Below are 72,089 nucleotides of genomic sequence, written 5' to 3'. Positions count from 1 at the left end.
AATCTAAATGTGGACAAGAGAAGGACAAAGGGACGCATGTTAGAACCAGGTATAAACAGGGTTTTGGATTGGAATTGGCTGAACAGAAATGGTATTCATCTCAACCCTGATTGGCAGTGTTGTTATACCTTCAGAGCTCTGACGCATGGCGTTGGTCTTCATCCGGAAGGCTGTGTGGAATCCGCCGGGTTAGGTCTCCTTGGAAGGACTCTTCAATGGAGTCCAGGTTCCACGGCATCAGCACCCTCCCCCTCGAATTAGGCATGCGACAAAGCTCCAGAAACTCAGCTTTTGACTGAGACGAGAGAGAAAGGGAGAGGAAAAATCAGAATTCCTTTTTACTATAAGTTCCTTGAATTAAGTTACATAGATGATAATAGCAGTGATGACAATATGGTAATACACTTAATCAAGGCAGGCAATCAGCTGCTGTGAAGCAATTTCTCCATAATGGAGGTCAATTCAAGATCTACTCTGTGGACACATTTGATAATACTAGTGCCTCGACAGAAAATCCAATAACTTGGTTTCCATTTTGTTTTTGCTGTCTGGTACTGGAGACGTATTCACAGTCTGCTGCCTAAACCTAACAACCCACTGGGCACAGAAGTAATTTCAACATCTAGCTTTTTTTTACATTTGGTTGAGTCAGTTTGGTCCAATCAGTTTTCCACGTTGATTCAATGTCATCACATTGAATGTTTTTATTGAAATTACGTGGAAACAACATTGATTCAACCAGTTTTTGCCAAGTGGGAACCCTTCAGTGCCAAGGCTTTAACGAAAACCCAAAGACCGCAGTAGGAGATTGGACTTCATTATTGTTGAAATTGCGGACAATATTTGGCAGCGCGGAAAACTCCCTCAGTAAAATAAGACTCCTGTGCCTTGAAAGGTAACCGGAGCCGACAACAGCAAAACTAGACCCGAAACACAGAGGCATTCTCCCGACTTTGCTCCCACAGTGGAGACACAATATGCTTCTCTATCTCGCTTTGGACAGAAAGGACGGCAGATTACGGCGCTGAGAGGCCGGAGAATGGGACGCTTTTGAGGGAAGAAAGGCCTCCTTTCTGACTGCTCCTCCCAATAGGATAAATGAGAGAAAATTGGTTGTGATTATTGTGCGGTGGCAATAAACGACGCAATCCACAAAAAGTGCTACAACTCCCAACCACCCTCCCGCAATCACCCAAGCTTTGACAAGTCTGGCTCAAAAGCTACACTGACAATACACTCCTCAGATATGATGTAATTTATTTCACTATGCTGCCTCAAATGGACTGAGTGTGTAACACGAGCAATGAAATAATACCCCAAAAATTATGTTAAGAAACACGGTGATCAGGCCGACAAGAAACAGGAGATAACCTTTCCTTTTTGCATATCGCCCATTAGTTGTATATTGAGGCTACTTTTGTTTCTCGCATGGACGAAAACCCCTCTGGTTTGATATCCATCTGATCTTTCAAAGCCGGGAGCGATAATGTCAGACCACTAATTTCCCACCCAAAGATCATATCGATGCACTTGGGAACATTCTCTCTTTCTCCTCCATCTCCCCCCCCCCCCCCCCCTCCTCTCACTCCTCTCTCTCTCTCTATATCGCCCTGTCTCAGACTTGGCTGAGGTGCCTGGACCGGCCAAGTAGCATTTAGGGGCAGTAATTCAATCCTGAGTGGTGAACATGGATTAGCAGAGGGGGACTCTTCAAGTCTTGTAATGAGGGACTATCAGGACTCAGAACCAGAGCGTGACTTGGCCAGGACAATGAGTGCGCTGGACAATGGTTGCGTCCCAATAATATCTCCTTTCTCCTGAAGTGTACACTCGTTTACTACTTCCCACAAAATAAAATAAAAAAATTGGATTGGTGGAGGCATGGGCTAGAATGAATTTCCACCATATTCTTTATAGCAGTCATTTCCTTTAAAATCAGTGAAGGGCAGTGAACAAGTGCAGAGTTTGGAAGGGAGGACAGATAATTGGGACGTAGCCCAAGGTGGTTGTTGTCAAAAGCACATCTCATGAAATGTAGGCAAATTAATATACCTTCTTGTCATGAATGTACACAAGGGAAATAAGTCCCAGAATTGATTGTGTGTTATCCTTAATGATTTTACTCATTTACATGTATGTAGTTTTCAAGTTTTATGTGCACGCGTTTTTAAAATGATTGAATTAATAAACTAACTAAAAATGAAAAGGACTCTTGAAAAGTAAGAGCATAACAGTGGGCCGTGGGCCTTGTCTTAGCCAGGACCATTTATTTCAACTCTCGTCTCCATGCACAGCACAAAAAAACCTGATTCGACTTGCCAACTAATCATCCAGGCCTTTACTGATGACTGTGTGCGACTAGAACACTCAAGGACTGGAGTTGAGAAACACTGGACAACAACGGCAACATCCGGGATGATTAATAGGTCTGCGTTAGACAACAGAAATAATAAATTGCGTGAACTACAGTATCTTTGTGCTAAGTGACAGAGGTGAAGGTGATTGAAACAATATTAAAGCAGTATAGAAAAGGAGATGTACAGTAGGCAACAGAATCTCTTTCATCGCCGTTGTTTTTAAGAGGGAGAAGGAAAACTAACTGAGGATAAGATAAAAGAGGAAAAGACAAGTGCCCAAAGGCCTGTGACACGGCTTGTAACAAAAATAAATAGGCTTTAACGAAACACGACTTGTAACAAAAATAAAAAATAAATAGCAGTAAACAGTAGCCTACCAAGAAAGTCAAACTTCATTGCGGTGGCGATTGTTTTGGCTTTCAGTCGGATCTGCACAGTTCCAACGTCTTATCATCGACTCATTAAGGCCAAGCTCCCGTGCAGCAGCTCTATTTCCTTTTCCAACAGCCAGATCGATCGCCTTCAACTTGAAAGCTGCATCATATGCATTTCTCCGTGTCTTTGCCATGATGAGGGTGACAAAATGACTACCGTAATCAATCAAGTTTATTTTATATAGCCCTTCGTACATCAGCTAATATCTCGAAGTGCTGTACAGAAACCCAGCCAAATCAGAATGATGGCAAGTTTGAGCGCGCTCGATTTACGTCACATTATGTGACGGTGCTCAGTTTTTTGGCGGCATGAATCTTGTGAAAAAAAAACTAAACATAATTGTATAAACAGCAAGGTTCATAGCGTGGGAAAAAAGTAGCGGCTTATAGTCCGGAAATTACGGTATTCAAATTCATTACATGAATTTCAAATGAAATGGCACTTTAACCACAAAAAACTATATTTGAAAAGAGCAACATGACAACTCCAGATAGTAGGTGATAAGAACATTGATAAATAGTAGCCAATAATATACTTCAGCATACACAAACCAAGACATCAGAATAAGTGCAGTATTTTCAAGAATGACCATGCAAGAAAAAAAAACTATCAAGACAGATCAATGAAAAATAGGAAAACAACAGACGAACAGGGAGAAATGTTTACAAAAAAACTACAAGAAGAACTGCTTGTCGGCATGTCTTTAAGAGAGAAACGAGACAGAGATCGAGAGTGAGGGGCTGAGAGAGAGGGATGTACAGAGAGGAGCGAGCAGGGCTAGACTGTAGACAGACAGGCACGCTATCGCAACCCAACACGGCTCCGGGATGGCACTAGCAGAGCATCTGCTGACCCAACCCGCATGGCAGGATTTCTGAGAGAATGAGAGATGCAAACAAGTCTTGAATAAATCTGTTTATCGTGCAGATTATCACCCCAATCTTTGAAACTGTAATCCTCCTTAGCTCTGATTTGTCAACTAGGACCAACATGGAAATAGAAAGAATAGAAAGAGAGAGATTGCTATTACTCGTGTGTAAAAAAAGCAGATGACAACTGACAAATGAAGTTTGTGTACTTACATGTTGGAGTTTTCCCCGCTCAAACTCCTTCAGGTCTGCGAGGAAAGCGTACAACATGTGGGTTAATTGGCAATGGCTTCCTCTGAATGACCTTTCCGGCCTTGCGGCTCACTCCTTCTTTCGCTGTGCATTTGGTTCCTTCAGGGTTTATTCAAATCAGGATCCTGAACAACCCAACATAGAATATATGAAATCAGTTGAGACATTGAAAAAAGAGCAATAAGAAACATCATTGCAATGTAACTAATAGATGCTAAATGTAAGTGTTGGATCAATAACTGTTCAACGCTTGCCGCTGTATGAGCTCCAAGGTTGCAGAGGCCAATGATAAAAACATAGAAAAAACATAGAAAGTGCTGAAGAGCAGAGGGCAGCAGCAAAGTTGGACTCACTGTCCAAAACATAGACCACCCTCCCCTCGATCGTCACCATCCAACCCAATAGAGTATTTCCTGAAATAAACAAAAGTTAGTGCATACTTACGACATATCTCTAGATAGGTACCATAATACTATGTATTTCTGCTCCACCTTAAATCAAATATTTGTATTACCAAGCATGATCAGCCTTGGTGTGTCTGGCAAAGGAATTTGCGCCTCGACATCAACCCGAGTTGCGGTGACCTAAAATCACAAAACATACATAAAAAAAAGATTAAAATCATGTACAGTATTAAACACCATTAATCATATATAAACTTTATAAGTATAAAAACACTATTCCTTACATCTGCCAAGAGGAACAGAGATTCATCCTTCTCTTTGAAGTGGGTCATCAACAAAATAATGTTCTTCTCTGTTCTTAATCTTAGATAACAGGGAGTGGTACCCACTGCCAAGTTGTTCTCCTTCCTCGGTCAGGTCTCCAAAATTCTTTGAGTACTGCGTTACAATGGATTTTGACATTTCCCTGCATACAGCCTTGTTGGGATTGGGGCAGTGCTCATGCATGGCGTTGACAGTCTCCCTCACCATCTGCCGCCTCTACCCTCTTTCCTTGGGCAATGGCCTGCTTGAGGCCGGAGGGAATCTTCTGCCAAGGTACCTGGAGGTTGCTGAGCGACAATGTGCTCATGTTAATCATTGTTGTTGTAGGCAAAGAAGAGGTTGGACTTGGAGGGGGACAGCAGTTCACTCACACCACTGACTGACTCACAAGGCAGAGGGGATGATGAGCAACCACCCGTTTTAAGTTACAGTTTTAACAGTGGCCAAGTAGGCTAATGTGGCTTTTTTGATCATAATGTAGGCCCACCAGATTGGCCTACCATCAAAAGCAATGGAGAAAATGCATCCCATAACATTTTAACATGAAAATAGCTGTTCTATCATTCAGCCTACAGTAGCAGCCAATGTTACTGTTAGCAGCCAATGTTAGTCCATGAGACTTTTGAAAAAAACATGCAGGGCTTGACATTAAAACCTGTTCATCCACTTGTCCTTCAGACAAGGTGACTGAAAATGTTGTGTTGTTTGATGCAAGAAACCACTTAACAAAATAAAATGATGCCCATGTCATTATGACAGAGAATCAGACAAATTATGCGATCCTCTGCCTATTGACTACTTAGCTTATTCAAGCCTGTGTCAAAATATAACACTGCCTCTTTAAGACAAAAATAACTATTTACATGACATGGCTTTTCAAAGATGTCTTGAAATGTACACATTTTGTGCTCTTGTAGGAAGCAATCACTCCCCCATTGTGGACTACAAATGATCTATAAATGGGCAAATAACTCACTAACTAGCATGTGCACACTTGGCTACATGCAGCTTGGATGTGCACACTTGGCTACATGCAGCTGCCTCTCAGACAATGTTTTTGCACAGGTTTCTAAAGTTGTGACGTTTTCTGCCACACTCCTTGAAGAAGGAGTGCTTGCTCTCAAACCTCAGTGTCCACAAACAAATGAGTGGCCCAAATTGCAGGATGAGGTCGGGGTAGTGTAACAAGTAGTGATGCGTGGGTGCAAGGGCACTCCTCTACCCCACAAGCAAAACTGTAGTTCGCCTCATGTTTTTTTTGCATGAGTAATGAATGCTTTCATATTTAGGCAACAGAAATTGCAGGATTTACCCCTGTACATTCCCAATAAAGCTACTTCCAGCTACCAGCCAGCTAGCAATATGAAAATGACACTATCCCCAGCCAGCAAATTGCATGCACACACCTGAAAAGCTATCAAGCTATACCATGCAATGCATAACAACCACACAATCTCAATAAAAAAAATTGTAATAAACTACAAGGCCAAATAAAATATCAGCATGTGCCTGATGTGTCAGATATAATTAATTTAACGTCACCTAATTAATAGATGGATAAGGATAACTTCTGAAAGATTAGCAAAAGCGCAAGGAAAATTCAACTCATGTGGGAAAATGTCATGACCATCGCCCTGAATAATGCTAGCGAGCTAACCACACAATCTGAAGAAAATTGAAATAAAAGATAACTTTAATATCCTGCAGGGCAACATATGAGTCTCTGCCTGTTGTTGCTGAATTAATGTAATGGATTAATAAGGATAACAAAAGCAGGGGGAATATTCCACTACACTTTTGCTAAATCACACGCACTCCCAGACTGAGTAGAGCTAACCAGAGATATTTGGAGAAAGGTGTCCAATGGTAGGCTGGACAATAGAATGAGTCAAAATTCACCCAAGGCTGAAAAATGGCAATACAGCGTTGGCTAAACTGGAACACTAGTGCAAGCCCATAGCAAATAAATGTAATCGAACGTTCGCAGAACCTATTTTGACAGGAATTATGCTTAGAATTCCATTTATCCTAAATGGCACAAAAAAATCAGCCCTTTTCATATTACCACTACAACTTGATCTTAGGACGAAACTGTAGAAAGTAAACATACGCACGTCGATTGCGTCAACTGCGCTTATGTCTGCATAACGAGGAAGTAGGAAACAAATTGCAGCCAAGGACTAATTTTGGTCTAGTGATCGATGACAACGAGATACACCGCCCAGCCTTACATAATTAGAAAGAAGAGATTATGCTGAATAAAATGGTGTCATACTTGAAAAAAATCTAAATATACACATCGAGAGATATTTGGCGAAATACACATACATACCCTTATTTCCCAAAAACAATGGCAGTCTGAAAGTTCTGAGAACTGTCTTTTATTTAACCAGTTTACCATTTATCTACTACCATTTGCCTTTTTGTGTTTAACATTTTGGGGTTTGTAATCTAGCGGTTAAGAGCGTTGGTCAGTAACCGAAAGGGGGCTAGTTTGAATCCCCGAATGGACTAGGTGAAATATCTGCCGATATACCCTTGAGCAAGGCACTTAACCTTAGTGGCTCTGGATAAGAGCGTCTGCTAAATGACTAAAATGTAAACTAGGCCTCTATGTGAAAGCGTGGCAAAAATGTATTAACATTTCGTTATTTACAGATCTACTCCTCTGATGGCAGGCAGCACACGTACGAAAACAAACTGCTCAGCAAAGCAAAGGCTCTTTTGAGAGCTACCAGATTTATAATTTTAAAAAGCTACTTTTTAGTGTCTGTGTCCAGTGTCTGTATTTATATGTTAAGGGGGTGTTACTTTCGCAGATAATGTCACCCATCGAAATAAATCGTTTTTTAAATTTAAAATAATTAACTAAATGTATGGTGTTTATGTCAGTTTCATTGTTAGTTATGGTTTAAATTGTTATTTTATGGTTGTAAGTGATAATATTAACTAAAAATATATATATATTGCAATTTTGAGTAATTACTACTTTAGTAAGGATATAGAATTTATTCAGTACTACTGGAGTTGCTAAATAATTCCAATAGATGGGAGCATAAGATCACAAATTAAATTTCAGAAGATTCGTTTTCTCCCTGGGTACACCACTCCCCTCACAGGAAAACTCCTGCGCACACTTTTTTCTGTCCCTTTCCACACTGATAACGCAAGAGGAAGGGCTGAAAAGACAAAAAACAGATTACTGTGAAGTAATATAATGATGATTCATGTTTATTACTTCCAGTTTTCATGCTCATGTTTTGAAATTATACTTAATTTATAATGCATGTCTACTAGAGTGAGGTTGGCGCACCTGTCTAGTGAATATTTGGCCGGGGTTCAGTACCTGCTGCAGTCACAATTTTTTTGCTCTCCAAGCAACATAGGCCTAATACGAGATAAATAGCTACTTGTAAAGTAATGAGTGACCATTTTCAAAAATCATGGGACATATAGTCTTTGGTTGCATGCCAATTTATGTTAATCATATTGCTGCTATAGCCTATGCTTGATGCTTTGTGGTCTTATGCTGACATCTATTGGAAATATTTAGCAATTAAAAGTTATTAATCCACATAAAGACATTGGTGAAGCCGCTGAGAAATAAAGTGTATTTTTCTTATTAATTCCTGAGATCACTCAAACCTGCCCCACCTATCCCAGCCAATTGCTGGACTTCACATATAGGTTACTAGGTCACACCCAGTTCAAACCAAATTTGAAAAATACAATGTGGCTTGTTTATCAAGTGTTCTGCCTTGCAATAATAAATATCACAAAATAACTAATAACAACAAAACAATTGCAAAATGCTTGCATACAGTAGGGTTTGATAAAAAAAAAAAAATCTAAATGCTATTTAGTACTCTAATGGTATTTACTGACATAATATTATTACAAAAATAGTTTTAAAAAGTGTTCTAGGCTACCCTACCCAAGAATTAGGTTTAGGGTTTAGGGTTAAGGCTAAAATAGGTTATAGCTATTGTTAGGGTTAAAATAGGTTATACCTCGGGTTAGGGTTAAGGCTAAAATAGGTTATACCTTGGGTTAGGGTTTTTAAGGCAAAAAACAGTATGGGTTTATAGCTCTCTTCCACCTCCCTGTGGCCTTCTGTGGATACTACATAACTCATTCGTGACTCTAGGCTCATAATCTGAGGTAGCAACTGCATCAGATCTACAAATCAATGAGCTAGACCTATCCATTTGGTTTGCAACTCTGTGAACCTGTGCAGCATTCGCTCCATTCGATGCCTTCTAATAAATAGATTTCGATGCATATTAAATTACCCAGCAGCCATTTAAAAACAACAAATCGTCTAAAAAATAGGTCATTTCTTTAATAAAAAAATGTATTCTGGCTGTTTCAATCAGCCACATCTTGAAAAAGAGGACATGGACATGCGTTTTGTTTAGGTTTACACCTTTTTCTGAAAGAAAATACGCTTAACCATGATCAGAAAAGGTTTCAAGTTTGATGGGTATGCGCCAGCCATCTGCGGTGCTGTTGGTCGCAATGTTTACACAGGCAATCAGTGTGCGTGCTCACTAAGTAGCCGCAACCCTGTTAAGATTACTGTTATTGATGTTAAGATTACAGTTATTGAAGTAAGCGTGGGAGTGTGACCTGGTCATGTCTCATTGCCAACAATAGCAAAGCAGGCATTGTGATGTAGTATAACGGGCTGGGAAAATAATTTTTGGAAGGTGAGTTGGTGCCACGGTGCTCAATATAACTAATAGGAGCATTCAGGGTGAAAAATGCACTAACATAACACCTGCTTCTTCATGATTACTTCAAACACTACGCCAAGAGTGTGCAAAGCTGTCATCAAGGTAAAGGGTGGCTACTTTGGAGAATCTAAAATATATTTAGATTGGTTTAACACTTTTTTGGTTACTACATGATTCCATGTGTTATTTCATAGTTTTGATATCTTCACTATTATTATACAATGTAGAAAATAGTAAAAATAAAGAAAAACCCTGGAATGAGTAGGTGTGTCCAAACTTTTGACTGGTTCTGTATATTACTCTTAAATTTGAAATTGAATTCCTGTATTTTCTTCACAACACAATTATATTTAAAATGTTTCAAGTATACTTTTACAAATATACTTCTACTCATTAACCACATTAGCTATTGTAATTAGCCATATAAAGGTTACATTGATTGAGCAAGGCACCTTCTCAGCCAATGTTAATATTCTATTTAAAAAGCAGTTGTGGCTGAAGCAGAAATGTTCAAGTAACACTTTTGAGAACTGTGCACCATTGGCATTTCACACGTTAGTTGTTCACATTACGGTACAACGTTGATTCAACCAGTGGGATGTTTTTTTCAATAGAACCATACATTAACTTTAAAGCGGCAAACAGCTCAGGGATGGGGCTGGAAAAATGTAACCACTCTCAAATTCATAGATTGAGCTATCGATGCAAGGACCGACCATCCATGAGTTCAAAATTATAGTTTTAACTGTGTTTTCAAGCTATACAGTGTTTGTTGACAATTACATTATTTACAAACTATGAAGTAAAACAAGCTCATATTTTGGTTTCTGATGGGGTAGAATCAATGGCTTTATATCAATACTTTAAAAGCCTTGTAACGGTAATCCTCCTCCTCTTCATCTTCGGAAGAGGAGGAGTATTGAGGGAACCAAGGCGCAGCGTAGTGAAAAGACATATTTTATTAACGAAACACGAACTTGATTAAACTAACAAAAACAACAAACGGTGTAGACAGACCTAGACGACGTACTTACATAAAACAAGAAAAACGCACGAATAGGAACATAGGCTACACAAACCGAACAAACCGTAAACAGTCCCGTGTGGTGTATAGACACAGACACGGTGTCACGCCCTGGCCTTAGTATTCTTTGTTTTCTTTATTATTTTAGTTAGGTCAGGGTGTGACATGGGGAATGTTTATGTTTTGTTGGTTTTGGGTGTTTATATGGTAAAGGGGTTATGGGGTGTAGTATATGGGTTTGTGTTGAGTGTAGATGTCTAGCGTTGTCTATGTATGTTTAGTTATCTAGGAGAGTCTATGGTTACCTGAATGAGTTCCCAATTAGAGACAGCTGATTTCGGTTGTCTCTGATTGGGAGCCTTATTTAGGGTAGCCATAGGCTCTCATTGGTTGTGAGTAATTGTCTATGTAGAACGTTTGTAGCCTGTATGTATGTGCACAACGTTTGTAGCTTCACGGTCGTTTTGTTGTTTTGTTCGTTTTGTTAAAGTGTTTCGTGTTTATTTTTGTCATCTTTTAAAATAAAAGAAGATGGCTTATTTTCCAACTGCTGCGTTTTGGTCCGTCAATCCCCCACACGATCGTGACAGAATTACTCACCATAGGACCAAGCGGCATGGAAGGCGGCAACAGGACCTACCTACACAGGATTTCTGGAGTTGGGAGGACGAATTGGAAGGAAATGGACCTTGGGATCAACCTGGAGAATATCGCCTCCATCGTGAAGAGCTGGAGGCAGCGAAAGCCGAGAGGAGGCGATATGAGGAGGCAGCACGGAGACAAGGCTGGAAACCCGTGAGTACAACCCAAAAGTTTCTTGGGGGGGGCCTTAAAGGGAGTGTGGCGAAGTCAGGTAGGAAACCTGCGCCTACTCCTTGTACTTACCGTGGAGAGCGAGAGTACGGGCAGACACCGTGTTACGCAGTAGAGCGCACGGTGTCTCCTGTACGCGTGCATAGCCCGGTTCGGTACATTTCAGCTCCACGTATCGGCCGGGCTAGACTGAGCGTTGAGCCGTATGTCATGAAGCCGGCCCAACGCATCTGGTCACCAGTGCGTCTCCTCGGGCCGGCGTACATGGCACCAGCCTTACGCATGGTGTCCCCGGTTCGCCTACATAGGCCGGTGTGGGTCATTCCACCTCCCCGCACTGGTCAGGCGACGGGGAGCATACAACCAGGTAAGGTTGGGCAGGCTCGGCTTTCAAGGGAGCCAGTACGCCTGCACGGTCCGGTATTTCCGGCGCCACCTCCCCGCCCCAATCCAGTACCACCAGTGCCTCCTCCACGCACTAGCTATATGGTGCGTGTCTCCAGCCCTTTACCACCAGTGTCTAAACCACGCACCAAGCCTCCTGTGTGTCCCCAGAGTCCTGTGCGTCCTGTTGCTGCTCCCCGCACTAGCCCTGAGATGCGTGTCCCCAGCCCGGTGCCACCAGTCCCGGCACCACGCACCAGGCCTACAGTGCGCCTCAGCCGGCAGGAGTCTGCCGTCTGCACAGCGATGACTGAACTGCTCGTCTCCCCAGCGCCATCTGAGCCATCCGTCTCCCCAGCGCCATCTGAGCCATCCGTCTCCCCAGTGCCATCTGAGCCATCCGTCTGCAATGAGCCTGCAAAGCCGCCCGTCTGCCATGAGCCTGCAAAGCCGCCCGTCTGCCATGAGCCCACTGAGCCGTCCGCCAGACAGGAGCCGCTAGAGCCGCCAGCCAGACAGGAGCCGCTAGAGCCGTCCGTCAGACAGGATCTGCCAGAGCCGCCAACCAGACAGGATCTGCCAGAGCCGCCAACCAGACAGGATCTGCCAGAGCCGCCAACCAGACAGGAGCAGCCAGATCAGTCAGCCAGCCATGAGCAGCCAGATCCGTCAGCCAGCCATGAGCAGCCAGATCCGTCAGCTAGCCATGAGCAGCCAGATCCGTCAGCTAGCCATGAGCAGCCAGATCCGTCAGCTAGCCATGAGCAGCCAGATCCGTCAGCTAGCCATGAGCAGCCAGATCCGTCAGCTAGCCATGAGCAGCCAGATCCGTCAGCTAGCCATGAGCAGCCAGATCCGTCAGCTAGCCATGAGCAGCCAGATCCGTCAGCTAGCCATGAGCAGCCAGATCCGTCAGCTAGCCATGAGCAGCCAGATCCGTCAGCCAGCCATGAGCAGCCAGATCCGTCAGCCAGCCATGAGCAGCCAGATCAGTCAGCCAGCCATGAGCAGTCAGATCCGTCAGCCAGCCATGAGCAGCCTGATCAGTCAGCCAGCCATGAGCAGCCAGATCCGTTAGCCAGCCATGAGCAGCCAGATCTGTCAGCCAGCCATGGGCCGTCCCTCAGTTCGGAGCTGCAGTCCCTCAGTCCGGAGCTGCAGTCCCTCAGTCCGGAGCTGCAGTACCTCAGTCCGGAGCTGCAGTCCCTCAGTCCAGAGCTGCCATTACTCAGTCCAGAGCTGCCATTACTCAGTCCGGAGCTGCCCCTGACCCTGGTGCTGCCCCTTACCCTGGTGCTGCCCCTTACCCTGGTGCTGCCCCTTACCCTGGTACTGCCCCTGACCCTGGTACTGCCCCTTACCCTGGTACTGGCCCTTAGTCCGGAGCTGTCCCTTAGTCCGGAACTCCCCCTTAATGTAATGGGATTAATGTGGAGAGGGGTCATTTTGAAGAAGCTAAGGAGGTGGTTAGGGACTGTGGTGAAGTGGGAACCACGACCAGAGCCGGAGCCGCCACCGTGGAGGGAAGCCCACCCAGACCCTCCCCTAGACTGTGTATGGTGCGCCCGGAGTTCGCGCCTCAAGGGGGGGGTTATGTCACGCCCTGGCCTTAGTATTCTTTGTTTTCTTTATTATTTTAGTTAGGTCAGGGTGTGACATGGGGAATGTTTATGTTTTGTTGGTTTTGGGTGTTTTATATGTAAAGGGGTTATGGGGTGTAGTATATGGGTTTGTGTTGAGTGTAGATGTCTAGCGTTGTCTATGTATGTTTAGTTATCTAGGAGAGTCTATGGTTACCTGAATGAGTTCCCAATTAGAGACAGCTGATTTCGGTTGTCTCTGATTGGGAGCCTTATTTAGGGTAGCCATAGGCTCTCATTGGTTGTGAGTAATTGTCTATGTAGAACGTTTGTAGCCTGTATGTATGTGCACAACGTTTGTAGCTTCACGGTCGTTTTGTTGTTTTGTTCGTTTTGTTAGTGTTTCGTGTTTATTTTTGTCATCTTTTAAAATAAAAGAAGATGGCTTATTTTCCAACTGCTGCGTTTTGGTCCGTCAATCCCCCACACGATCGTGACACACGGAAGACAATCACCCACAACGAACACTGTGACAACGCCTACCTAAATATGACTCTTAAATTAGAGGAACGCCAAACACCTGCCTCTAATTAAGAGCCGTACCAGGCAACCCAAAAACCAACATAGAAAAAGAAAACAATAGAATGCCCACCCAAACTCACGTCCTGACAAACTAACACATATAACAAACTAACAGAAATAGGTCAGGAACGTGACATAACCCCCCCATAAGGTGCGAACTCCGGGCGCACCAGCACAAAGTCTAGGGGAGGGTCTGGGTGGGCATCTGACCACGGTGGTGGCTCAGGCTCCGGGCGAGGTCCCCACCCCACCATAATCAATCCTAGCCTCCATCTCCCCCTAAAAATGTCTACCCTCATTCTACCCCCACAAAATCCTCTTGGTAACATCACTGACAGGGACAACACGGGACAGAGAGATAGATCAAGACAGAGGGATAGCACAAGACAGAGGGATAGATCAGAATATAGAGGTAGCTCAGGATAGAGAGGGAGATCAGGATAGAGGGGCAACTCCGGACTGAAGGGCAGCTCCGGACAGAGAGACAGCTCTGGACTGAGGGGCAGTTCTGGGTATATAGCCGTTTCTGGCTGAAGGGCAGCTCATGGCTGACTGACGAATCTGGACGCTCATGGCAGGCTGACGGCTCTCGACGCTCATGGCTGGCTGACGGCTCTTGACGCTCATGGCTGGCTGAAGGCTCTGGACGCTCATGGCTCACTGACGGCTCTCGACGCTCATGGCTGGCTGACGGCTCTCGACGCTCATGGCTGGCTGACGGCTCTCGACGCTCATGGCAGGCTGACGGCTCTCGACGCTCATGGCAGGGTGACGGCTCTCGACGCTCATGGCTCTCTGACGGCTCTGGCTGCTCATGGCTCGCTGGCGGCTCTGGCAGATCCTGTCTGGCTGGCGGCTCTGGCAGATCCTGTCTGGTTGGCGGCTCTGGCAGATCCTGTCTGGTTGGCGGCTCTGGCAGATCCTGTCTGGTTGGCGGCTCTGGCAGATCCTGTCTGGCGGACGGCTCTAGCGGCTCCTGTCTGGCGGACGGCTCTGTAGGCTCATGGCAGACGGGCGGCTTTGCAGGCTCATGGCAGACGGGCGGCTTTGCAGGCTCATTGCAGACGGGCTGCTTTGCAGGCTCATTGCAGACAGGCGGCGCTGGGGAGACGGATGGCTCAGATGGCGCTGGGGAGACGGATGGCTCAGATGGCGCTGGGGAGACGGATGGCTCAGATGGCGCTGGGGAGACGGATGGCTCAGATGGCGCTGGGGAGACGGATGGCTCAGATGGCGCTGGGGAGACGGATGGCTCAGATGGCGCTGGGGAGACGGATGGCTCTGGCCGGATAAGGCGCACTGTAGACCTGGTGCGTGGTGCCGGAACTGGATGCACCGGGCTAAGGACACGCACCTTCATACTAGTGCGGGGAGCAGGGACAGGGCACACTGGACTCTCAAAGCCCACTCTATACCTGGTGCGTGGTACCGGCACTGGTGGCACCGGGCTGAGGGCAAGCACATCAGGATTAGTAGGAGGAGAAGAAATAGTGTGTACGGTGCATGGAGGAGGAACAGGGCTCTGGAGACGCACTGGTAGCCTAGTGCGTAGTGTAGGCACTGTAGGTACTAGGCTGGGGCGGGGAGGTGGCGCCGGAAATACCGGACCGTGCAGGCGTACTGGCTCTCTTGAGCATTGAGCCTGCCCAACCTTACCTGGTTGAATGCTCCCGGTCGCCCGACCAGTGCGGGGAGGTGGAATAACCCGCACCGGCCTATGTAGGCGAACCGGGGAAACCATGCGTAAGGCAGGTGCCATGTATGCCGGCCCGAGGAGACGCACTGGAGACCAGACGCGTGGCCTCATGACACCTGGCTCAATGCCCAATCTAGCCCTACCAGTGCGGGGAGGTGGAATAACCCGCACTGGGCTATGCACTCGTACAGGAGACACCGTGCGCTCTACTGCGTAACACGGCGCCTGCCCGTACTCCCGCTCTCCACGGTAAGCCTGGGAAGTGGGCGCAGGTCTCCTACCTGCCTTGGCCCACTACCTCTTAGCCCCCCCCCAAGAAATTTTTGGGTGTTACCCACGGGCTTTTTGGGCTTCCGTGCAAGACTCGTCCCCTCATAACTCCGGTTCCCTTCTCCGGTTGCCTCTGCTCTCCTCAGTGCCTCCAGCTGTTCCCATGGGAGGCGATCCCTACCAGCCAGGATCTCCTCCCATGTGTAGCAACCTTTCCCGTCCAATACATCGTCCCAAGTCCATTCCTCCTTCTTTTTCTGTCCCTTACTCCGTTTACTCCGCTGCTTGGTTCTGGAGATTTGGTGGGTGATTCTGTAACGGTAATCCTCCTCCTCTTCATCTTCGGAAGAGGAGGAGTATTGAGGGAACCAAGGCGCAGCGTAGTGAAAAGACATATTTTATTAACGAAACACGAACTTGATTAAACTAACAAAAAACAACAAACGGTGTAGACAGACCTAGACGACGTACTTACATAAAACAAGAAAAACGCCTACCTAAATATGACTCTTAAATTAGAGGAACGCCAAACACCTGCCTCTAATTAAGAGCCATACCAGGCAACCCAAAAACCAACATAGAAACAGAAAACAATAGAATGCCCACCCAAACTCACGTCCTGACCAACTAACACATATAACAAACTAACAGAAATAGGTCAGGAACCTGACAAGCCCCAAAATTGATGTAGCAACTGCAGATTACACCCCCCCCCCCCCCCAAAAAAATGTTTTCTCTAAGTTGTCTTTATGTTTTGAAAACATTCCTAATATCACACCATTTCTGAGAACGTTCTCAGAATATAGTCAAACATTTTTTTCAAATAGAACCAAAATAATTGTTTCCTAAAGTTCTCGTAACTATTTGAGAACATTCCCAGAATAACGTTAAATAGAACCATGAACATTGTTTCTGAAAGCAATTTTCTAAACAATGTTTTGGTTCACTTCTAGCTTGTTAGCTAGCTAGCTAATGTTAAGTTAGCTGGCTAGCCAGTTCAAATAATGACCACATCATATAGCTAATTTGTCTTCATTTTTACAGGAAAATAAACTCACAACAAGATCATTATTTACAAGTTAATGGCGAGCCAATTAGAGAAAATAGCTTATGGTTGTGAGTGGGATGAAAAGCAGGGCATTCTACCAGAGAATTTTAGAACTTGGACACTGTCTCATTGGCCTAATGTTATATCCTAATTTGACTTTGGCGCAGGTCATGTTCTTCACATTACCATCTCTGGTCAACACAAACTATATCAATTAAAATCAAAGGTTATTTGGCACATGCACAGGATACAGAAGGTGTAGTGAAATGGTTACTTGCATAGTGGAGTCTTTTGTTTAGACGTGTAGCTAGCTAGCTAGCTAAACAATTACCAATAATCCCAACTCATAACATTAGTACCCTGCATGAATCTGCATGTAGCTAACCAACCAGGTTCAATGTTAGCTAGCTAGCTAACATTAGGCTATAACTAACAATGCAAATGGATCTGAGATACGAATAATATTGCTGCACAGATTATACATGTAACGTTAGCTAGCTAGCGAGCCAGCCAGCCAACGTTAGCTAGCTAGCTAACAGTACACTTTAACTTGAAATGTAAACGACACTCTGACAAAATTAGAAATGTATATTATCTGAAAATGTAGCAAGCTGTACTCTCTTACCAATATACATGGATGGATGCTTCTCCCTCTGTCTTAGTTTGAAGATGTAATCCGGAGACAGGTGTTTTATACAACAGTCTTCTGTGTGTTCTCTTTTCGTCTCCCTCTGCATATTTGCAATCAAATGCCAGAATTTTCTCCATCTCCTTTGCTATCATACTCTAATTCCACCGGGCATTCCACTGATTTCAAAACTCAGTCCTCTGGAAAGTGGAAAGCAACACTTTTTTTCAGTTCTACAATGTGATATCTTTATTAAAAAAGCACGTTGGAAAGGATTACCTACACATACTGACCAGTTCATGTTATAGACAGAAGCGTGCTACATGGCAGACCAAACCGAGCTCATCTCTCGCAATGTCCAGCCCATCCATTATCTCAGCCAATCAAGGCTAGCAGGAAGGTTCCTCGCTTTTTCCGTGGCTAAACCAACTAGGCTTGTAATATAACAGTTCTATTCGTATTTACAAATGGCATACATGTTTGTTATTAAGGCACATGAAAGTTCACATGTTCCAGAAGGCATTTCTGCCAAAAACGCATTTAGATCCCACCACAGAGCTTCGTTGTGTGTCAAAGGCCTCACTGTTAAGCCCAAACCCCAGAGTCCAACATCTCCACGGTGACATTGTCCTTCTCAACCAGGTACACCAGGAAGGAGGCCAGGATGAGGGACAGAAAACCAATGTACCAGGCAGTGATCAGCTCCTACAGGCCGTCACACAGACACATAGAAAGAGTTCTGAGTTTTTTTCAGGGACGTGCAAAGTTCTGAACTTTGCAGATAGAAATATGTACAATGAATGGAGTCGACACGATTCCCTGTTCTATATAACAGACATTAATTTCTGTTCTACACAATACAGTTGAAGTCGGAAGCTTTTTTTTCTATAGGATTGAGGTCAGGGCTTTGTGATGGCCACTCCAATACCTTGACTTTGTTGTCCTTAAGCCATTTTGCCACAACTTTGGAAGTATGATTGGGGTCATTGTCCATTTGGAAGAGCCATTTGCGACCAAACTTTAACTTCCTGACTGATGTCTTGAGATGTTGCTTCAATATATCCACATAATTTTCCTGCCTCATGATGCCATCTATTTTGTAAAGTGCACCAGTCCCTCCTGCAGCAAAGCACCCCTACAACATGATGCTAGCAACAAGTTAGCAACAATAGATAAGATCTTGCTATCATGGAAAGGAAAATACCTGTCCATTTGTGGAAAAATAACCCTGATTAACTTTTTAGTCATATCACAGTTTACCTATTTGCTTATGGTTTTGCCTACACCTAGTGACCTGCTTTTTAAATTATATGAACAAAAATATTCAATTTTATTTGGAACGGCAAGCCAGATAAAATTAAAATGACCTATTTACATAACGAATATGAATTCGGAGGGCAGAAATTATTAAATATTAAAGCATTAGACCTCTCACTAAAGGCATCAGTCATACAAAAATTATACTTAAATCCAAACTGGTTCTCTAATAAATTGGTACGACTGTCTCATCCTATGTTCAAGAAGGGCCTTTTTCCCTTTATTCAGATTACACCTGCTCACTTTCGGTTGTTTGAAAAGGAAATAATCTCCAAAATATCTTTATTTTTTAAACAAGCCTTTGAAAGTTGGTTGCAATTTCAGTTTAATCCACCTGAAAGGACGGAACAAATAGTACAACAAATATTGTGGTTAAATTCAAATATACTAATTGATTAAAAAACTGTATTAATCGAAGAAAAAAAAGGTATAATTTTTGTGAATGATATCATAAATAGGACTGGTGGACAAATGGAAATGTCTGCTCTACCCAAAATTACAACCTATTAATTGCAGCATTACCACAAAAATGGAAGAGGCAAGTAGAAGGGGCGAATTTACCAATCTTGGTGTTTGAAGCCCCGTCTGTATTTCTGCTGCCGCATAACTCCTCTTCAAACTCCTCCTCGTTGGGATGGGAAGTGGGGCTGTTGGTGGCTGGGAGGTTGGAGGGCCTTGGGCTAGAGTGCTCCCCAGAGGCCAGAGGGTACAACTGCACTCCGGGTACTATGTAACATAGCGCTGCTCATTGTTGCGTGTCACTCAAGGTCCCTGGCTGTGTGCTCTTCACTCATTGGGGACTCACATCTTTCCTGCTTAATTCTACAAATTGCCATTGGCGTGCCAACTGGCAACAGGTCCGGATGGTTGATGTTGGGGCTCAACGGTTCGAAGCCCAGATCCTCGGTGGTGGCCGTCTGGGAATCGCAGTGTGGAGAGTTGGCCTTTAGCATGAGATCCATACCGTGCTCCACAATGTTCTGGATCTGAAGGTAGCCAGACATGTACATGAGCACGAGCTGCTCGCTGGCGGCCATGGTCAGCTTGCCCGTGTAGCAGAAGGAGAGGATCTGCTGGAAGCAGGTTGGGGTGACCAATGAGGGTAGTTCAAACATGTTCTGGGAGCTGCCGCTGAACAGGTCTCTAAAGTAGAGGCTACTGGTAGCCAGCACAACGCGTTGGCCTTAAAGGCCTGGTCGTTGACCATGACGGCCACATCACAGTAGTGGTCCTGCATGCGCTGCTCATTTAGACTTTCCAGCAGGGAGCTGCCGAAGTTGGGGATCTCCACATGCAGGAGGTGGGACATTATGACGACAGCGGGTCTTCACTGGAGACAGGTCTTGCTGAAAGGGCATTTGCAGATAGATAGAGACAACGAGAGAAAGAGGAGATGGAGAAGACAAAACATGCATGTTAATATGCTATTTACAAATAACATTCTGAGTTCACAGTATCTTTGCAACTACTTACTACAACAAAAGAATCAGCGAATGTCAGTAAGCTAAAGGAGAAATTCCTGAACTTATTCCATTGTATCAACAATCCTGAATATAAGGTCTGAGTTTTGAACTGCTCTGCATAAGCTTTCAGGTGTCCAATAGACTAAATGGAATCTTAACAGACAGTCAGCAAAAACACTCATCCTCCTATCACGAGTATCTAACATGTATGGCACAGCCCTCTCTAAACAAGTCAAACATAAATTCAGATAGAAGATACATTTGCCCACCAGAAAGAACAGAAGCACTCTGATTCTCTCCGTCAATGCAACGTCTAGCGTATGTGTCACAGGGAAAGGGGGGCGGGCTATAGACACAGACAGAGGAAGGGTGGGTGTGAGACAGAGAAGGAGTTATTTATGGACATGGAGAGAGCTAATACGGACAACTGCCCTGCAGAGGGTGACTGTGTACTATAAAGCCGGGAAAGGAATACATGTATGACATAACTAATCTGTTTCAGGGATGAGTAAGACCTTAGATCGATTGTTACCGAGACTGTCTAAAATACAATAGACAAATAAAGACCTCCAACATATGTGTATTCACGCACACTGTGGTATAACACTGCAGACTCATGTTCGTAACAGTAGATGGCCTGCACCATGTGATCACACTCAGCTTGTGTGCCATGACTTGCACTGCAATGCAGTGCTTGTCTGAACTTGGCATGTTGAGTACATAGTGTGCGTACTGCGTCTATGTACCAACTAGGAGCCAGACACACAGGGCACTGCACACAAATGAGTAGACTACGCATCTGTGAATAAAGAAGGGGCTGCATGTGCCTGTTATTTCTTATAATATGGCAAGGATGACTTGTAGGTTATTGAGGATAGCTGGTTATTATCCGATACTGCTAGGATTATTGTGTTAAGGCTATATTGAAATGGATATATTTTCAACCAGGAATGAGGAAGGGCATGCCAACTTGATTTGAAAAGACAGCTTCTAAGCATGTAGCCAGCATTAATCTAAATTACCCTTGTAATGCAAGATTCTAGATGGCGCTGGGGCATATGAGGGCATGTGGGACTGGTTCTTTAAGGACACTGTCAATGGGTTTGCAGATGTGATGTTAGTAGTAGGCTGATCATAAAAACAATACGTATTTTTGTTAAACTGACACCCCTCCAAACATAGGCTAGAGGTAACATGAATTTGATACATTAAAGGCACAATATGGAATTTCAACAGCCCTGACCCTGCCACTTTGTTTGTAAATAGGTCTGGGGAAATGTAACCGCTCTCAGATTCATAGACGGATTTATGGTTGCAGCAAGGACCGTCAGTTTATGAGATCAACATGACACAGAGCTACCAAATAATATTGATTGCACATAAAAATTCACCAAGAGATGGTGAGGAAATTAAAGATCTTGAGCATTAAAGATTTTAGAAAATATCCTAATACCACTGCATTGTACACAATGAAATTCATAGCAATTTACTCAAAGCAAAAGTATAAATGATTAGGTTTTACACACACAATTTACACAATCTTAGCCATACCAATTTATGTTTTGAATAACTTAAATAAGTTAAAGATAAACACAATATCTGGAGGCAATGGCATTATCAGGATAAGTTAAGACCCAGATGCAGACAGTGTCGAAGTAACAATGTTTATTACAGCAACAGAGGCAAAGGTACAGGACGGCAGGCAGACTCAGGTCAGGCAGAGGTAAGAAATCCAGATAGGGGAAAAGGTACAGGATGGCAGGCAGGGTCAGGGGCAGGCAGAGTGGGCAGGCAGGCGGGTTCAGGGTTAGGACTGGTGGGGTGCCCATAGATCTGTCCGTAGGCCCCAGGAGGGCAAGAAAAAGAGAGGCTGGGAAAAGATAGCAGCTGACAGAACAAATGCTGGTAAACTTGACAAAGAAAATGAACTGGCAACAGACAAACAGAGAACACAGGTATAAATACACTGGGGATAATGGGGAAGATGGGCAACACATTGGAGGGGGTGGAGACAATGACAAAGATAGATGAAACATATCAGGGCGTGACAGGTATAGGGCATAGGGAATCTCCTCTGGGGTGTTCCAGGAAGCAAGATCAATAAATTAGCCAGTGAACTATCCTAAATAATCTGAATACTTTAATACTTTCAAGAAATATAGACTTGAAATTGGCATGGTGTAATTACTTACTTACTTACTTACTGACGTTTTGTCCCCATGGGGAAATTTTGTTACCGTGTCATGTACACGTTTAAAGTGAAGTTTAAATACAAAACAAAATTGGCAATACAACTTTCATAACAGTTACATACCAATAATATATTTTTTTTAATTGACTTGGCAACCAACAATCCATATTCAAGTTTAGCTTAAATCAGAAAATCAAGAGATATACAGTATTTGACTGCATATCAAACTTAAGTTACTAAACCCTTATACTAACTTACAAAACTGCAGGGGAAAATATTAAGTGAATTTTCCCCAGATAGGTGAAAGGTATGACCACAAGATGCGGCAGTAAATACAAGAAACAAGACAACAAGCCGGGGTGCGATAAACAGATGGCGGAAGTGCCCGGAATTGCTGATGTTTTAACGGAGCAAAAAAATGATCAGAAGTGAATGGTGGTTTTGAAAATGTGTACAAACAGTTTGAATCAGTGGAAAAGAAAATAGAAGACGTGAAAACTTCCATCCAAAACCTTGACACCATACTCGAGACAGCGGAGGGCCGAGTGGGTGAGTTGGAAGACAAGTGTTGTACTCTAGAAAAACTGCTCTCTTTCAATCTCAAAACCCAACAATATTTTCACAGCAAATGTCAAGATTTGGAATCGAGGGAAAATAATGTGAGAATATATGGAGTACCAAAAAGATTGGAAAATGAGATAAACAGAAATTAATTGAGCCCTTCATAAAATAACTATTGCATAAAATAACTCCCACCCGAGATGGACATGGGAGTTCAGCGCAGCCACAGGGCACTAGGTTCACCCCCTCTCCTCTCAACCCCCCTTTTTGTCATTAATAACAATGATTTAAGGTATTGAGTAGCACTTAAGATATTATAATTTGGTGGCACTACAGCTCACATTGCCCAACAAAGGATATAGGCCTGCACTATAGGCCATATGTATTGGGTATATCGAGCTGCAGCCAACTTTATGCAGTTCCAGGCCCAGACTCTTAGGATGTCTTTACTACACCTGATCCCCCTTCCCCAACAGTGAAACATGGAGTATATATAACTATATACCTGGTGATTGCTGTTGGGCTTAAATCGAGACCTGCAATATTATGGGTCAAATTGTTTGAAGATAAAAATTCAAAACAATGTTTTGAAGGTAACTGGGAATCAGACAGTGGCGATTTTAGCATGTACATCTTGGTGGGGCAAAAAAACGAAAAGAAAGTGGGATGCATGCCAGCAAAGCCACTACATAACACTAAACTATACTTTAATCACACTAAAGCGGTGACAAACGATGCCCACAAACGACCTATATAAAGCTGTCCCAACAGCAGTCACAACATCCTACCACTGCTACACCTGGCTATCAGCGGAGCCTTGTCTGGCAGCGAACTTCACTGGACTCTATGCAAACTGGAAACCATATATCCTGAGCCTAGATTTATTGTTGCTCGGGATTTTAACAAAGCAATTATGAGAACAAAGCTACTAAGATTGCTTTGATCACGCGGACTGGGATATGTTCCGGTCAGCCTCAGATAACAACATCGATCTTGTCACGCCCTGGCCTTAGTTATCTTTGTTTTCTTTATTATTTTAGTTAGGTCAGGGTGTGACATGGGGGATGTAGGTGTTTTTGGCTTGTCTAGGCGTTTTGTATGTTAAAGGGGCGTTGTCTAGTCTAGGTGTTTGTATGTCTATGGTTGCCTAAATTGGTTCTCAATTAGAGGCAGCTGTTTATCATTGTCTCTGATTGGGAACCATATTTAGGTAGCCATATTCTTTAGGGTTTTGGTGGGTTATTGTCTATGTGTAAGTTGCCTGTGTCTGCACTTTTCGTATACAGCTTCACGTTCGTTTTGTTGTTTTTTGTATAGTTTGTCAAGTGTTCTTCGTTTTGGTAAATAAATAGAAGAATGTATTACTATCCCGCTGCGCCTTGGTCCTCCTCTCTTCCTCCATACGACGAATGTGACAGATCTATGCGTTTACCAGGTGAGTAAGTTTACAAAGAAGTATATTGGAGATGTTGTATCCACTGTGACTATTAAAACCTACCCTAACCAGAAACCGTGAAACTGTGGTTGGATGGCGGCATTCGTGCAAAACTGAAAGCGATTCCACCGCATTTAACCATGGAAAGTGGTCTGGGAATATGGCTGAATATAAACAGTGTAGTTAACCTGATGAGGATAGAGGGCGCTATTTACACTTTGGGGGAATATCGTGCCCAATTTAAACGGCCTCGTACTCTATTCTTGCTCGTACAATATGCATATTATTATTACTATTGGATAGAAAACACTCTCTAGTTTCTAAAACCGTTTGAATTTTGTCTGTGAGTAAAACAGAACTCATTTGGCAGCACACTTTCTGACCAGGAAGTGGAAAGTCTGAAAATGATGCTCTGTTCAAGGGCCTGCCTATAAATGGGCATGATACGTATGAGTATACATGCACGTCATACACCTTCCCCTGGTTGTCAAGAGGAAGTGAGAGAAGAAATGAAGTGTTTATCTTGGTCTGAGGTGGAATAAATCATCTTGGCACGACGAGTCATCCATTTTTTTTCTTCTGGACAGTGCGAACATGGACCTGGAATTGCCTTCTGAAAAGCCGTCGTTATAGGTGAATACTATCTCCGGCTTTGATTTTATTTGATACATGTCACAATATCATCGTAAAGTATGTTTTTTCAATATAGTTTTAATAGATTATTGAATTTTTTTTGGGACGTTAGGCGTGTTGCGTTGTCTGTGTTTGTTGACGATGGGGAGCTTCGCGCCACTTGGCCAGTGTGCTTGCTAATTCAAGAGGGAAAAACGATGTTCTAAATCCAAACAACGACTGTTCTGGACAAAGGACCCCTTGTCCAACATTCTGATGGAAGATCACCAAAAGTAGGACCCATTTTGTGATGCTATTTCATATATGTGTCGAACTGTGTACTAGTAGTTTTGCGCCCAGGTTTTGGCCACTCTCCTCGCTATAACATAAGCCTTATGTCGTAATGAAGATATTTTTAGAATTCTAACACTGCGATTGCATTAAGAACTAGTGTTACTATCATTTCCTATACAACATGTATTTTTTTGTAATGTTTATGAATTGCTATTTGGTCAGAATAGGTGAGAGTCTAATAGAAATATCTGCACATTCTGGGAAATAGAAGCTACGTTAGCATAATGGATAACCACTGATTTCAGCTCTAAATATGCACATTTTCGAACAAAACATAAGTGTATGTATAGCCTGATGTTATAGGACTGTCATCTGAGGAAGGTTTATGAAGGTTAGTGAAAATTAATATCTTTTGCTGGTTTATTCGCTAACGCTAACGTGCCTATTGCTATCGCTAACGTGCCTTGATGAATGAATGCGGAAGTGTGGTAGGCTATTGTAGTAAGCTAATATAATGCTATATTGTGTTTTCGCTGTAAAACACTTAAAAAATCTGAAATATTGGCTGGATTCACAAGATGCTTGTCTTTCATTTGCTGTACACGATGCATTTTTCAGAAATGTTTTATGATGAGTATTTAGTTATTCCACGTTGGTCTCTAATTACTCTGGCTGCTTCGGTGCTATTTTTGACGGTAGCTGTGATGGTAGCTGCAATGTAAAACTGATTTATACCTCAAATATGCAAATTTTTCGAACAAAACATAGATTTATTGTGTAACATGTTATAAGACTGTCATCTGATGAAGTTGTTTCTTGGTTAGTTTGGTTGGTTCTTGGTAAGTTAGGTTGGCTTTGTGCATGCTACCTGTGCTGTGAAAAATGTCTGTCCTTCTTTGTATTTGGTGGTGAGCTAACATAAATATACGTGCTGTTTTCGCTGTAAAACATTTAAAAAATCGGACATGTTGACTGGATTCACAAGATGTGTATCTTTCATTTGCTGTATTGGACTTGTTAATGTGTGAAAGTTAAATATTTCAAAAAAATATTTTTTGAATTTCGCGCTCTGCCTTTTAAGTGGAATGTGGGAGGAGTTCCGCTGGCGGAACGCAGGGGCGGTACAGGTTAACATTAGAAGCCTACTCCTTAAGTTTGTTTTACTCACTGCTTTAGCACACTCTGCCAACCCGGATGTCTTAGCCGTGTCTGAATCCTGGCTTAGGAAAACCACCAAAAACCCTGAAATCTCCATCCCTAACTATAACATTTTCCGCCAAGATAGAACTGCCAAAGGGGGCGGTGTTGCAATCTACTGCAAAGATAGCCTGCAGAGTTCTGTCTTACTATCCAGGTCTGTACCCAAACAATTCGAGCTTCTACTTCTAAAAATTCACCTTTCCATAAACAAGTCTCCCACTGTTGCCGCTTGCTATAGACCACTAACTTACCCTCCAAATACACCTCTGCTGTTTTCAATCAAGATCTCAGCGATCACTGCCTTATTGCCTGCATCCGTAACGGGTCTGCGACCAAACGACCACCCCTCATCACTTTCAAATGCTCCCTAAAACACTTATGCGAGCAGGCCTTTCTAATCGACCTGGCCGGGGTATCCTGGAATGACATTGACCTCATCCCGTCAGTAGAGAATGCCTGGTTATTCTTTAAAAGTGCCTTCCTCACCATCTTAAATAAGCATGCCTCATTCAAAAAATGTTGAACTAGGAATAGATATAGTCCTTGGTTCACTCCAGACATGTCTGCCCTTGACCAGCACAAAAACAACCTGTGGCGTTCTGCATTAGCATCGAATAGCCTCAGTGATATGCAACTTTTCAGGGAAGTTAGGAACAAATATACACAGGCAGTTAGGAAAGCTAAGGCTAGATTTTTCAAACAGAAATTTGCATTCTGTAGTACAAACTCAAAAAAGTTCTGGGACACTGTAAGAGCACCTCCTCCCAGCTGCCCATTGCTCTGAGGCTAGGAAACACTGTTACCACAGATAAATCCACTATAATTGAGAATTTCAATAAGCATTTCTCTACGGCTGGCCATGCTTTCCACCTGGCTACCTCTACCCCGGTCAACTGCCCGGCACCTTCCACAGCAACCCGCCAAATCACCCACCATTTCTTCTTCACCCAAATCCAGATAGCTGATGTTCTAAAAGAGCTGCACAATCTGGACCCCTACAAATCAGCCGGGCTAGACAATCTGGAACCTCTCTTTCTAAAATGATCTGCCGAAATTGTTGCAAACCCTATTACTAGCCTGTTCAACCTCTCTTTCGTATCGTCTGAGATTCCCAAAGATTGAAAAGCTGCCGCAGTCATCCCCCTCTTCAAAGGGGGTGACACTCTAGACCCAAACTGCTACAGACCTATATCTATCCTACCCTGTCTTTCTAAGGTCTTTGAAAGCCAAGGTAACAAACAGATCTGGTCATGGGGGCACCTCAGCCACGCTCAAGGTCCTAAACGACATCATAACCGCCATCGATAAGAGACATTACTGTGCAGCCGTATTCATTGACCTGGCCAAGGCTTTTGACTCTGTCAATCACCACATTCTTATTGGCAGACTCGACAGCCTTGGTTTCTCAAATGATTGCCTCGCCTGGTTTACCAACTACTTCTCTGATACTTCTGATACTTCTCTGATAGCCTAACACGAAACATTTGTAAACCGGTTGCGTCGTGATTTCCGTCTCATTCAACTTTGGACGAAGCGTTCGTGGTAATTTCACACACTAAACAAACGTTTATCCAGTCATGGATAAACTAACACAACCATACATGATGGTTCTTTTCCCGGGACGTATTCACCGAAACAAACCGATTTGAAGACACCAATCAATGACCTCATTGCGCACCAATGGTAGGACCGGTCTATCGTTGATTGACTGTATTTTGGCCCAATGACCACTGATCATCTTGAAATCTAGCTTGGAAGATAGCCAATGAGCTGAGGTAAACGGCAATATGTAATGGTTATACGTTCGAAGACCAGCCTTTGTCGTAAACTCTGGCGTAAAAGAGGTTCATTCGCCATTGCAAATCCTACTTGACGGAGCCACCAGTGTTACGCATAGCAGTACATATTCAATAGCATTTTCAACAAGTTTATATATTTCAATTATGGCGAAAAAATCAGGAAAAGCTTAAACAAAGTCTAGGTATACAGATTTAACCCAAATTATAGAGGAAATTGATAGAGACAGCGAGACCGAGTTGCTTCAGGTAGATTAATCTTTCAGCGAAGCTAGTTTTGACTCCCGGGCGGTAGAAATGTTTCTGCACGGCGAGGATGCCATGCTGGATTGGTAAGTTCTAATGCTAATGTCATTGTTTGAAATTAATAATATGAAATATTATTCATTTGAGAATTTTTTTTAGATTTTCTTATTTTATTTGCAATATATAAAAATATAATTTGTAATGAAATGTGTAAAGTACACATTGGCTATACTGTGTGTGTGTGTGTGTGATATATTTTTTAAATTTATTTTACATAAACATGGAATGGAACAGCACTTCACCATAGTGATTATGTTCCCTGTACTCTATATATATCTGTTTATTTTACGTGTTGATACAGGGCTCATACGTGAAAGTATTGTTACTGAATTTTTAAATATTTCACAGTGGCAGTGATTCTGATTATGAGCCGCCAATGTCTAGGTGTCCATCTCCCTCTGAAGCTGGTTCATCCAGCCGGACCCCTGCTGTCTCCGGCTCCACACCTAACCGGCCATCTAGAGGTGTGAAGTCAGTGACAAAGAAGCGGGGGTGGGAAAGAGAGAAACCTGCAGACAGAGTGCCAGAGGGTTGTTGGTACTCTGTGTTAGAAGATGATGTGGAACCAAATCCACCAGTTATTAGACCCAAAAGGCAGCCAGGACCTCAACTAGACATGACTGCAAAGTACAGCCCCCTTCAACTTTTTCAACTGTTTTTCACCTCGTCAGTTGTTGATTCCCTGGTGTCGAACACCAATAAGTACGGGGCTAAGAAGCAGGCCGGAAAGAAAGAGGCATGGAAGACCATTTCTATGTCAGACCTTTTCTGCTACTCTTCACATGGGGCTGGTGAAGTTGAAAACTCGAAGGGACTACTGGAAAACATCAGCTCTCTATCAACTGCCTTTCCCCATGACTGTCATGTCTTCTAAAAGGTTTCTGACTATCTCACGGGCGCTTCACATCAGTGACCCCCAGAAGTTGATGGGGAGAATGACAAGAAGAGAGGCACACCAAGGTTTGATAGGCTCTGCAAAATAAAACCTCTCTACCCCAGCATCGTTGAAGCCTGCAATACCTATTTTCAGCCCGCCCAGAACCTGTCCATCGATGAGAGGATGGTAGCCTCAAAGGCCAGAATCAGCCTCAAACAATCCATGCGTAACAAACCAAACAAATGGGGTTACAAACTGTTTGTTTTGGCTGATTCTGTGTGTGCCTACACTTGCAATTTTTTTGTTTATGAGGGGAAAAACAGTTTTGCTACCGGTAATGGACTGAGTTATGATTCCATTATGGACTTATTGGATTTTTAACTGCTGGGGAAGGGTTTGTGGACAACTTCCACACAAGCCCTACCCTGTTTACAGAGCTGAGGAAGCGGGATGTGTGGGCTTGTGGCACCATTCGTACCAACAGGGTGGGATTTCCATGATGGATCCGTGAAGATGCCCTGCTGTTTGTGAAGTGGATGGATACCAGAGAGGTGATCATGTGCTCCAGTATCCACTCAAGTCCTTCAGTGGAGATCACGTCGTCAGGCGTGCTGGGGCATGGACCACAATTTTTTTTACCCATTCCAGCTGCTGTGAAGGACTACAACAAGAGCATGGACCTGTGGACCTGTCAGATGCGCTGATAGAATACTACAATGTTCTCCACAAGACCATGAAATGGTACAGGACATTTTTCTATCATTTCATTGACATTGCTGTGGTGAATTCCTTCATCCTCCAGAAGGAAATGGCCAAGAGCTGTGGACAGCCCCCCATCTCACAGCTAGCCTTCAGGAGCTGCTCATCCAGGAGCTTGCTAGCTACAACAAGTCCACTGCAGCACCTTCTTTCCCTTCTGCTCCAACCAGTGGTGTTCACCTGCCCAGATTCATCTCTGCAGGCATGAATGTGCCTCAGGGCCTCGTTGTGCCCTTTGTCACAGGAAATGCCCCGTCACCTGCACCACCTGTTCAGTAAGCCTCTTCTTTACAGCAGAAAGAGACTGCTATGGGCCATGGCACCAGCAGCACAATATTGTGTAGAGGACTGAGGGTCTTCACAATATTGTAAATAGAAAATGTGTAAATAGTTACCCTTGTTATTTGTTTGTTTATTATTATTTTTTAAATGTTTTCATATATCATTTTTTTTGGGGGAGGGGTGTGTTAGAATAGCATTTATGTATTTTGTATATAGTTCTTTCCTTCAAAATGTATCACTGTACCAATTCGGCCACTTGGGTACATTTGGGTACATTTGTGTGGGACACCTGGGTGACTTCATGCTCAATGTCATGTAGCTCACTCATTTTTGAAGTTATCTGTCTAAAACTATCTGTCTAAAGTTATCTGTCTAAACTTGCTCAGCTATTGTTGCCATCTTATGTTCTTCATTCAAATCATCCACAGCATCCTATCTGTATGTTTGGCTGTTCTTGGTCATTTGAAAGATGATGCAGCAACAATAAAAAACTGAAAACGTATGTTTATTTCCTTATATTTTCTTTTACCAGATCTATTGTGTTATATTCTCCTACATTCAATTCACATTTCCACACAATTCAGAGTGTTTCCTTTCAAATGATACCAAGAATATGCATATCCTTGCTTCTGGGCCTGAGCTACAGGCAGTATGTGTCAAATTGCTATGCTTTATCTTGGCCAGGTCGCAGTTGCAAATGAGAACTTGTTCTCAACTAGCCTATAAATAAAGGTGATATAAAATTAAATAAATGAAAAAGTCACTTTAAACAATGCCACTTTAAATAAGGCCACTTTAATAATCTTTACATATCTTACATTACTCATATCATATGTATATACTGTATTTTATGCCATCTATTGCACCTTGCCTATGCCCCTCGGCCATCCCTCATCCATATATTTATATGTACATATTCTCATTCTGTTACGCGGAGTGGAACAGGGAAACCCAAGAGCAGACTCAGATGAGGAGAATGGGATGAAGTAACTAAGGTATTTATTGAAACAGGGGGGAGATGGGAGTGCAGGCCAGGCGAAGCTCGGGCGTTGCAGGAATCCAAGTGTGGAGGCTAAGGCTAGAGGGAGAGGGGTTGGGACAGAGTAAGCAGGTCCGGAGGGGAATCCAAGGGAGCAGTAGAGTGGGGAATCCAGGACAGAGTAGCAGGATGACGAGATGTGGGACAGGAGACAGGGACCAGAGTCAGAGCGGGCAGAACTGTAGAGGAGAGGAAAACCATGTCAGGCAAGGAAAACATGCACAACAGGATAACAGGATCTAAATAGTAACAAACAGCTAGGAACGTAGACTGACTGAGCAGAGATTACGATCTGGCAGTGTGGAAGTGGCAGGACTGAGTATTTGTAGAGGTCTTGATTATGGAACAGGTTGCAGCTGGTGCGGATCTGCTCTGACTCCAGCACCCCTGTCTCCACCCAAACAATCACACACACAGAAAGAGAGGGAGAGGGAACTGGGGGAGTGGCAGAAGGTCAAGGAGACACAGGATGAGCAGTAGAGGGCTTGGCAGGAGCAGATGTAACACATTCACCCCTTTAGATTTGTGTGAATTAGGTAGTTGTTGGGAAATTGTTAGATTACTTGTTAGATATTACTGCCCGGTCAGAACTAGAAGCACAAGCATTTCTCTACACTCGCATTAACATCTGCTAACCATGTGTATGTGAGCAATAACATTTGATTTGATTTGACCAATTGTAATTACGTCTGATTGGATGCCCAAGCTGTTTAGCACATATTGTGCTCTCTTGTTCATGGCGTCGGACAGCAACTGATGAAAATAGGCCTCGAAATCAGGGCTCCAGTGGACACACACTGTCCAGTGTGTGTGTTCGTAGTCGCTCCTTGATTTCAAAGCCAAGAGCGCTTAGATGGCATGCTGGTAATCGGCTATAGATTGGGCACACTCTGACCCCATATTGTGATATGAGAAAAATAGACAAGATGTTAGGGGCTATTATCATGTGTAAAGATCCATGACCTTCCAGAGCTGACTAATCAATACTGGTCAAGCGCTGTTTTTCTTCTGACTTCTCAATACTGAGCTTCAACTTCTTATCATTTTGATTTATGTTGGCATCATTAAAACTAATTTTTCAACCACTCCACAAATTTCTTTTAAACAAACTATAGTTTTGGCAAGTCGGTTAGGACATCTACTTTGTGCAAGACACAAGTAATTTTTCCAACAATTGTTTACAGACAGATTATTTCACTGTATCAGAATTCCAGTGTGTCAGAAGTTTACATACACTAAGTTGACTGTGCCTATTTTAGTCAATTAGAGGTGTACCTGTGGATGTATTTCAAGGCCTACCTTCAAAATCAGTGCCTCTTTGCTTGACATCATATGAAAATCCAAATAAATCAGCCAAGACCTCAGTTTTTTTTTTGTTGACCTCCACAAGTCTGGTTCATCCTTGGGAGCAATTTCCAAATGCCTGAAGGTACCACGTTCATCTGTACAAACAATACTATGCAAGTATAAACACCATGGGACCACGCAGCTGTCATACCGCTCAGGAAGGAGACACGTTCTGTCTCCTATGGTGCGAAAAAGTGCAAATGAATCCAAGAGTAACAGCAAAGGACCTTGTGTAGATGCTGGAGGAAACAGGTACAAAAGTATCTATATCCACAGTAAAACGAGTCCGAAATCGACATAACCTGAAAGGCCGCTCAGCAAGGAAGAAGCCACTGCTCCAAAACCGCCATAAAAAAGCCAGACTACGGTTTGCAACTGCACATGGGGACAAAGATTGTACTTTTTGGAGAAATGTCCTCTGGTCTGATGCTGGTCGGACGCTTGCAAGCCGAAGAACACCATCCCAACCATTAAGCACGGGGGTAGCAGCAACATGTTGTCAGGGTGCTTTGCTGCAGGAGGGACTGGTACACTTCATAAAATGGATGGAATCATGACAAAGGAAAATTATGTGGATATATTGAAGCAACATCTCAAGACATCAGTCAGGAAGTTAAAGCTTGGTCGCAAATGGGTCTTCCAAATGGACAATGACCTCAAGCAGACTTCCAAAGTTGTGGCAAAATGGCTTAAGGACAACACATTCAAGGTATTGGAGTGGCTATCACAAAGCCCTGACCTCAATCCTATAGAAAACTTGTGGGCAAAAGTGAAAAAGTGTGTGCGAGCAAGGATGCCTACAAATCTGACTCAGTTATACCAGCTCTGTCAGGAGGAATGGAGGAATGTGGAAGGCTACCCGAAATGTTAGACCCAAATGTTAGACCCAAGTTAAACAATTGAAAGGCATTGCTAGAAAATACTAATTGAGTGTATGTAAACTTCTGACCCACTGGGAATGTGATGAAAGAAATAATGTTCCACATTCTTAGAATAAAGTGGTGATCCTAATTAACCTAAGACAGGAAATTTTTACTAGGATTAAATGTCAGGAATTGTGAAAAACTGAGTTTAAATGTATTTGGCTAAGGTGCATGTAAACTTCCGACTTCAACTGTAGCTGGTAAATTCGCTCTGGCTATCTTCTCCCCGATTTCAGTATTCCAGGGAAAAGGCTACCTAAGTATGGTTCTCAATCAGAGACAACGATAGACAGCTGCCTCTGATTAGGAACCATACCAGGCCAAACACATAGAAAAGAAAACATAGAGAAAAAACATAAATGCCCACCCCAACTAACGCCCTGACCAAACCAAAATAGAGACATAAAAAAGGAACTAAGGTCAGGTTGTGACAGTAGCCCCCCCCCCCCTAAAGGTGCGGACTCCGGCCGCAAAACCTAAACCCATTGGGGAGGGTCTGGATGGGCATCTATCCGCGGTGGCGGCTCTGGCGCGGGACGTTGACCCCACTCCACCTTAGTCTTGGCCCACTTAGGTGGCGCCTCTGGAGCGGCGACCCTCGCTGCCGACCCCGGACTGAGGACCCTTGCAGCGGGCCCCGAATAGGAGGGCGACTCTGGCAGCTCCGGACAGGAGGGAGACTCTGGCAGCTCCGGACAGGAGGGAGACTCTGGCAGCTCTGGACACGAGGGAGACTCTGGCAGCTCTGGACACGAGGGAGACTCTGGCAGCTCCGGACACGAGGGAGACTCTGGCAGCTCCGGACACGAGGGAGACTCTGGAAGCTCCGGACACGAGGGAGACTCTGGAAGCTCCGGACAGGAGGGAGACTCTGACAGCTCCGGACAGGAGGGAGACTTTGACAGCTCCAGACAGGAGGGAGACTCTGGAGGGTCCGGACTGGAGGGAGACTCTGGAAGGAGAAGACGCAGAGACAGCCTGGTGCGTGGGGCTGCCACAGGGCCCACCAGGCTGGGGAGACCTACAGGAAGCCTGGTGCGTAGAGGAGGCACCGGATAAACCGGGCTGTGGGGGAGCACTGGAGCTCTGGTGCGCAGCCTTGGCACCACTCCTCCAGGCTGAATGCCCACTTTAGCCCGGCCCCTCCAGAGTGCAGGCACAGGTCGAACCGGGCTGTGGGGGAGCACTGGAGATCTGGTGCTTACCACTCGCACCTCTCCATTATGCTCAATGCCCACTTTCGCCCAGCACGGGCGGAGCGCAGGCATAGGACGAACAGCACCCTCCCAGCGCCCCGGAGACACAGTACGCAGAGCCGGCGCAGGATACCCTGGGCCGAAACGGCACACCGGAGACAAAACAAGCTGGGCTGGCACAATCCGCCCTGGCTGGATGCCTACTCTCGCATGGCACTTGCGGGGGGCTGCCCTATAGCGCTCCGGGCTATGAGCACGCACTGGCGACACCGTGCGCTTCATCGCATAACACGGTGCCTGACCAGTACTACGCTGCTTCCGGTAAGCACGGGGAGTTGGCTCAGGTCTATCGCCTGACTCCACCAATCTCCCCGTGTGCCCCCCCCCCAAAAAAATTAGGGGCTGCCTCTCGTGCCTGCTGCGATGCCTTACCTCATATCGCCGCCTCTGCGCTTCCGCCGCCTCCAGCAGTTCTGCTTTCGGGTGGCGATATTCCCCAGCCTGTCTCCAGGGTCCCTTACCGTCCAATATCTCCTCCCAAGTCCAGGAGTCCTGAACCCTCTACTCCTCCTTACCACGCTGCTTGGTCCGTTGGTGGTGGGTAGTTCTGTAACGATCTTCTTCATCTGAGGAACAGGAAAGATCGGACCAAAACGCAGCGTGGTAAGTGTCCATGTTCATTTATTATAACTGAACACGAAAATACAAAATAACAAAGTGAATGAAAGAAACGAAAATCGAAACAGTCCTGAAAGGTGAAACAACACAAAACAGGAAACAACTACCAACAAACACCAGGTGGGAAAAGGATACCTAAGTATGGTTCTCAATCAGAGACAACGATAGACAGCTGCCTCTGATTGGGAACCATACCAGGCCAAACACATAGAAAAGAAAACATAGAAAAAAAATATAGAATGCCCACCCAAACTCACGCCCTGACCAAACCAAAATAGAGACATAAAAAAGGAACTAAGGTCAGGGCGTGACACCAGCAGCACAGTTGCAGTCACCAATGCTCTGGATAACATAAAAACAGCCTAACAAGCTCTGCTAGGGCGAGTAAAATGGTCAGCGAACTTTTCTCTCATTTGTGTCTGGAAGTAGCTAGCAAGCTAGCCAACATTAGCCAGTTAGCTTGGTTGCTTGACTGCTGTTGTTAGGGCAGAACGCTCGGATGAACCCTACTTTTCGGCCAGAGCGTACAGTGTGTGTTCCGAGAGCGAAGCACTTAGAATTTACGAATGGCCAATCTGACAATGCTCTGAGTTTACGAACGCCCAGAGCACACTCTGGCACTTCAGAATAAATTCACGAACACACCCGTAGTATGAGACAGCCTTTTGTCTTGAAATCTTTGGTTGTTCAGTACATAGCCTCACATGTGAATCATTATAGAGATGGATGGGGAAAAAGCTTAAAATGGTGTGAACAATGCTGAATGGGTGTAGACAAAGATGAGCTCTCCAGTAGGTACCAAAACATTCAAGAAACATTTTCTCAAAAGTGAGGTTACAAGTTTATCAACTTTCAAAGCAGAATTACTTTCCCTTTGTTCCTCGACTGTAGTGTATGATATACCATTTTCTAGCTCTGAGTCTCTACTTTTATCCAATTTAAAAAACACAATTTCAAATTCTGCTTTTTTGTTGTTGTTTCAACCTTAGAGCTTGAGAGGATCTGCAGAGAAGAATGGGAGAAACTCCCCAAATACAGGTGTGCCAAGCTTGTAGAGTCATACCCAAGAAGACTGCAGGCTGTAATTACTGCCACAGGTGCTTCAACAAAATACCAAGTAAAAGGTATGAACACTTATATAAATGTCCTATTAAAAAAATATATATATATTTTTTTTGCCAATATGTCTAAAACCCTGTTTTTGCTTTGTCATTATGGGGTATTGTGTGTAGATTGATTGGGGGGGGGGGGGGGGACGATTTAATCAATTTTAGAATAAGGCTGTAACTCAACATTATGTGCAACAACAAAAAACTTTCCGACCGTACTGTATAGACTACTCAAAGTTTGTACACACCTACTCATTACAGGGTTTTTCATCATTTTTACTATTTTATACATTGTAGAATAATAGTGATGACATCAACACTATGAAATAACACATATGGAAGTAACCAAAAAAGTTAGATATATATTTTATATTTGAGATTCTTCAAAAGACCAAGTCCATATTATGTCAAGAACAGCTCAAAAAGCAAAGAGAAATTGCATTACTTTAAGACATGATGGTCAGTCAATCCGGAAAATATCAACAACATTGAACGTTTCTTCAAGTGCAATCACAAAAACCATCAAGCGCTATGATGAAACTGGCTCTCATGAGGACCGCCACAGGAAAGGATGACTCAGAGTTACCTCTGCTGCAGAAGATATGTTCATTAGAGTTAACTGCATCTCAGATTGCAGTCCAAAAAAAAGCTTCACAGAGTTCAACTGTTCAGAGACACGTGAATCAGACCTTCATGGTCGAATTGAAGCAAATAAACCACCAGTAAATGACACCAATAAGAAGAAGAGACTAGCTTGGGCTAAGAAATGAGCAATGGACATTAGACCAGTGGAAATTGGTCTGATGAGTCCAAATGTGCTATTTTTGGTTCCAATCACAGTGTATTTGCGAGAAGCAGAGTAGGTGTACAGATGATCTCCGCATGTGTGGTTCCCACTGTGAAGCATGGAGGAGGTGTGATGTTGTGGGGGTGCTTTGCTGGTAACACTGTGAATTATTTAGAATTCAGAGCACACTTAACAAGCATAGCTACCACAGCATTCTGCAGCAATACGCCATCCCTTCTGTTTTGCGCTTAGTGGGACTATCATTTGTGTTTCAACAGGACAATGACTCAACACACCTCCAGGCTGGGTAAGGGCTATTTGAACAAGAAGGATAATGATGGAGTGCTGCATCAGATGACCTGGCCTCCACAATCACCCGACCTCAACCCAACTTAGATGGTTTAATCCGTTGGATCGCAGAGTGAAGCAGCCAACAAGTGCTCAGCATATGTGGGAACTCCTAAAAGACTGTTGGAAAAGCATTCTAGGTGAAGCTGGTTGTGAGAATGCCAAGAGTGTGCAAAGCTGTCATCAAGGCAAAGGCTGGCTACGTTGAAGAATCTTAAATACCCTTTTTTAGTTACTACATGATTCCATATGTGTTCTCATAGTTTTGATGTCTTCACTATTATTTTACAATGTAGAAAATTGTAAAAATAAAGAAAAACACTTGAATGAGTAGGTATGTCCAAACTTTTGACTGGTACTGTATATATAATCTAAATATAGATTTGTATAACCCTACCACCCCTCCCCTAATTGGAGTAAACTAATGGAAAACAACATTTAGGCTTTTTTACTTCCAGCTTATACTGTACATACTATATACATTTTACAGACACAGAATATTTTACATTATAAACTGGGTGGTTCAAGCCCTGAATTCTGATTGGCAGACAGCAGTGGTATACCAGGTGTATGACAAAACATTTATTTTTACTGCTCTAATTACGTTGGTAACCAGTTTATAATAGCAATAAGGCACCTCAGGGATTTGTGGTATATGGCCAATATACCACGGCTAAGGGCTGTGGGTCATCGGCTAAGGACTGTGGGTCATCAAACATGCCGCATTCAAAACAACTGGGAACTGGGAAATCTCAGACGTCCTACTTCAGTGCATTCAAGACAACTGGGAAGGCAGAAAAAAACGAGCTCCGACTGGGAAAAATAGTTTGGAACGGTCATCCAACTCCGAATTCCAACTCGGGAACTCAGGCCTCTTTCGTATTTTTCTGAGTTCCCAATTGTCTTGAATGCATCAAAAGCATCCCACTTAGCAAAAACAGGAAGTCCATCAGGTCAGAAGTCAAGAACAGTCTCAGGCCCAGTCTCCTCAGCCGGGTGACCACTTTGTTGTTGTTTGAATCTCAGATTGGCCTCATGATGATGCAGTTTCCTTCTTCTCCAGTAAAAGACTGATCAATAGTGTCTGGCTGTGGTGCATATTAATAAACTTTGTTCTAACCATCTCACAGTTTATTTTTTTGGAAAACCTATGTTGTTCTTGAATGTGTCCAAATTCCAGGCTGTTAGTAAAGAAGATGTGAACATTGTGTAAGAGGGTGTACACTTTTTGGCACTGTACTGTACATGCGGTTTTAGGAGCAATGTTGCACATTATTGTGTTATGTTTCATCAGCAGTGGTTAATGGAGGTTATGTGCTTATTGCTTGATAGACCGACAATCAGGGAGGAATGCTCAATAAAAAGATGTACACGTAGGGTCAAATTAATTCCAATATGAGTGATTTATTTAAATTCTTCAACGATCATAGATAATCAATACATGTAATTGTAAGTGAATTCAAAGCATTTGAGAATGGAATGGCAATTAATAAGATATATTTTATAGAGGGAACCGTAACCTTCTTTCTCAGGTTCAAAAGGATGGTGTCATGTACATGTGTTTGAGAACTGATATAGTGTCCTCCAGGAGAAGACTGAAAATCTCCTCAGACAGTCTCATCTTCACAGTCATCTGGTCAGCGTTGTAGTCCACCCACTGAAGTTCTTCTTTGTGAAGCTCTTGGATCTGAGGATTCAATGTGATCATGAACTTGAACATTGATGCTGAAAGATGTGTATGCCTTCACCCACTACAACCTAGCTTGGCATTGCACTTATTGATGCTCATATACTCCAAATATCTTTCATGTAGGACTGCCAATAAACTGTTCCCACCAAGGCATTTGAACAAAATGATTATCACATACCAGAATGTAGTCTACTCTGTCTCTCTTTGTACTCCTGTATTTGCACAACGTCAGGAGAATCTCTTTCACCTGAAGGTCCGTCCGTTCCAAGTTGAGCTCTTTCTGCACCTCAGATTTAACAGCAGCCTGCAAAATATGACATTACATTTCAAATTTTTACATTTTTGCACTTATGTTCTTCAGAAGTTCACCTGGGGATAATTACTGCACAAAATCAACACCAAGTGGGTTATTGTTATTTTTCTATGTACTGTACATACATATTTGTGCATTGCATTATACTGTACATATCATATACATAATACACAAAATATGGTAAGTGCATAGGTTCCATGTTCATTTTCATATTTATTTAGACAGGAGATTGTGTATATAGCAGATATAAGGCTACTTGTTACCTTCAGGTCGGTGAGAAAGACTCTACTTGATAGGAGACTTGAGAGTGTATTTTTTGTCTGCCACATAGATCTTGTAATCCCAAAGTGATTGGTCAACACCCCATGAAGAATCTCAGAGGTGAGTTGGTGCATGATCTAGAGTAAGATATAGTTGGCTAATGACCTCAAACATACATAACATTAGCATCCTGATCTGTGAATTCATCCAGGTTTACAATCATCCAATAATTGCACACAAACTCTCACCCGTCCGTAAACTCTGACACTCTCTTCGTCAATGATATAGCCTGGTGCTTCTGGGTTGTAAATCATGGTACTCTTTGCTTGGCCTAAGAGGGTTTCCAAGGCAGTATCAACCAGTCTGTACACTATGTCACGGTCGTGGGGCTGGATTTGAACCTTCTCAGGAGCTGCAGAGCAGAGTGTATCGTGCCACTGTTCTATGAAACACAGCTTACTGGCTGTGCTGTCATCTTTCTTCTTTACTGTCTGAAAAGCATACAAAACTATCACAAAAACGATAATTCAAAAGAAAAAGACAAGTAATAGGCCTACACATTACATATTCATGAATTCAAACTATTTAACCTTTATTTAACTAGGCAAGTCAGTTAAGAACAAATTCTTAATTACAATGATAGCCTACCAAAAGGACTCCTGCGGGGACGGAGGCCTGGGATTTAAAAAAAAATATATATATATATAAATATAGTACAAAACACACATCACAACGAGAGACAACTATTACTGCATTACTAAACAAAATATGGAAGGTTTTGAATGGAAATAGGGTACACCTATCTTTGCCATGATCATTTCTGACAGTCTGCAATTGAGTGCCACCCATGCTACTGTATCTCAATTTAAAAATAGGGCACCCTCATTTTACAAGCAGGGGATGCCAGGTTCTTGTTAACACTCGATTTGTGTTAGCAATCTGCCTGCTTCTCTGAGCTCATTGGCAGTTATTAATAAACAGAGAAGGTGCATACCAGCTACTATGATGGAGACTGATTGGCCATAAAGCCAAGGGTGGGGATTAACTGCCACCTGCAGTGCTGGAATGTTAGATCATGAGTTTTATGGTGAAAGCTCTTAATGGCACTCCCCATCCTAAAACAAGATTTGTGGCAAGTGAACCCTCTATCCATCTCTATGGTTTGAAATCATCCTTGGGGTGGTTCCCTGCTGAAAAAAACAGCATGGACCAGCCTTTGTTGTGTTTTCACTGGTGACTAGCCTTCGCTGTGTTTTTGCTGGTGACCAGCAGAATATGCTGGTCACCCACAAGACGTTATGCTGGTTTGCAATAGTGATGGGTCATTCGCGAACGAGTCGGCTCTGAGAGCCGGCTCTTGTAGGTGAACGTTGGGAGCCGGCTCGCATATCAGAAGAGCCGAATCTATTTATAAAAAAATAAAGATATGAATAATCAAAAGATTTAAATGAATAGAATTAACTAATTCAAAGAACGAAAAAAATAAAATAGGCCTAAATGTTAAAGCGCACACACATTCGTTCTGACTGTCTGCTTAGACTAACAGCCTCACCTGTTGTTCCGGTCAATCAGACACGCAGTGTCAACCAATGAACCAAAGATGCGTGAGGGAGGGCCGAGCCAACTCACTCACAGTCACACACTTAGCAGCCGAGGAGAGAGGAAGGACAGCTGTGAAAACTACAGCTGGAAAATGAGTTGTAAGCACAGTAGCATTTGGTTGCATTTTAATAATGTAGACAATGCCAAAACAAAATCTCATATGAAGCCGGTTCTATGCACAACCTACTCCGGTATAAGCGAACTGTGCACACAACTGTGAACCTAGCTGTAGCAGAGCCTCGAGAAACTAGCGGGCCTGCTGGTGATAGTGGTGGAGCCAGCACCTCCACACGTGGAGATGTATCCACTCAGTCAAGTAGGCCTACTCCGCGACCCACAGCAACGCAGTCTTCTGTGGACCAGTTTATGCCAAAGTCTATGTCTGTAGCAAAACAAGGCCAAATTGATATTGCATTGGCTAAAATGACTGCCTCCGATTTCCAGCCATTTTCGATTGTGGAGGACAGAGGTTTTAGAAATGATAGCAATAGTCTAAATCCAATGTACACAATTCCAATCAGGAAAACCCTTTCAAAATCACTTATTCCACAACTGTACAAGAGCACACAGGCTTTAGTGCGGGAAAGAGTCCAAAAAGTTACTGCAGTTTGCCTTACCACTGACTGCTGGACATCAAGGGTACCCACTTCTTACATGTCGGTTACATGTCACTTCATTGAAGAGTTTCGATGTCTATCTGTCTTCTGGACTGCTTTGAGTTCAGTGACAGACACTTCAGAGAACTTGGCAGAGGAACTGTTGAGAGTGGCCAGAGAATGGCAAGTAGATGGAAAAGTGGTCTGTTGTGTTAGCGACAATGCAGCTAGAAAATAAAGGAGAGCCGCACACTCTAGGAGCTCAGATGCAAAAATATTTAATTACCAACGTTTCGACAGGCAAGCTGTCTTCATCAGGGTACAATCACGACAATGCAGCTAACATAACCAAAGTCATGAAAATTTGAAAATGGACCCATCATCCATGTCTTGCCCAAACAATCAAACTGATTGTAAAAGATGCTCTGAAGGTGATGAAGCCCACTGTGGACAAAGTTAAAGCAGCTGTGGAATACTTCCTGAAAAACTAAAGTCTACACAATGCCAGATGGGGATGCCTGAGCTGAGGCCTAAACAAGACTGCACTACAAGGTGGAATTCAACATTTTATATGTTGAAGCGGATTCTTGAGTCAAAGCATGCCATCATCTCTTCCCTGGCCATTGTCAATGCACCTGTTGATGCTCTGATCCAAGAGGAATGGAAGGTGGTGGTGGAGGTGTGCAGAGTCCTGGAACCCTTTGAGCAGGTCACTGTGGAGATCAGTGGAGAGAGGTACAGTAAACAGTTATTACTACATCATTATTTAATCGAGTATTATAAATGCCTATGAGCAGTAGATGAGAATGTAGACAAAACATGAACTGTTCTCTCTTTTCAGCTACGTGACAGCCTCAAAAATGATACACCTGTATAAGGGTCTGCAGTGAATCACAGCCAGCCGCCAGAGAGAAGCAAATGTAACCACAGGACATGTTACAGAGTTGATGGACACCCTATGTTTATCAATTGACAGAAAGTTGCACAGAATATAATCACGTGCTATCAGAAACCGCTGCACTTGACCCCAGGTTTAAGAAGTTAGCCTTCAGTGAAGCCAGAGAGATTGATGAGGCTCTTCAAGGAATAACCTCAGCAGCAGGGAGGGACAGCCGCAGAAGTCAGGTGGCTCAGGCACCAGGGCAACAGGAAGAAGAGAGAACAGAAGCACCAGCAGTAGTGCCACAAACGTCTGCTGTTTGGATGCTGTTTGACGAGAGAGCAACTGGGGATGCAGCACGAAGGAATCCCTCAGCAGATGTCATAATGGAGGCCGATCCTATTTGGAGGAGCCCCAAAGATCTGCAGATCCTCTGAGCTGGTGGAAGAACAAGGCCTCGGTCTACCCACGGCTTACTAAAGTCATGACAGGGGGACTCTGCATAGTGGCCACATCCATTCCCTCTGAGAGGGTCTTCTCGAAAACGGGACAAATAGTTACTGAGAGAAGAAACCATGGTCAGTATTGCTGTGTGCTGCTGGTTATAACATGCCAATAAAGAAGAGAGAGAAAAGAGGGACCCCTTTAATGTTTTAAGTGGGATGCTGCAGTTTTGTACTCTGTTATTTATTTTTCTTTGACATGGTGCAATATTCTATTATTATGTTGTTCAGAATGTATTTGTTTTGAATTGTTACATTTATATGCACTTTGTTTCTACACATTAAAAAAGTTAGACTTTAATGCACATGTGTAATAGCATCCTGTCACGACTCCGACCGAAGGTGGAGTCGTGACAGGATGCTATTACACATATGACCGTTCGGGTGGCGCTCGGCGTCACCGGCCTACTAGCTGCCACTGATTCTTTCCTCCCCCTCCTTGTCTGTTATTGGTTACACCTGTTAGGTGTTTGTGGTGATTAGTTGGGCTTTATTAGTCAGCCGGCCCGCCTGTTTCTTTGTGCGGGATTGTTTGTTGTAACATTTGTGTATGTTGGAGACGAACGTGTTTGTTCCTGTTCGTGGGTTTTGCTGGACTGTTTTAGTCCCCATGTTTGGGGCATTTTGTTTTGTAGCACCCAGTGTTTTGTGGGGTGGCCTATGTCCACCTTGTGTGCATTAAAGAGCACTACATTGAACTCTCTGTTTCCTGCGCCTGACTTCACACCCATGACACCCAGATCGTTACACATCCTTTGTTTTTACATTTATTTCAATTTGTGGGATGCTGCAGTTTTGCAAATTGTTACTTATTTTTCTTTGATATGGTGCAATATTCTATTATGCTGTTCAGATTGAATTCATTTTGAATGGTTAGATTTATGCACTTTGTTTATATACATTAAAAAGTTATACTTTAAATGCAAAAGTTTAATAGCATTCTTTTTCATAACAAACCAATGCATTTTTAAATACATCGTGGTTAAGGTAGAGTATGATTTCATTTAATAATTTAATTACAATTGTTTTAACACCAATCATAGTCAAACTATCACTCTTTTTTCAAAGAGCTGTTTGGGAGCCAAAAGAGTCAGCTCTTTTTGGTGAGCTGAGCCGAATGAGCCTGCTCACTGAAAAGAGTCGGAATGCCCATCACTAGTTTGCAAAGTGATGTCTAATTCCTATTGGAATCCAGCCTTAGCGGGGATATCCAACAATTTGAACTTTTTTTCACCTAAAATCTGCATTTAGTATGACTGCCAAGTAGAATTTTTTTTTAAACAAGACTACCTAAAGCATTTAAACTGGAACAACCATTTTAGTAACGGATGCAATAAACCCACCTATCAAATTGGATTAGTTTAGAAAAATATGTTATTTATCTGTAGCATAAGATACATTTATTGATTAATTAATCAATCGATGTACATGCAAAAACACAGATTTTGAAACAATCTGCAATAGAGCATGCTGGGAAGTATGAAAATGATGGGTGTCACGACTTCCGCCGAAGTCGGTCCCTCTTCTTGTTCGGGCGGTCGACATCACCGGCCTTCTAGCCATCGCCGATCCACTTTTCATTTTCCATTTGTTTTGTCTTTGTTTTACACACCTGGTTTCAATTCCCCAATTACATGTTCATTATTTAACCCTCTTTTTCCCCATGGTTTTTGTGCGTGTTTGTTTGTTGTCTTTACGGTCCGTATTGTGGGCTAGGTATTATCGACTTGTATTTGTAAGTCTTGAGTAAAATTACGTGTATTACTCATCTCTGCTGTCCTGCGCCTGACTCCTCTGCACCAGCTACACCCAGACCTATTACAATGGGCGTGGTTTTGCAGACCAGCTAGACCAGTGGTCACCAGATCACGGTCTGAGTAAAAATGCAAGCTGAGATCTCCCGCTAAGATTTTTTTTTTACATGATATATAAGCCTATATATAAGCCTGTGCAACATTAACCTATTAAACAGTACTGTACTGTAGCAATTAAGTTTGTGCAGTAATCTATAGACCTAATTGTCACGTTCGTTGTAAGGAGGAGACCAAGGCACAGCGTGATATGTATACATTCTTCTTTTAATGAAGAAAGAACACAGAACAAACTAACGCGACGCTATACAAAAACAAGTGCTGACAGGCAACTACACATAGACAAGAACCCACGAAACCAAAAGGGAAAATGGCAACCTAAATAGGATCCCCAATCAGAGACAATGATAAACAGCTGCCTCTGATTGGGAACCAATTCAGGTCACCATAGACCTACAATACCTAGACTTACAAAATAAAAACTATATCTACAAAAACCCTAGACAAGACAAAACACGCATACCCACCCTCGTCACACCCTGACCTGACCAAAATAATAAAGAAAACATAGATAACTAAGGTCAGGGCGTGACACTAATACATTATCACTTCATATTGGCTTTGCTTGAATTGCCCTGCCAATGCAATGTTGTCCACCCCATTTTTTTAATATAAAAAACAAATTATGGTAAGCTATATGATCACACAGTAATAGATCAGTTGTTGTATTACTTGTGAGGCACAGCTGAGTGAGCATACATTTAAATCATTTCCTTTTGATTTTACTGGAATGATAGTGCCTGAATCTGATGGTCATTCTCAGTGAAGGGAGAGAGCAGCAGACTGAGGGTCCACCTCTCAATTTCCCTCTGCTCTCCCTTTCCTCCTCTGACACTGACCAAAAAAGGACACCGTCTTCCAGCTGATGGCAAAACCCGAGTCGCACCGCATTATTTCTGCCTCGTGCACAAATCCATGTTGTTACTGCTATGAAGAGAGAAAATTAAATATTCCTCGATATTAAAAAATACCCAAGTCGCTAATAATAACAATGCAAGCCTATCGATACACTTTCCTACTCATTCATTACAGCTGCAGTGCTCGTTGTAGTGGGAGTAAGAAGAGCACACATTTTATGGCTTATAAAAGTGTTGACACTGCTGAGTAAAAACTTAAACCTAAACTCACTCATAAAAACAGCAGCTTTTTGCCGTATTTGTTGATAGTCTCTCTAGTCATGGTTTTAAAAGTTTTTAAATCTCACAGTATCAACTTTGCTTTAGCTTTCTTTTATGCCTGCTACATTACTAATTATCTCTTCCAAGATGGCATAGCAGTTCAGACGTCATTTTGCCCTCGTATTGTCGTGTCCTGTATATATATATATATATTTACACCTTTCTTCGCATATCTTTTATATATTTTATTATCCAAGAACTCAACTACAAAAAGCTTTCCTGCAACCCGCTTCACCAATTACAGAAAAAAAAAGTACCTCAAATCTGAAAATTCACAATTGAAGCTAGCCAGAAGCTAACCAGAAGCTAACCAGAAGCTAGCCAGAAGCTAACCAGAAGCTAGCCAGAAGCTAGCCAGAAGCTAACCAGAAGCTAGCCAGAAGCTAACCAGAAGCTAGCCAGAAGCTAACCAGAAGCTAGCCAGAAGCTAACCAGAAACTAGCCAGAAGCTAACCTGAAACTACCCAGAAGTTAGCCGGTTTACTGGCTAACGTTAGTATTTCAGCTACCCACGTTTTGTGGTCATCAGCTATTCCTTTAGCTCGATAATCTATCGGCACTTTTGTACAACGCGACTCCGACCAGAACATACCGGACCTTTTTTTCTCAATATCCCCGGATTTCAACCGCAAGCTCTGGACATTTACACCTTGATTTCGCAGCTAGCTAGCTGCAAACCGTGTGACTATTGGCTTACGTCAATCCCAGAGCAAACTTAAATTATTCCGGAGCTAGCCAGCTGAAGAGTTCCATCAGCCATTCCTGGGCTACAATCACCTATCCGGACCCGTTTTTTTACTACAAATGCGGAGCCCCACCGGGCCTTCACGACTGACTACCGACGTTATCTGCCCGAGGGAGTTATCCAACTGGCACCTCCGTCGCGACGTTACCTGAACGCTCATCTGGGGCCCGCTAATCGTTAGCTGTCTTATCGGCTGCTATCTGAATAAGTATATCGGACAATTTTTCTTGGGTCACTTTATCTATTTTGCCAATTGGATTGTGTCACAATACAGAGGCGGATGCAAGATGCAAGCAACGATGGTTTAATGAAAATAGTTTACAGTATCCACAGGACAGACAGAATATACTCAGACAGAATCCAACCCAGGGCCTAGGGCACATCCTCTGATGATAGCGTGCTGAGAAATCCAAGGGAGTGAGTCCGGCTGGGTAGGAAGGAGCACAGCAGATAATCCCCACAAGGGCTGAGAGAGAATGAGCACTGACACACGACACAACCTCAGGGAAGAAACAACGATCTGACAACAAGAAACACAGGTTACAGAACATATAAAGGGGAAGATAATTAATTCCAGCTGGCGCAGACAATCAGGGCAAGATTGGGAACCACGCCCACACAAACACAGGAGAGAGAGAGAGAGAGAGAGAGCGAGAGAGAGAGAGAGAAAGAGAGAGAGAGAAAAGAGAGAGTGAGGCAGTGGATTCATGAACCGTGACAATACCCCCCCCCCCCTAGGAACGCCTCTTGGCGTTCCCAGACAAATTTACCTGTCGATTGAAATCATCGATAAGGGAGTGATCCAGAATGTCCCTAGCGGGTACCCAACTTCTCTCCTCCGGACCGTAACCCTCCCAGTCTACCAGGTACTGGAATCCGCGTCCCCTCCTTCGAGTTCAAAATCCGATTGACAGAAAAGGTGGTCTCCCCATCAACAAGTCGTGGCGGCGGGGGAACCGGGACCGGCGGGTTAATGCGTGCCTGAAACACCGGTTTTATCTTGGACACATGGAAGGTAGGATGAATTCTCCTATACGCCGGAGGAAGCTTGAGCCGGACCGCCACCGGACTAATGATCCTGGTGACCCTGAACGGCCCGATAAATTTGGGGGCAAGCTTGTTAGAAACGGATCGGAGTGGAATGTTCTTCGTGGAAAGCCACACTCTTTGTCCAACAACGTATACCGGAGGCTTCGACCGGTGGCGATCGGCCTTAGCCTTGGTGCGCGCCCCCACCCGGAGGAGAGTCTCACGGGCTCTGCTCCATACGTGACGGCACCTCTGGATGAAAGCGTGAGCGGAGGGAACAGTGACCTCGGACTCTGTACTGGGAAAGATAGGTGGCTGGTAACCTAAACTACACTCAAACGGAGAGAGACCCGTGGCTGCCACTGGCAACGAATTGTGAGCGTACTCAACCATAGAGAGTTGTTGACTCCAGGAAGAGGGGTTCTTAGAAACCAAACATCGCAACACTCTCTCCAAATCTTGGTTGGCCCTCTCCGTTTGACCGTTGCTCTGGGGATGAAACCCTGAAGAAAGACTGACACTTGCTCCCAGTAACCTACAAAACTCCTGCCAAAACTTGGACACAAATTGGGGCCCACGGTCAGAAACTACGTCCATCGGCAGGCCATGTAAGCGAAAGACATGATCCACGACCGTTACCGCTGTTTCCTTGGCAGATGGTAATTTAGGCAAGGGAATAAAATGAGCCGCCTTCGAGAACCGGTCCACCACAGTCAAAACAACCGTCTTGCCCTGGGAGGGCAGGAGACCGGTAACAAAATCTAGCGCGATGTGGGACCAGGGTCTCGAAGGGACCGACAGCGGTTGGAGTAACCCATCTGGGGGTCGATTAGAACTCTTCCCAGTGGCACAAACCGAGCAAGCCAAGACAAAACTGTGAATGTCACGAGCCATCAGCGGCCACCAAAAGCGTTGCTTCACTAAAAAGCTAGTACGGCTGACTCCTGGATGACACGCTACGTTGGAGCAATGCCCCCACCGAATAACATCGGACCGACACCCCTCCGGCACAAACAACCGATTAGGCGGACAACCGGGCGGAGGCGTTACCCCTTCTAAGGCCGTTCTGACCCTCGATTCAACCTCCCATATAAGTGTGGAGACCACTAGGGTCCTGGGTAGGATGCACTCGGGAGTGGATGGGCGTTCGGAATGGTCAAAAATACGAGAAAGGGAATCGGGTTTGACATTCTTGGAACCCGGGCGATACGAGAGAGAGAAGTCAAAACGTCCGAAAAAGAGTGCCCACCGCGCCTGCCTGGAGTTGAGTCTCTTGGCTGTTCTGATATATTCCAAATTCTTGTGATCGGTCCAAACTATAAAAGGTACCCCCGAACCCTCTAACCAATGGCGCCACTCCTCCAATGCTAACTTTACTGCCAACAACTCTCTGTTGCCAATGTCGTAGTTGCGTTCCGCAGGTGATAACCGATGGGAAAGGAACGCGCAAGGGTGCATCTTGTTGTCAGATGCGGCACGTTGGGAAAGTACCACACCTACCCCCAACTCTGAAGCGTCCACCTCCACCACGAACTGACGCGAGGGATCGGGAGCTATGAGGATGGGGGCCGAAACAAAGCGGCTCTTGAGTTTGACGAATGCAGCCTCGGCTGTATCGGTCCACCTGAACGTCACTCTGGGGGAGGTTAAGGCGGTAAGGGAAGCGACTATCTGGCTAAAGTTGCGAACAAAACGCCGGTAGAAATTGGCGAATCCCAGAAACCTCTGTAGGGCCTTACGGGAATCTGGGCTTGGCCACTCCACCACAGCCTTAATCTTGTCAGGATCCATGCGAATACCTTCAGTCGAGACGATGTAACCTAGGAATGGAACGGATTGTGCATGAAAAATGCATTTCTCCGCCTTGACAAAAAGTCCATTCTCCAACAACCTCTGGAGCACTCGTCTGACGTGCTGAACGTGTTCCTGGAGAGAAGAAGAAAAAATCAGTATGTCATCCAGGTAAACATATATGAACTGATCAATCATATCTCTCAGCACGTCATTGACGAGTGCCTGGAAAACCGCTGGGGAGTTGGATAGCCCAAAAGGCATGACCAAATATTCAAAGTGCCCTCTGGGGGTGTTAAACGCGGTCTTCCATTCGTCCCCCCTCCTTATGCGAACCAAATGATATGCATTACGTAAATCCAACTTAGTGAACACGGATGCTCCCTGTAACCTTTCAAAGGCTGAGGACATCAACGGTAAGGGATAGGTATTCTTCACTGTGATGTTATTCAACCCACGGTAATCAATGCAAGGACGCAGAGATCCGTCCTTCTTCCCCACAAAGAAGAACCCCGCCCCCGCTGGAGAAGAGGAAGGACGAATGAATCCAGATGCCAGAGAATCAGAGATGTATCTCTCCATAGCCTCTCTCTCAGGAACAGAGAGTGAATATAACTTGCCTTTAGGCGGAGACTCACCTGGCAATAATTCTATTGCACAGTCATAGGGACGATGCGGAGGAAGAGAAGCAGCACGGGACTTACTGAACACCTCCTTCAGGTCGAGGTATTCAACGGGCACGTTAGACAAATCCACTGCCTCCTCTAGAAACACAGAATCAGACACAGATGAACAAGCAGACACTAAACAGGACTCAAGACACTTGTTACTCCACATGGATATAGAGTTATGACCCCAGTCAACTCTGGGGTTGTGTTGGGTGAGCCAAGGGTGGCCGAGAACTAATGGTGCAAGGGGTGAGTCCATGAGTAGAAATGATAGTGTCTCAGTGTGATTGCCAGAAGTGATGAGTGTGATAGGTTCAGTGGTGTGAGATATGTTGGGGAGTTCTTGACCATTGAGAGCGTTGACGGATATCTTTTGCGTAAGTGAGGTGATAGGAATCTGGAGCTTGTGAGCGAGCTTGAAGTCCATGAAATTACCCTCTGCTCCTGAGTCCAGTAAAGCTTGGGTGTCGTGCGTGTGGGTGGCCCATCTTAGTCTTACCGGGAGGAGAGTAGATGATGAGGTCTTCTCTGTGGTGACACCACCCGATAGTAGCCTCATACTTACTACCGGGCCTGATCTTTTACCGGGCAGGAGTGGATAAAGTGGCCCGCTCTACCACAGTAGAGACAGAGTCCTTGTGATCTCCGCCTCTCCCTCTCCTCCCGGGAGAGGCGAGCTCTCCCCAGCTGCATGGGTTCGTGAGCGGAGGCTGAACTGACCGTGTTCCCGCCGCTGGTATGCCAGCCCTCCGTGTCGTTATACGGTCTGTTAGGGCATGCTCGGCGGCCAATACGACTCAGACGAGCATCGACCCTCAAGGCTAGTTCCACTAGTCCATTTAAACTCCTGGGAAGGTCCAGAACATAGATCTCCTTCTGGATCCGGTCCCCCAGCCCATGCAGGAACATGTCCCACTGCGCCTCCTCGTTCCACTGACACTCTGCGGCCAGAGTGCGGAATTGGATGGAGTATTCCGATACTGAACGGTCTCCTTGGCGAAGGTCAGCGAGTAGTCTGGCCGCCTCCCTACCCGCCACGGCCCGATCGAAGACCCTTCTCATCTCCTCGGATAGTGTCTGGAAAGAGGTGCAGCATGGGTCCTGGTTCGCCCACACCGCCGTTCCCCAAAGAGCTGCTTTGCCTGATAGCAGTGTGAGTACGAATGCTACCTTAGACTGTTCACGGTTGAAGGTCCGTGGCTGCAACGAAAAATGCATTGAACATCTCGTAAGAAAAGCTCTACAATAGTCCGGATCACCTGAATAACCCTCTGGTGTCGGTAGTCGTGGCTCTAGCTGAGAATCCAGCTCTGGCGGGGCGTGTGGAACTGCTGGTGTAGGTGTCGCAGCGAGACCCTTCAGATGTTGTAATTGTTGGGTCAGCTGGGATACCTGCGTCGCAATGGCTTGTACTGCCCGACCTGTGCTGGAGATGTTCTCCTCTTGTTGGTCCATTCTCGTGATACTGCGGGAAATTAATTCGGTCAGACTCGTTGAACTCGCTGCATCCATGATATGGTCAGATCGTTCTGTCACAATACAGAGGCGGATGCAAGATGCAAGCAACGATGGTTTAATGAAAATAGTTTACAGTATCCACAGGACAGACAGAATATACTCAGACAGAATCCAACCCAGGGCCTAGGGCACATCCTCTGATGATGGCGTGCTGAGAAATCCAAGGGAGTGAGTCCGGCTGGGTAGGAAGGAGCACAGCAGATAATCCCCACAAGGGCTGAGAGAGAATGAGCACTGACACACGACACAACCTCAGGAAAGAAACAACGATCTGACAACAAGAAACACAGGTTACAGAACATATAAAGGGGAAGATAATTAATTCCAGCTGGCGCAGACAATCAGGCCAAGATTGGGAACCACGCCCACACAAACACAGGAGAGAGAGCGAGAGAGAGAGCGAGAGCGAGAGCGAGAAAGAGAGAGTGAGGCAGTGGATTCATGAACCGTGACAGATTGATCCCCTCTACCACATGGAACCCCACTAATCTACCGACAGAAACGCACGAGGTGACTAAAAATAGACCTCCATCCTATGCTATCTTGCTACCGATAGCCAGCTACCCGGCCAGCTGTCTGGATCGCCGTGACCCCAACCAACCTCTACTCACTGGACCCTTATGATCACTCGATTAAGCATGCCTCTCCTTAATGTAAATATGCCTTGTCCATTGCTGTTAGAGATTATTGCACCTGTACATAGCCCATCTATAATTTAGCCCAAACTACTACCTCTTTACCTACTGTATTTATTTATTTATTTTGCTCCTTTGCACCCCATTATTTCTATCTCTACTTTGCACTTTCTTCCACTGCAAACCAACCATTAGTGTTTTTTTACTTGCTATATTGTATTTACTTCGCCACCATGGCCTTTTTTATATTTTTATTTATTTATATATATATTTTGTTTGCCTTCACCTCCCTTATCTCACCTCACTTGCTCAGATTGTATATAGACTTATTTTTCACTGTATTATTGACTGTATGCTTGTTTTACTCCATGTGTAACTCTGTTGTTGTATGTGTCGAACTGCTTTGCTTTATCTTGGCCAGGTCGCAATTGTAAATGAGAACGTGTTCTCAATTTGCCTACCTGGTTAAATAAAGGTGAAATAAATAAAAATAAATAAAAATTACAGCAGACACGTTAATCTGAGCCATTTGATTGACCAGTGGTAGGCTTATAGTGCATGTGATTTGCTTTCTGGCCCCCTGGGAGGGTATAGTTTGTACCTTCAGACACATAAAATGGTTCAAAATGGAAACACTTTGCCTACCTGGCGCGCAGGGCAGCTGAATCAGGTGCACCTATTTACTGAATGTAACGGCAGTCTAGCTCTTCCTCCTCCTCGGACGAGGAGAGGCGAGAAGGATCGGAGGACCAATGTGCAGCGTGGTAAGTTTCCATGAATTAATATACACGAAAACAAGACACTATACAAAATAACAAACTAACTAACCGTCACAGTGCCCTGTGGCACAAACACTGACACAGGAAACAACCACCCACAAAATCCCAACACAAAACAAGCCAACTATATATGATTCTCAATCAGGGACAATGATTGACAGCTGCCTCTGATTGAGAACCATATTAGGCTGAACACAGAAACAGACACAGAACTAGACACACAACATAGAATGCCCACCCAGCTCACGTCCTGACCAACACTAAAACAAGCAAAACACATAAGCACTATGGTCAGGACGTGACAGTACCCCCCTCCTGAGGTGCAGACTCCGAACGCACCCCTAAAACTCAAGGGGAGGGTCTGGGTGGGCATCTGTCCGCGGTGGCGGCTCCGGCGCAGGACGAGGCCACCACTCCATCATTGTCTTTGTCCCCCTCCTTAGCGTCCTTTGAGTGGCGACCCTCGCCCCCGACCTTGGCCTAGGAATCCTCACCAAGGTCCCCACTACATTGAGGAGACAGCTCAGGACAGAGAGGTAGCTCAGGACAGAGAGGTAGCTCAGGACAGAGAGGTAGCTCCGGACTGAAGGGCAGCTCCGGACTGAGGGGCAGCTCATGACTGGAGGGCGGCTCATGACTGGAGGGCGGCTCATGACTGGAGGGCGGCTCATGACTGGAGGGCGGCTCATGACTGGAGGGCGGCTCATGACTGGAGGGCGGCTCATGACTGGAGGGCGGCTCATGACTGGAGGGCGGCTCATGACTGGAGGGCGGCTCATGACTGGAGGGCGGCTCTGGCACCTCCTGACTGGCTGGCGGTTCTGGCAGCTCCTGACTGGCTGGCGGCTCTGGCAGCTCCTGACTGGCTGGCGGCTCTGGCAGCTCCTGACTGGCTGGCGGCTCTGGCAGCTCCTGACTGGCTGGCGGCTCCGGCAGCTCCTGACTGGCTGGCGGCTCCGGCAGCTCCTGACTGACGGACGGCTCCAGCGGCTCCTGACTGACGGACGGCTCTAGCGGCTCCTGACTGACGGACGGCTCTAACGGCTCGGGACAGACGGGCGGCTCAGATGGCTCGGGACAGACGGGCGGCTCAGATGGCGCTGGGCAGACGGGCGGCTCAGATGGCGCTGGGCAGACGGGCGGCTCAGACGGCGCTGGGCAGACGGGCGGCTCAGACGGCGCTGGGCAGACGGATGGCTCAGACGGCGCTGGGCAGACGGATGGCTCAGACGGCGCTGGGCAGACGGATGGCTCAGACGGCGCTGGGCAGGCAGGCAGCTCAGACGGCGCTGGGCAGGCAAGCAGCTCAGACTGCGCTGGGCAGACGACCGACTCTGACCTGCTGAGGCGCACAGTAGGCCTGGTGCGTGGTGCCGGGAACTGGTGGTACCGGACTGGAGACACGCACCTCAAGGCTAGTGCGGGGAGCAGGAACAGTACGTACAGAGCTCTGGAGACGCACAGGAGGCTTAGTGCGTGGTGCCGGAACTGGAGGTACTGGGCTGGAGACGCGCACCACAGGGAGAGTGCGTGGAGGAGGAACAGGGCTCTGGAGACGCACTGGACGCCTGGTGTAGGCACTGGTAGTACTGGGCTGGGGCGGGAAGGTGGCGCCGGATATACCGGACCGTGCAGGCGTACTGGCTCCCTTGAGCACCGAGCCTGTCCAACCTTACCTGGTTGAATGTTCCCCGTAGCCCGACCAGTGCGGGGAGGTGGAATAACCCGCACTGGGCTGTGTTGGCGAACCGGGGACACCATGCGTAAGGCTGGTGCCATGTACACCGGCCCGAGGAGACGCACTGGAGGCCAGACGCGTTGAGCCGGCTTCATGGCACCTGGCTCAATGCTCAATCTAGCCCGGCCAGTGCGGGGAGGTGGAATAACCTGCACCGGGCTAAGCACACGTACAGGAGACACCGTGCGCTCTTCCGCATAACACGGTGTCTGCCCGTACTCCCGCTCTCCACGGTAAGCATGGGAAGTGGGCACAGGTTTCCTACCTGCCTTCGCCACACTACCCTTTAGCCCCCCCCCTAGAAATATTTGGGATTTCTTCTCGGGCTTCTTACCAACCTCATTCGCCGGTATCCCTCCGCAAATTGCTCCATCGAATCCCAGGCGGGCTCCGGCACTATCCCTGGGTCAACCGACCACCTGTCTATTTCCTCCCAAGTGGTGTAACCCAGATCCGGCTCCTGCTGCCGAGCTAGCTCCTTGAAACGCCGCCTCTCCGCTTTTGCTGCCTCCAGCTCTGCTTTGGGGCGGCGATACTCCTCTGGCTCTGCCCAGGGTCCTTTCCCCTCCAAAATGTCCTCCCATGTCCAGGAGTCCTGTGTAGTTGGTCGCTGCTGCTGTCGCTGCTGCCCGTTGCCACGCTGCTTGGTCCGAGTTAGGTGGGTGGTTCTGTAACGGCAGTCTAGCTCTTCCTCCTCCTCGGACGAGGAGAGGCGAGAAGGATCGGAGGACAAATGTGCAGCGTGGTAAGTTTCCATGATTTAATATACATGAAAACAAGACACTATACAAAATAACAAACAAACTAACCTTCACAGTCCCCTGTGGCACAAACACTGACACAGGAAACAACCACCCACAAAATCCCAACACAAAACAAGCCACCTATATATGATTCTCAATCAGGGACAACGATTGACAGCTGCCTCTGATTGAGAACCATATTAGGCTGAACACAGAAACAGACAAACTAGACACACAACATAGAATGCCCACCCAGCTCACGTCCTGACCAACACTAAAACAAGCAAAACACATAAGCACTATGGTCAGGACGTGACACTGAAATGTTTGGCGATCAACCGGTTGGTGACCACTGACCTGGACCACTGGACCAGAATACACAACAACGACAAAAATGTTATTTGTCAGGGGTGAGGGTGATATGTGTTTTTGCATTTCAGGAAGGGTTCTTTACTGCTGAGAACCATCTGTCTGTTAAGAATCATCCTGTTCTTTCCCTCTCCACCATGTTTTCCTTCTTATGCCATGAAATGCTACACTGTTAAAAAGTTCCTGTACCTCTTACAGTACACTAAAAGATTACTGGTTGCATTGAAAGTAAATTAAACACTAACACATTACTGAATTTGTACAGCTGAATATAGGTGTTATTGCTGTAGAAGGACAATATACTGCTGAAAGTAGGTTACTTGAGACTATTCCTCACTTGGGATTTAATCTCACAACCTCTTGGTTGCTACTGACCAGAATTTCCTGAAACGTCATCAGGTCTGTCCGCATGACAGAGATTGGCCACAGATTTAATGAAGAATACATTTCTGCACTTTGATAAACATTGCTCAGAGTCAAGTCAATCATTTTCAGATTATCTGACAACACCAACTTTCAAATAGCAGTGCTCAAGGACACTTGAAGTAAAGCGTGCATAAAGGCTTTGAATTTGCAAGCTTTGGGGTCGAAGTGCGTTAACGTTTCAGAAGTGCCACCAGGTACATCTTTATTACCAAGAATGTACAGTGCAGGTACAGTACAGTGTTGTTCCCTGGGGTACAAAAAGGTCAAAGGCACACATAGGAACTTTTTTAGGGTACATGTGCGGATAATCTACAACGGTACATTTTTCGACACAATATCGTGAATATAAAGCACAATAATCTCTGCGCTTTGAAATGTAGGTGAGGGCAATGTACCTGTGGGGATCACTAGCATGTTTTGGGGTGTGGTCTAATATTTGTCCATTTGTGCCAACCGTAGGTGGAACAGATGTTTAAACAAATCTTTCTGAACCATTGAGTCAAAGCAGCTAATTGTTTTGAAATAAGGGTTAATACGTGAGGCTTTGATCAACACGGTGTACATGAGTGACAACTGCCGGTCAAAATAATAATAATTTATGATACAGGCATCGGCTGTAAAATACACTGCTTGGCAATTGAAATACACTGCTTGGCAATTTTGACACATGCCTTGTGATCTCTGGTATCAAATGTAACATCAGTAGCTTTTTTGTCAAAGGTTGAGCACATCTTTTAACACTGTCAGTTCTGCAATTTTTGTAAGAGCACGTGATATTAAAGTGATGCACTGTTAAGAGGCTACTGCATTTCACAATAATTTAATGAAAGTTAGTTCCCTGGAAGTTGCAGTGAATTTTGCGTTACCAACCAGCTGTCAGTAAGTTATTGTAAAATTCACAGTAACTTAATAGCCAGAAACTGCTAGTAACTCACTGGCAACTAACTCAAAGTGGTGATGGGACAGTGAGGCTTTCTGAAGGCTTTGGCACTTTTACCAAATTGTGCAGAAAAACGGTTCATTACTACGTGCTTCATTATCTGTTCACAACGCACATTAGTGACATCTGCCTCTCAGGAATAAATAAAAGCCTGTGATTATCAGAAACATTTATTTTTCTCCACTGTTTTCATCAAAACTCTGTGGTGCAGTGGTAAGTCATTGGCTTTAGTAGTCTACAATCCATAGGAATACCAGGTTTTCGTCTAACATCATGCATCCCTTTTTGCCCTCAAGTTCACTATTTTTTAAGATCTGAATCTATGGCATTATTTAGGATGTTTGAAAAACGAGTTTTAATGACTCCAACCTAAGTGTATGTAAACTTCCGATTTCAACTATATGTATTAACCACTCCACAAATTTCTTGGTAACAAACTATAGTTTCGGCAAGTCGGTTAGGACATCTACTATGTGCATGACACAAGTATTTTTTTTTTTTTTTGATATCATGGGAAAATCTAAAGAAATCAGCCAAAACCTCAGAAAACAAATTGTAGACCTCCACAAGTCTGGTTCATCCTTGGAAGCAATTTCGAAATGGCTGAAGGTACCACGTTCATCTGTACAAAAAATAGTACGCAAGTATAAACACCATGGGACCACGCAGTTGTCATACCGCTTAGGAAGGAGAGGTGTTCTGTCTCCTAGAGATGAACGTACTTATGTGTGAAAAGTGCAAATCAATCCCAGAACAACAGCAAAGGACCTGGTGAAGATGCTGGAGGAAACAGGCACAAAAGTATCTATAACCACAGTAAAATGAGTCCTATATCGACATAACCTGAAAGGCTGCTCAGCAAGGAAGAAGCCACTGCTCCAAAACCACCATAAAAAAAGCCAGACTACGGTTTGCAACTGCACATGGGCACAAAGATCGTACTTTTTGGACAAATGTCCTCTGTTCTGATGAAAAAAAATAGAACTGTTTGGCCATAATGACCATCGTTGTGTTAGAAAGAAAAAGGGGGAGGCTTGCAAGCCGAAGAACACCATCCCAACCGTGAAGCACTTGGGTGGCAGCATCATGTTGTGGGGGTGCTTTGCTGCAGGAGGGACTGGTGCACTTCTCAAAATAGATGGCATCCTGCGGGAGGAAAATGATGTGGATATATTGAAGCAACATCTCAAGACATCAGTCAGGAAGTTAAAGCTTGGTCGCAAATGGGTCTTCCAAATGTGCAATGACCCCAAGCAGACTTCCAAAGTTGTGGCAAAATGGCTTAAGGACAACAAAGTCAAGGTATTGGAGTGGCTATCACAAAGCCCTGACCTCAATCCTATAGATAATGTGTGGGCAGAACTGAAAAAGCGTGTGTGAGCATGCATGCCTACAAAACTGACTCAGTTACACCAGCTCTGTCAGGAGGAATGGGCCAAAATTCACCCAACTTATTGTGGGAAGCTTGTGGAAGGCTATCTGAAACGTTTGACCTAAGTTAAAAAGTTTAAAGGCAATGCTACCAAATACTAATTGAGTCTATGTTATCTTCTGACCCACTGGGAATGTGATGAAAGAAATAAAAGCTGAAATAAATCTCTGCTATTATTCTGAAATTTCACATTCTTAAAATAAACTATTGATCCTAACTGACCTAAAACAGGGATTTTTTACTAGGATTAAATGTCAGGAATGGTGAAAACCTTAGTTTAAATGTATTTGGCTAAGGTGTATGTAAACCTCCGACTTCAACTGTACCTATATTTATTTGTAAGTACGGTGTCCAGTAGAGGTCATTGATTGAAAGCAGCTTGGAATTGAAGAAAGCACTGGAACCATGGCGAAATCAGTGGGATCTCGCATTGTGCAACATACAGTTTGAAAAAATATGTGATCAAAATAAGCTTCAGAAGTCATTGAGCATGTACTTCAAAGTTAGCTGCTTAGCAACTTCGATGCATGCCTCTGAGCTCCAGTATCAAACGTAACATCACCAACTGCCAGTAACAAACTGGCAGCTTAAATGGCAACCTCTTGCAAAGATTGTAGAACTAGGCATGGACAAATTAAGTGCTTAACCTTGTTCAACATAACAATAAAACCACTTAAGCTGGTACAACACTTCCATATATTGTTGGTACGAATATAAATGATTTTAGACATGCCCTCAAATATGAGCCCCCGCCAGAGCATTGTCTACATTTCGAAGTGCAGTGAAGGTAAGGTAAACAACAGCAAGACATTTTACAACAATAACACCTTCATTCAACTGTAAAATAGTGTATTTTTACTGCAACTCAGTAACTGGTAAATTACTGTAGCCGGTAACTTAACTTACCCAGCCAAACTGAGCAATCGGGGGAGTCAGAGCCTTGGTCAGGGAGGTGACCAAGAACCCGTTGATCACTCTGACAGAGCTCTAGAGTTCCTCTGTGGAGATGGGAGAACCTTCCAGAAGGAGAACCATCTCTGCAGCACTCCACCAATCAGGCCTTTATGGTAGAGTGGCCAGACGGAATCCACTTCTCAGTAAAAGGCACATGACAGCCTACTTGGAGTTTGCCAAAAGGCACCTAAAGACCTAAAACAAGATTCTCTGGTCTGATGAAACCGAGAGTAAACTCTTTGGCCTGAATGTGAAGCGTCATGTCTGGAGGAAACCTGGCACCATCCCTATGGTGAAGCACGGTGGTGGCAGCATCATGCTGTGGGAATGTTTTTCAGTGGCAGGGACTGGTAGACTCGTCAGGATAGAGGGAAAGATAAACAGAGCAAAGTACAGAGAGATCCTTGATGAAAACCTGCTCCAGAGTGCTCAGGACCTCAGACTGGGGCAAAGGTTCACCTTCCAACAGGACAACGACCCTAAGCACACAGCCAAGACATTGCAGGAGTGGCTTCGGGACAAGTCTCCGAATGTACTTGAGTGGCCCAGCCAGAGTCCGGACATGAATCGATCGAACATCTCTGTAGAGACCTGGCAGAGCTTAAGATTATCTGCAGAGAAGAATGCGAGAAACTCCCCAAATACAGGTGTGCCAAGCTTGTAACGCCAAATCCAAGAAGACGTAAGGCTCTAATCGTTGCCAAAGGTGCTTCAACAAAGTACTGAGTAAAGGGTCTGAATACTTATTTAAATGTAACATTTCAGGGTTTTATTTTTAATAAATTAGCAAAAATGTCTTGACTGTTTTTGCATTGTCATTATGGGGTATTTTGTGTAGATTGATGACGATTTTTTGTAACGTAACAAAATGTGGAAAAAGTCAAGAGGTCTGAATACTTTCCGAAAAAACTTAAACTGTAGAACCTGTCATTGGCTCTACATGGAGCCAAAGGGTTCTTCATGAGTTGGTTTAAATGGAACTCTAAATGGTTCCCCTACAGCAGGGTTGGGCATCTTTGATGGTGGGGGCCCACAAAAAGTCTGAACTCATCATGAGGGGTGGTAGTGACTCATGGGTCTGTTTACCCACATACAGACCCACACATGCAGTCAGGGCCCTGACTTTTGCTTAATATGATGTCTGAGTGAGAGTGAACACAAAATAAGTGAGGGCCCCCAAATCGGTAATTTGACCATGATTACAACAAGCCTAGATAGCTGCATAGAATAAATTACCAATCTAAAATAAATTCAGCACACATGGCTAATTGAGTAACGGTCAGTGACTGACATAAAAAAATAGACACTGCTGATGCACATGGGGGTCCGCCAGTTGGGTTCTTCGTGGGGGGGGTTCTTCATGAAGGGTTCCCCCATACGGACAAATTACATATCTATTGCTTCTAACCTTTTAACAATCTTTATCATACCCACAGATCCAATGGCGTAGCAGGAAATCCAGGTCACTGGTAACCGAGATGTTGCAAGTCCAAATCCCAAGTAAGGTTGACCCCTGATAATCATAATTTTGCTGGTCTGCAAAACCACACCCATTATTGTATTTCATCATATTTCCCAGCATGCTCTATTGCAGTTGAAACATTTTGAATTTCAATATCTGTGTTTTTGCATGTACATTGATTGATCAGTTAATATATCTTATGCCACACAAAGATAAATAACATATATTTTTCTAAAGTAATCCAATCTGTTAGTTGGATTTATTGCACCCATTAGTAAAATCGTTGTTCCAGTTTAGATGGTTTGGTAGCCTTTCTAACCTTGGCAGTCATTCTGAATGCAGATTGTGGGACTATACCCTGGCTGGTTTCCAATGGGAATGAAACATCCCTTTGCAAGCCAGTATAAAACATTACTTTATTCTGGTTTTGCTGTAGTTTATGTGTCACGAAGTCGGTCCCTCTCCTTGTTTCGGCGGTCGACGTCACCGACCTTCTAGCCATCCCTGATCCATTTTTCATTTTCCATTGATTTTGTCTTGTCTTCCTTCACACCTGGTTCCAATCCCATCAATTACATGTTGCGTATTTAACCCTCTGTTTCCCCTCATGTCCTTGTCGGAGATTGTTTATTGTAAGTGTTTGTGTACGTCTGTACTGGTGTGAGTCGGGTTATGTTTAGTGGAGGCTGGCCACCAGTGGAAGCACAATAAAGGCTTTTCACCAGTGAAAACACAACAAAAGCTGGTCTGCAAGCATAACCTGCTAGACCATGCTGGTCTCCCACCACAACCCGCTAGACGATGCTGGTCAGCCAGCAAAACCAGCTAAACTATGCTGGTTAGACCAGCTTGACCAGAATCCGACCAGCATATAACAGAATAGACAAGTATGGAAAAGCTTAACATTTATGCTGGTCTATGCTGTTTGTTTTGGGAAGGTGATGTAAAAAAACGAAACATTTAAAACTTTACTCACATCAATTTGTATGTTGTCCTCTTTGAGCAAGCCTTTCTCTCTGTTTCTCATCCTTAGCTCTAGAGCATCCATCATAAGGTCTTGGATCAGCTCCTCGGTCAAACTTTCCACCCAAGAGTTTATGTCAAAACTAGAGCTCATGTTGTGTCCTGCTGTTTGGGGGCATGAATCAAAACCAATCTGCAAAATAGGACCAATAAATAGTTTGACGAGCGAGCATTTTTTAAGGAGTTAAAAAACACACCAAATACCCCCAAGGTAAAAGTCTGTGATGACTATGCTTTGCCTCAATTGTGCTATTACACGGTCTGATTAAGACAAAACTCACTTGAAATAATGATGATACAGGCATAGGGATGGATGAACTTGATGCCTCAGGTGTCTCGTTACAACAATCAAGTTGAGGGTTTTGGCACCATTTCTCTTGTAATTGTCCCTCTTTATAGGTCATTTTAGTAGTTAAAGGATCATTGATTGGTTTATTTTGTTCCCTGTCTATGTTGCCTTCCAATGGTCCACCTGAGGCTTCATCTTCTTTCAATCCATCCTCTTGTGGTTTCAAGCAGTTTGGTGGTTCTTCATCTGAGAAGGGATCCTCCTCAGGCTCAGTATCCAGATCACTGTCTTGTGTCCCTCGTAAAGGAGAGATGTCCTCCGCTCGGACCAGAACACCACAGTTCCTATCACATCTGAAATATTTCACCCCTCTAAAGGTCCCGTTGTGGTTTCCTTCTGGCCTGTCCAGCACCACACCTGCCCAAAGGCCACCAGCAAATGCTGCCTGCCCTTTGTATTTCAGCACACCAGGTCTGGAAAGGCAGACAAGAACCCTGTCGCCAATGTCAAAGGAGAAGAGCAAGTCTGTGACATCCTCGTCCGCTGGAACCAAGCTGGAGTTCTCAGTTCTGTCAAAAACATTCTGACCTTCAGCAAGGTCTTTGTTAGTTTCACCAGAGTTTTTTGTGTTGTTTACATGTGGTGTCTTATCATCAGGGAGAGGAAGAACAAGCTCACTGTTAATGGATGGATCTTCTTTGAGATACAGATAATTTCCTTCAGAAGAAGGCGGGAATTCCTCTTCACTTGTGATCACCTCAAAAGCAGGTTGGGGAGGTAGCAGAGTGGAGCTAACACTCCCATATCCTGCACAGTGCGCTACAGGTGGAGGGAGCTCGTAGCTTCCATAGGACAGAACCTCATCCACCGGGGAAAGGATTTCTGACAGACCCTCCTCAGATACAGTTGTTTTTGACAACCCTCTAGTAACTGGTTTGGACATCTGTAAAACCAGTGGAATGCACGACTGAGCGAATGGCTTACTCAAAGAAGAGTGGTATATCCTTGCTGGGTTTAGACATAAAGGCTGAGTTTGTGATCCATTTTTTGACCTTCTGGTGAAGTGTGGAAAGCGTGTGTTTCCTCCACCTCTCGTTCCATCTATAACAGCCTTCTCCTCGTCCTCAATGTAGGTCAGACAGTCACTGCTGGAAGAAAATGCATCTAATTCATCCCCTGTTTCAGAGACACTGTCATCACACGAGGGGCTTTCACGACTCATCTTTGTGTCACTATTGCCTGTGTTGTGGACAAAGGTTGCACTGAACAAACTTCCTCTGTTGGATACAAATATGTTGGTCTTCGTTGTTTGTTCAGCTTCTTTAGGTTCTATTATGGTGCTGCCTGGGTGGGATACCAAACACTCCTCAGTCCCTGTACTGGTTAACTGGTGATTGGTCTCGCCATTATTGCTTAACGGCAATAGACCTTGTGATCTTTGGTCGTTCTGTACATTGAGAATTACTGGGTCGCACATCGCCTCTATAGCGAAGTCTGTGTCCACAGCATCGAGATTAGCACAGGACGTCATTGGTAATTCCTGATCCTGTGCATTCCTCTGTCCCTCATACCTCTTCTGGCAATCTTCAAAGAGCTCCTTGCTATTGGATAGGAAAGAAGATCCCGTCATGGAACTTACAGTGACTGTTTTTGCTTTCGGAGTGTTTGAGAATGATGGACAGATGGAAACATTTTCAAGAGACGAGGCCACATTGAGTAAAGGGGGAAGTGTTTCTTTATTGCCATTCTTTTCAGACGATCTCTTTTCCTCAGGGCAAGCAGTCAGACATCCTGTAAAAAAAAAAATAATAACAATAATACATAGCATATACAACACAGCTTATACGACACAGCTTAGTTTAAAAAGTCTGACGGGGAGATTCATTTTACAGATAAATGTTCATGTTCACAATTGAATAATATTCTCATCAGATGCAATTGAATCAGTCAATCCAAAAACAGTAGCGCGAATTGAAAACGGTCTCTGCCTCCCACCCTGTTTTGCCTTGGACTAAATATGCTGAGTCAGCCTGAGAGCATGAATATATATGCACGGCTGGAAAATCTTCTGGATATAGATTGTCATCCTTATGTAGCAGTATATTGTTAAAAATCAGGACAATAAGAATCAATAGCTCCAATGCAATACATTTGACATGCTGCCTTCACAGTGTAGTGTTACTGACACACATTCCTCCTCGGCAGCCTGTATTGCAATAATAATAATATTCTTTAGTATCGGCAGCAGGGAATGAATCTACAGCATATCTCAAAGATCCACTCCAATCAAACGTGGAAGTTGAGATATTGAAAGCATCATGAATTATTCTGACCTTTTTTAACCACTTTGTAAGAAGATTATTGCAGTGTCTGCAAAGCCTGTTCCCATTCCACCTACCTGTTAGAATATCTTCCGGGATTTGCACACCTCGCTCCACTGTCTCACACCGAGGCGATTTTCCTGCACAGAGCTCAACTCTGACACTTTGAGACCGAGGTAAGCCTTTGAGAGTGTGACTATGAGAGGAGCTTGTCTCCTTAGCTGTACGTAGGTCTTGCTTGGACAAGCGCTGTTCCTTAGAATTCTCGTCATAGTTCCATAGTTCCCCAGATGAAAAGAGTCTGCTCAACCCTGAGCCTGTCCAAAACCTGACAAGACAAAACACAGATAAATATTCTCTCTTCAGAGCAGAGCAGCCATGCTGAAATCCTTTGGACACTGATCCAGCCTGGGTCTGGTTAATAAATCTCATATAGACATATGATAATATTAAGTATCAGTATGGGTCAGACATGTGGGACACACCAACCCAGGATACTCTTTGTCCTCAACCAGTCCATGTTACATAGATTGTCCTATTAAAAATATTGCCCTTTGAAATCTACCAAGCAGTGCATGCATATATAATACTGAGAAAAAATGTCCTCCACCTACCCTGGCCTGTTCATGACTGGCATACTGGCACAACTGTTATGTCAGAGATGTTGCAGCTCAAGGCAAGACTGAGTTTTCCTGAGAGAGACTGCAGCCACACCCCTGGCTGCATCTCTTTCCTTTCAGCCGTCTGACCCATCTTACTATCCTAACAGCAGAAATGATCACATAGCACGAGGAGGATGCATCTTTCTCTGAAGCTTTCCCTTGCTCCTCTCTAGCTTGTTTCACTCCCACTTTCTCTCTCGCTTTCTCTGGCCAATCAGTTTCTCTCTGTATACACCCTCCCCTCTCCTTCCTGTTCTCTCTCCCTCTCCCCTCTCTCTCTCACTCTCTCTCTCTCTCTGAGTGTATACCCTGTCTGACGCACTGTAACAAAGCTTTTAACATCTTCTCTCAGTATACACACTGCTGACAATGTAAATCCCCTAAGAAGCACTTCAGGTTCAAAATTATCCTTGTTTTCCCCCTGAAATATTATACTGCAGTGGCTGTAGCACATACCAAGCAGACATGTCCACATTGGCAAGATGAGGGCCCAATGCAGGCTAAAATATTGGCCCCACTTAGGCTGCCCACATTTGGCCGATGGACTTCTGCTCATCGGCTCCACATTGGCCTCCAAGACATTGGCCCAGTGTGGGCAGCCCATTTCTGGTGATGGCAGCCCTCACATCGCCTGAAATAAGCCCATTTTTTTCCCAGAAAACATGCCCACATTGGCACGATGCATATTAAAACATTGAACCCAAGTAGGCTGCCCACACTGGACCGATGCGCCTTTGCCAATCAGCTCCACATCGGCCCTAAGGCAGGTGGCCCGATAATTGATAGTCACGTCTATATTAGGTTTAGAGTCAGCAAAGCATGTTAATAAATTATTGAAAGCAGTAGTCTTCCTCAAATGAAGGTGATGATTGCACAATCTTTGTGAGAGGGAGGGTATCTGATTTCATTGGTTAGCCCTGAGTTAGCCTGCCCCCGGGCAGGTTAGTTCTGAAGTATTTTGCCCTGGCTAAAAGGTGAGCCACTTTCATGTTACAGGTTACAACCAAAGTTACCTCAAACAGCTCAAACATGATTCACAGTATAGGGCTCAGAACGAAGCCCTCTATGTTGCCGTCTCCTCTGTCCCACCGCTAAAGCACTATGCTCCTGGTTCATCCCCATCAAGCTGATTGTTGTCTGTGAATGCATCCATCCACACACAGAGAGAAAGAGGAAACAACTGTAAATCAACCATACACTAACAGTATCTACAAACAATTAACAAAGCAATCAGTAATTAAGAATTGATAACTCATCATAATGAGATGGTAAGAACTGAATGATAGTTGTACTGTAGCACGAGATCATAAAGACAGACGGAGACATGCTCAACTCTATTGTGCCTTGCTGTGCCTCTACCTCTTTCATTGCCTTTTTTGCTTTTATTTTCTGGTGCCCACTCTTTGAGAGGTTTCATCAGACTCCATTGAACAACAAGGCAGGCCGGTCCAGTAAATTACCGTCCAGCTGTCTCTAATAATGGTCACATTGTTGGACCATACGCTACTATACAGTCTGCTCCATTAGCTTGTAACACTGTTCACTACATTAGACTGTAACTGACAATAACAAAGGGTTTGAAGTCTACATCATCCCATAGTACAGTACACTCCATTGGGCCGCATTAGTCCGCTGTGTGTGTGTGTGTGTGTGTGTGTGTGTGTGTGTGTGTGTGTGTGTGTGTGTGTGTGTGTGTGTGTGTGTGTGTGTGTGTGTGTGTGTGTGTGTGTGTGTGTGTGTGTGTGTGTGTGTGTGTGTGTGTTGCACGCTAGTTTTTCTATTCATCAAGACCTGTTAAAATAGGAAGTCAACTTGGCTGTTTACAGTTAGCGTTACATGCTGACCAGACCGGACATGTCGCTTGCGCGAGCTTCGCAAAATAAATGTAGAAATCCATGTTATTCAATTATTGCACCCACACTGCTCGCGCGCATCTGCGATGCCAAGGGCTAAAATAGAAGTCGTTCCTATTTATGCCGCAGATCGCGCCGAAAGTCATCTCCTCATTGGTTTATAGAAGCAGCTACCCACGTGCCATCTCCTCATTGGTTATACCCATTAGGGTGATCGAAAGATCAACTTTGTTGCCGGTTGTCGTGGTAATACTATAAAAGTTTAGGTGCGATCACCATATAAGTTCAAAGAGGAAAAAGTCTGGAAGGAGGAGAGATGACTAGAAACGATTCGGTTGGCCGTTTTATGTGCGGATTAATTGTCGGAGTAGAGGTCCTTATGCATTTCAGGTAAAATAACAACTCAATGTTTATATCCCAGGACAAATGAGCTAGCAACAGCAAGCTAGCTAAATAGGACAAATTAACGTTAGCTAGCAAGTGCAAGCTAACTAGCTAAATTGCCAGACATGTTTAATGCTTTTCGACCTGTCCCTAAATTAATGTCATTGGTTCAGAGTTTGTTTTGATATTTTAACCTGCGTGTTGTGATCGCGTTTGGTGTGGGGGGGCAAAATACATTTATGCACGATAGCGCACGATGGCGCCCGCGCGCAGCCGGTTTGAGTTCTGTGTTAGACCAGGGATTCCCAAACTCGGTCCTGATGCCCCTCCTGGGTGCACGTTTTGGTTTTTACCCTAGCACTACACAGCGGATTCAAATAATCAAAGCTTGATTATGAGTTGGATATTTGAATCAGCTGTGTAGTGCTAGGGCAAAAAACAAAACGGGGGACCCCAGGACCGAGTTTGGGAAACAGTGCGACAACTAGCTAGGAATTGTAACTAAGACCTGAATGTCTCTCTGGTTGATAACGTTAACTAGCTAGGTCAAAGCAATATATACCCAGATATTAGTATTTCTGACATAGTCATAAATAACTAGCTAGCAGGCTAAATAACTGGCTATTTAGCTAACGTCATAACTCTTAGGACCTAGACGTGTTTGCTGACAGGAAAAAGTATAATTGACTGCTAGCAGGAGGAATGTAAAGCTATCTAGCCAAAGCAGAGACCCAAGGTTGCCATTCTGTAGCTAGCCAGGGACCGATTTCCCGATAGCGACGGAACTTAGGCTTACAAATGATTTAACACTGCATCTTTTCTACAACAGCTGAATATGTAACATGCGTTTCCCAAAACACAACGCAGAGAGAATGCTCGCCAAGTGTTTCGTTGAGGCCTGTGTCCACACTGATAGGGTCAAAAGAAAGGAAGCACTGCTCTGGGATCTCCCTCTTACATTAAAGTGGCAATCAGCAGTTGCTACATCCATTTTTGGACTTATAAAGTAATGATATGTAATTATTATATGTACCCAATGATTCTTGAAGAATATGACCTATAGATGCCTCATGAGCTTAGTTCAACTGTAATACCCAATCTGTCACAGATACCCCCGAAACTGCTGCTCATTCTGTGCACCAGCTCCGGAGGTCTACGTCACCGGCTTTCTAGGCTTCAACTGGATTCAGTACCACCAACCCCAAAATGTCTTGTCTCATTACGCTCACCTGGTTCCCATTCCCCCTGATTAGTATGTTATATACGTGCCCTCTGTTCCCCATTGTCTTTGTCGGTTATTGTTCCAATGTCCTTTGGTCTTGTGAGTACCTGTGCTTTGTTGTTTCGGCTGTGCACTTATTATTTCGGGTCTCGTCCCGTGTAGTGTTATTACGGGTCTCGTCCCGTGTAATCTTTAGAGGATAAACCTCGCCCTTTTGTTTGGGTTACATCCCTGTGTATTTTATATACGTGTTTGTTTTTGGCTTCTTCCCCGTGCCCATTTTCATGACATGTTGTATTTTGGGTGGAGTAATAAATCCCGCTATTTCGTATTCCTGCGCCTGTCTCCGATTCTTATATAACGTGACACCATCAGAACCCAAAATAAGCTTTTTTTACTCCAATGTTTGTAAACAAATAATATAAACACAATATATAAACTCAGCAAAAAAAGAAAAGTCCTCTCACTGTCAACTACGTTTATTTTCAGCAAACTTAACACGTGTAAATATTTGTATGAACATAACAAGATTCAACAACTGAAACATGAACTGAACAAGTTCCACAGACATGTGACTAACAGAAATTTAATAATGTGTCCCTGAACAAAGGGGGGGTCAAAATCAATCTGGTGTGGCCACCAGCTGCATTAAGTACTGCAGCGCATCTCCTCATGGACTGCACCAGATTTCCCAGTTATTGCTGTGAGATGTTACCCCACTCTTCCACCAAGGCACCTGCAAGTTCCCAGACATTTCTGGGGGGAATGGCCCTAGCCCTCACCCTTCCAATCCAACAGATCCCAGACATGCTCAATGGGATTGAGGTCCGGGCTCTTCGCTAGCCATGGCAGAACACTGATATTCCTGTCTTGCAGGAAATCACGCACAGAACGAGCAGTATGGCTGGTGGAATTGTCATGCTGGAGGATCATGTGAGGATGAGCCTGCATGAATGGTACCACATGAGGGAGGAGGATGTCTTCCCTGTAACGCACAGCGTTGAGATTGCCTGCAATGGCAAGAAGCTCAGTCCGATGACACACCGCCTCAGACCACGACGGACCCTCCACCTCCAAATTGATCCCGCTCCAGAGTACAGGCCTCGGTGTAACGCTCATTCCATCGACTATAAACGTGAAACTGACCATCACCCCTGGTGAGACAAAATTGCGACTCGTCAGTGAAGAGCACTTTTTGCCAGTCCTGTCTGGTCCAGCGACGGTGGGTTTGTGCTCATAAGCAACGTTGTTGCCGGTGATGTCTGGTGAGGACCTGCCTTACAACAGGCCTACAAGCCCTCAGTCCAGCCTCTCTCAGCCTATTGTGGACAGTCTGAGCACTGATGGAAGGATTGTACGTTCCTGGTGTAACTCGGGGAGTTGTTGTTGCCATGTCCCGCAGGTGTGATGTTCGGATGTACCGATCCTGTGCAGGTGTTGTTACACGTAGTCTGCCACTGTGAGGACGATCAGCTGTCCGTCTTGTCTCCCTGTAGCGCTGTCTTAGGCATCTCACAGTACGGACATTGCAATTTATTGCCCTGGCCACATCTGCAGTCGTCATGTTTCCTTGCAGCATGCCTAAGGCATGTTCATGCAGATGAGCAGGGACCCTGGGCTTCTTTCTTTTGGTGTTTTTCAGAGTCAGTAGAAAGGCCTCTTTAGTGTCCTAAGTTTTCATACCTGTGACCTTAATTGCCTACCATCTGTAAGCTGTTAGTGTCTTAACGACCATTTTGTCAGGATTGTCCTGACTTTCAAGAAAACCTGAATTGCTTCGCCTTGCTTTTCTGGTTGGCTGGCAAGTTTCACCATCCAATTATTTCAGATCTACCGGAGAGAAGTTACACCATAGCACGGACTAGCCTAGGCATAGTACATGCCCATGGGCGCTAGATCCGTGGCGATACGTTGGCACATGAGAATTATTAGAATATGGCAAATATTAGTCAATTATTGCTATCCATGCTGGCTTTCGCGGTCTATCTGAGAGATGAAACAGATAGGTGGGAAGTCATACAGCATGTCGCCAATTTATTTATGTGTACATTTGACTAAATGGGTAATGAGAACACTTTAACAATTACATTTTTATTGATACTAGGTCTTTACGAGAACCTTTGCGCTGTTGTTGATGTGACATCATTACGTCCAGCTGTTTTTATCGACACGCACCCTAGCAGGCGCATACATTTTTTTATGCCAACTTTCTAAATGTCTACAACAAAATCACTGGACAAGTTCATGGAAACATAGGTACTGTCACATTTGTTCTGAAGTTATCGGTGGT

The 72,089-nt window shown here is 44.5% G+C and overlaps 1 protein-coding gene across 5 annotated transcripts; it reads right to left on the bottom strand.

The window, feature by feature from the left end:
* Positions 1-31,271: 31,271 nt before the first annotated feature.
* LOC129825935 (uncharacterized) lies at positions 31,272-66,536 on the bottom strand. 5 transcript variants are annotated; one of them, XM_055886069.1, is made up of 9 exons: positions 66,293-66,536; positions 65,756-66,006; positions 63,350-65,148; positions 63,022-63,201; positions 40,835-40,861; positions 40,435-40,677; positions 40,189-40,323; positions 39,791-39,916; positions 39,307-39,609 (listed from the first exon to the last, which is right to left on the bottom strand). In XM_055886069.1, exons 1-9 carry the CDS (start codon positions 66,313-66,315, stop codon positions 39,457-39,459), a joined length of 2,937 nt encoding a protein of 978 aa, XP_055742044.1. In that variant the 5' UTR covers positions 66,316-66,536; the 3' UTR covers positions 39,307-39,456. The 5 variants fall into 5 exon arrangements, 4 of the variants coding, with proteins under 4 accessions (XP_055742044.1, XP_055742046.1, XP_055742045.1 ...); XM_055886071.1 differs by having other exon boundaries at positions 39,860-39,916; XM_055886070.1 differs by lacking the exon at positions 40,835-40,861.
* Between the last annotated feature and the right edge of the window lie 5,553 nt (positions 66,537-72,089).

The sequence above is a fragment of the Salvelinus fontinalis genome, chromosome 28, assembly GCF_029448725.1.
Source record: "Salvelinus fontinalis isolate EN_2023a chromosome 28, ASM2944872v1, whole genome shotgun sequence".
Lineage (NCBI taxonomy): Eukaryota > Metazoa > Chordata > Actinopteri > Salmoniformes > Salmonidae > Salvelinus > Salvelinus fontinalis.
The sequence above is the reverse complement of the archived record's forward strand: the minus strand, read 5'-3'. Positions and strand labels throughout refer to the sequence as shown.

Excerpts from the sequence above, each read along its gene's own strand:
- LOC129825935 (XM_055886069.1), bottom strand. The coding sequence starts at position 66,315 with ATGCCAGTCATGAACAGGCCAGG. Across the intron at positions 63,202-63,349 it reads CTGTATCATCATTATTTCAA|ATTGGTTTTGATTCATGCCC; the intron begins GTGAGTTTTGTC and ends CCTATTTTGCAG. Across the intron at positions 40,678-40,834 it reads TCCCCGCAGGAGTCCTTTTG|ACAGTAAAGAAGAAAGATGA; the intron begins GTAGGCTATCAT and ends TATGCTTTTCAG.